This window comes from Chenopodium album, chromosome 18, assembly GCF_948465745.1.
Source record: "Chenopodium album chromosome 18, dcCheAlbu1.1, whole genome shotgun sequence".
Taxonomy (NCBI): domain Eukaryota; kingdom Viridiplantae; phylum Streptophyta; class Magnoliopsida; order Caryophyllales; family Amaranthaceae; genus Chenopodium; species Chenopodium album.
Window position 1 is genome coordinate 17,870,012 of NC_137851.1, and position 72,089 is coordinate 17,942,100.

Sequence of the window (72,089 nt, forward strand, 5' to 3'; positions counted from 1 at the left end):
AGAGAGATCGAGAGAAGGAGAAAGAGAAGGAGGAGAGGGAAGAGATGAGAGAGAAAGAGAAGGAGGAGAGGATGAAGGAGATGAGGTCGAAAGAGAAGGAGGAGATCAGAGGTGGATGGCCGGAGAGAGGAGAGAGGATGGAGAGAGGGGAGAGAAGAGATGAAGCGGCTGGGAGAAGAAATGGTAGGGTTTGGTGTTTATAAAGGCCGGGTTTTTTTTTTTTTTTTTAAATAGACTTAGTTATTGCCACCGGTTCAAAACCGGTGGCCTTTCAAATTTTTGCCACAGGTTTGGTTGAACCGGTGGCAATAATTCTTTGCCTCATCCCGCCACTAATTTTTGCCACGGGTTTTGAAAAATCGGTGGCCAATGAGCGTTGTATTTTTCAATTTTTCTACTAGTGATGGTTTTCGTGAGTGGGGGAGGGTAAATTGGTGGTTTTCGTGAGTGAGGGAGAGAGATCGGTGGTTTTCGTGAGTGGGGGAGGGAAATCAGCGGTTTTCATGAGTGGGGGAGGAAAATCAGCGGTTTTTGTGAGTGGAGTTGGGAGATCGGTGTCAGAGAAGAGGGCGGGGGTGCGCCTAGGCACCGGTGAAGGGCGAAGATGCGCCTAGGAAACGATGAATTAAAGAGTGGAGGTGCGCTTAGGAGTTGCGGTGGCTTGGGGAGTTTTCGGCGAAGGGGGTGGAGCTGCAGCGGCTTGGGGGTTGTTTTCGGCAACGGGAGGTGAAAATGGTGGTTTGGGAGTTGTTTTCGGCGACGGGGGGTGGGGCTGCGAGTGGTTTGGGGGAAGGGAGTGAGGATGCGGTGATTTTCGGTGGGCTTGGGGAGGGAGATGATGGGGGTTTAGTGGGATGAAGGTGGCTGGGTTTGTTTTTTTTTTTTAATTTTTTTTACTAATGAAATTGCGACATGTGGCATTTAAGAAAAAAAAATAAAAAAAAAAGTTACCTTTTAAACCAGTCACCGGTCAATTGACCTGATAAAAGAAAATGTCCCCCAAAGTTGGGATTATTCAAAAATAATTGATAGATAGGATTAATGAAAGTTAATGGCCCAAACTTGGGATTAATAATAACAAATTTTCCTTATTAGTATGAGTAATTAATGCACAATAATCATCAAAAGTTAATAATTAATTAGATATCAATGTATTTGAATGCAAATTATTTATTTCATATGGTTATTTGTTAATTAGTAGTTGAAATTTTAGAATCGATATTTTAGAAACTATATTAAATAATATGATGATTACTTCATATTTTATTTCTAGGATGATTCTAACATAGTCGACGACTATGATCGACTACAATAAGAGACTAAATCTGAACTGTTGATATTGTTTATTCCTTGATCTTAGCCTTTGAATATTACATTTTAAAAAAAATTAAAAAATCTAAGTTACACATCAATTGAATCATGACAAGTCAGCGACCAGTCAGCTAAGTGTTGTTTGTTTTCTTATTTATAGAGGGTAAATTATTGTTTCCCAAAGAAATGCAAACTCCATTGAATTGCTAACCCAACCTTCATCCTCATTTTGATTGTTTATCTATTGGTTAGGCATACTTCATCTTCAACCTTATTTCTTCATCTTAAAAACATCCACAGATTACCAAAGTTTATAAGAAATTAATATATTAATGTATAAGTATCATGATTATTTTTAAATTTTATAATGTCAAATTAATTTTATAGATTATAATCAATCTCATTATATTTGTAAACATTTTCATTTAAAAAATCTTGTATTATATTTTATGATTTCATGTTTATTTAATATTAATTTTATTTTTCTTATTTATCATATCCACCATTGATGAATATTGAAGCTCTCAAACATAAACATTGCCATTGTAAAAGGTTGAAGATCTCAAATTGATAATAACCATAAATTAGGAAGGTGGTCATATGTTGGATAAAATTTAAAAAATATATATTAACATAGATTTTAGAAATAATGAAAATAGAATTATTTACCAAAATAAAAAAAAATAAAAAAATAAAAAAATCCTGAAATTATGGTGATGTTGTAGCTTGTTTTCCGTGAATTGGGGTTGATAGGTTCGCAAGCTATCAAGACATTTTTTTTTTTGAAGGATGACAAAATCTATACTTCATAATACTATAGGTGTAATAACTAATAAGAGTTTTCTATTACCAAAACTAGATGAAGCCCGTGCGACGCACGGTTTGTTTAAATTTTTGAATATATATATATATATATATATATATATATATATATATATATATATATATATATATATATATATATATATATATATATATATATATATATATATATATATATATATATTTGTATTTATGTGCTAAAATTTGTTACATATTTAGATAAAATTCCTAATATCAAAAGATAATATTTTATATATAATTAATTTACCTTAAAAATCCCATTTATCAATTTTGCTTAAGTGACATTTGAATTATTTAATTCTAAAAGAAATCAATAATATCTTATTTAATTGGCTAAAACTAAAATTGATAATCCTACATGGCACGCTAAGAAAATTAAATCCTACGTAGCTCTCCAAAAATTCGGGAAAAAACTCCCCTTTATATATATATATATATATATATATATATATAAGATTGTATATTTAAAATTTTTATTAGAAAAAAAAATGATAAGATGCATGTATTTGAAGTAACTTTTTTTAGGTACACATATTTTATAAATTTTATATTTAAAATTTTAATTAGAAAAAAAATTTATGTTTCTATTTTATTGATTTTACGAATATTATGTAAGCAATACTTTTGCAAAAGAGAGAACTAGAGTAACACATGTCATCTCCTGATTAAATAATTTTTCGCCTAAATATTTGTAATCTTTTTTAGGTACACATATTTAAAATAAGACATTTCTAATATAAAAAATTAAAATAATATATTTAAATGGAATGTTCCCTACAATTCTTATTTAGGTCACCGACATACTATTTTGCACAAATACTTGAATAGGAGGTACCCATGTCGTATTATTTTTCACACACAATAGTTGGGATTATTTAGATAATTAGATTCAATTTTCTTTTATTTAAATATAATCAGGATGTCCCAAATAGTTATTGTGTAGTGCCAAATAGAGAGGTACAGTAGAATGCCTATCACTAAAACAAAATAAAAGATAAAAATTGATTTTATTTCACTAATCCTTTTTTATTATAATAGTTCTACCCTTTTACGAAATATTTTCCTTACATAAATTTCTCAATATAATGTGCAAATCATAGCATTATTAATTTCGTTACTTCAAACTACTATTTAGATTGTCCCAAAAGTGATGTGGATCTCTCAAGACTCTCATAAGGCTCGCAAGCTATAATAACATTGGATGTTCGGATTTTAATAAGAACTAAAGAAATTACACAAAAATTTAAAGGATAGTACTCTAATTCTCGCAGGAATAAAAGGTCTCTTCCTAGTCGCAGCTAGAAGATGATCACAAGTCACAACAAGTGATGTTTTTGATTAACAATCAAACGAGCAACGCTAAAAAAAGGATTAATTCCCAAAATAAACTCTCTCTTTCTTAAACTATTATTGATATACACCCATATTTATAGGGTGACAAATCGTACAAAGATAAGATAGGAAACTAATAATTATATCCTAAAATAAGATAAAATATTAAGAATCCTAATCCTAATATGTCTGCTAATCATATTTTAACAAACTACTAAATCTATCTTAACATAAATAAATTAAATAAATAAATATCCTAATGGCTAAAACTCTTAAAGCCTAAAAATAGGAAAAATCCTTTCAAGTGAAAGGTAAAAACCCATAGGTAAAAATCCTAATAATTAATAACAACTAAAAGATAGTGTAGGCTTTCTTAAAATTCCATGAATTTTCAAGAATACCCATATTGGTCTATTGCTCCCGCATCAAAAAGTAACATAGGCAGTACGATTAAGTACTTTGATTTGTTTAATAAAATTATGTATAAGATTTACCTAAAGTATAAATAATTAATAAGGTTATATCAAACAACACGTTTTTAGTTTGGCTAGCCACACCATGTGGACAGTTGACACACAAGTAACACTTGACCGATCGAGTAACTCCTCGAGTAACCCCTAACTGACCGAGTAACCCTTCGCTTTCGAGTAATCCTTTGCTTTCGAGTAACCCATGACCAATCGAGTAACCCCTGACTAACCTGTACCCCTTTGAGTGACCTTTGACCGAGTAACTCTGACCAATTGGGTAACCTCGGTCACACGGTGTGTCCTGCCACATATGAAATTCATAAGGGTGTTATTGTTGGTAAATTGTAAAAAATTCAATCTAATATCTATCCCTCTTCATCGTATCCTAACAAGGTGGGAATACCCGCCCATGATTTGGGATCACCCACATAAATTTTTTTTTGATGATTTCACTTTTTTAACACTTTTGAATGTCTAGGAGAAGTAAATAAACAATTAAAGTGATTCGAAAATCCCTGATTTTATATTTAGGTTTGCCATTTTTTTTTTTAAAGGATAAATGGATTAAGCATTCCAGCAAATTGTTGGCATTATTAAATTGATAACAAATATATAAATCACTTGACATTACATTTTAACTTATTTTTATAACATTAATATTTAAGAGTGCCCAAATAAAATTTAGGCCTGCCTAATTTTTATTGCTGAATAAATGAAATTACCGTTCTCCAATGCTAAATAATTGTTAGGTATTACTAAATGAATAACAAATATATAAATTACATGACATTACACTTTTTATATGATATTAATATCTAAGAGTGCCCAAATAAAATTTAGGTCTACCAGTTTTTTTTATCGATTAATAAATGGATTAACCATATATTAAATACTATCGGGTTCATTTTAGACAATCATAAGTATTTAAATTAATACTACATTAAGTAAATTAAATTGAAAAAATGATATGTCCACCAAATAATAAAAAAAAAATGAAATGTCTTATGAAAAATTAAATGGCTTAGGTCATCAAAAATAAATATTAGGCAGTTCCAAATGAATAAAGTATGATTATTAAGCCAAAATATATGACTTAGGTCGTCCCAATTCCCAAATGAATATTATGTAGTTCCAAATAAATAAAGTGTGATTATTAAGCCAAAATCTATATATATATATATAGGGTCGGGATCCGGTGAGAACCACCCTTTATGTGAGAACCACCACCAATGTGAGAACCAATACCAACCATTAGATTATATGAAATTCAACAGCTGAGATTAAAATACAAAACCCACCCAAACCCAAACCCAACATCAACCATAACCTCTTTCTCTCTCCAGAAAAAATTACCCAGCTTATTTCTCTCTCTCCTAAGTTGAAGGTGGAACATCAATGGCTTGAAGCTTTAAGGATCAATACTTTCTCTCTCCTCTTGTTCACTTATACATAATTTTGGTAAGTAATTTTTGAATATCTTGCCCTTAGTTCTGGTTTTTCATTATAATTTTCGAATAGAATTATCTCAATTTAGTATTTTCATCAAAATTTTCGAATTTGATGTTCTAATTATCAAATTTTAGTGTTCTGGAAAATTTCGAATTTGAATGCTTTTATTTTGGTTATTTGAGTTAGATATTATGATTATTGCTAGATTTTTTTAGTTGAGAGTTCTTAATTTAGGATTTTCATTATCAAATTATCAATAATTGAGGTTTGTTCGTACTTTTAACTTTGAATTGCATGTTAATCTGAATGTTCAAAATATTTTGATTTTACATCTCTGAAAATTTTGGAATTGCATGTTAATTTTCGAATTGAATTACAAGTTAATTTTCGAATTGCATTAATCGAATTGAATGTTTAATTGCATCAATTCTTTGATTGAATTGAATGAATTATTTAGGTTTGATTAATTTGATAGAGATTTTAGTGATTGTAATGATGTCAGATTAAACTTATGATAAAAAATGTTCTGAAATTTCCAATTGAATGCTCTTATTATGTTGTTAGTAGGTTTTTATTTTCAATTGAATGCTGTTATTATGTTCTTATTTTCAATCAAATTTAAAATGAGCAAATAAATTAAATTGAGCAAACCTAAATATGTATAATAGAACATTTAAAATGAGGTAACTACAATTAAAATGAGCAAATATTAATGACATTCACAAGTAATTCAAGGATCTATAAGTACTCAGTATACAGAATATGCACAACAATACATTTTTCTTTTCCAAATATAGGAGCAAAAATAATTAAAATGAGCAAATATAATCAAAATGAGCAAACATATTATGAGTTCCTTGGTCTACTTGCCTGCGTACAAAGCCCACCCCTTTCTTCTTGGTCTGTTTCCTGCACACTACACACCCTTCTTCCACTTCCTCGAACAAACCTATCCCCCCTGCACACTACAATTTTCTCCCACTTCCCTGAACAAACCAATCCCCCCTTCTAATTTTAGATTCTAAAATTATTGTGTATGTATGTGTGTGTGTGTGTGTGTGAGTGTGAGTGAGTGTAACAGTGTGTTTGTGTGTGAGTGTGAGTGTGAGTGTGAGTGAGTGTAAGAGTTTATGTATGTGGGCATTGAATTGCATGTTCATTTGACAAATGAGCATTGAATTATTTGCTCATTTGACAAATGAGCAAAGAATTGTATGCTTATTTCACAAATGAGCATTGAGTTATTTGCTTCTACGCACAAGCTCCACCCCCTTCTTCTTGGTCTGTGACCTGCACACCAACCACACTCCCTTCTTCTACTTCCCTACACAAACCTATCAATCCTTCAAGGTGATAATTGAATACCACTTGGAACAACATGAGTGGTTAGGTTATATGTACAAGATAAGAGACAAGTGGATTCCGGCCTATTTCAGAGATGTGTTCCTTGGAGGAATAATGCGTACAACATCAAGATCCGAAAGTGAAAACAACTTTTTCTGCTCCTTTATCAATCCTCATGTGTCACTTGTTGAGTTTTACTTGAGATATGAAGCTGCAATTGATGCCCAGAGACACACTCAAGGTCAGAATGATAATGATTCAAAGCACAAATATCTTGAGTGCAAAACACCACTAGGGATAGAAAATTATGCCTCACATTTAAAATGAGGAAATAAATTTAAAATGAGCAAACCTAAATATGTGTTATAATATAGAAAAAAAAATAATGAGCAAACATAATTAAAATGAGCAATTTGAACATTCAGCGATCACAATGGTGATGTGAATGGTGTGTTGATTGCCTCAGGCTTTGTCAAGTTGTGTGAGGAATATGGTATTTACAATGCAAGAGTTTCTGGAGCAAAACCTCAGCTTGATGTTCGGTCAGAAGCTAGATGGGTACCTCCGCCTAGTAATGTAGTCAAGGTGAATGTTGATGCTCATATGATGAGTGGTGTAGGGGTGAGTTTGGGGGTGGTTATAAGGTATGCAGAGGGGGCTTTACTGCTTGTTGCTGTAAAGAAGACCACCAATTGCTGGCAGCCGAATCAGGCAGAAGCTGCTGCTGCTAGATTTGGTGTGGAGTTGGCTGTGCGGATGGGCTACAATTGAGTGGTGTTGGAATGTGGTGCTATTGATGTAGTGCGTGCTGTCAAGAAGAAGGTCATTGGTGCTGCTCCTATTTTTTTGTTGTTTGATGATATTGTAAGGATGTCAAATGCTTTTATTTCTTTCGATTGCATTAATGTTAGAAGAGCGGGAAATACTTTGCTCATTTATCAAATGAGCAATAATTCTTTGTTCATTTTGTCAAATGAGCGAAAATTCCTTGTTCATTTATCAAATGAGCAAACAATTCTTTGCTCATTTATGAGATGAGCAAACAAATCTTTGCTCATTTATCAAATGAGCAACAATTCTTTGTTCATTTTTTCAAATGAGCAAACAATTCTTGTTCATTTATCAAATGATCAACATATGGTTAAAAATTTATAACATAGAAAAATAATTTAAAACATGTGATAAAACCTATTAGCTCAATTGGTAGAGCACTATGCAAATGCATAGGGGATGTAGGTTCAATTCCTACATAGGTTATCTCTATAAAAAAAAATTAATTAAAAAATAAAAAAATAAAAAAAATCAAATTCGCACTAAATTATAAGAGCAAAAAATTGGTTTGAAATGATTTATAATCATATAAACTTTGTTACAACTAAACTCTCATACAAACTTGTGTCTCAACAGTACATTAAATAAATGAACCTACGTGGGATTCGAACCCACATATTTTGTGCATTTACACAATGCTCTACCCGTTGAGCTAGTAGGCTAATGTGTTCAAAACACCAACAACAACAAAAATTATTTAAAAATGAAATGTGAAAGACTTGCATTATATTTTCTTCAAACCTAAATCCCACTTTTGCAAACCCATGCCTCATCATTGCAACTCCACGATGCAAATGATCATCATCTGAAGACTTCCAGGGAATATTAAGCACAACATACTCCATATACTTTATCTCTTTCGACAAAATGACACTTTGAATACTTCCTTCACCAACCATAAACACATGAAAATGCGCTTTTCTGAAAATTAACACATCAAATTAAAATAAGAATGAGCAAATAGTTAGTTGCTCATTTGTCAAATGAGCCAATACTTAATTGCTAATTTAACAAATGAGCAAGCACTTAGTTGCTCATTTGTTAAATGAGCAAATAGTTAGTTGCTCATTTGTGAAATAAGCAAATAATTAGTTGCTCATTTGTCAAATGAGCAAACATTTCTTTAATCAACAAGCATTTCTTTGCTCATTTGTGAAATGAGTAACCATTAGTTTGCTCATTTGTCAAATAAGAAAATACTTAGTTACTCATTTGTAAAATAAGCAAACGTTTCTTTGATCATTTGGGAAATGAGCAATCAATTTTTTGATCATTTGGGAAATGAGCAATCAATATTTTACTCCTTTAACAAGTGAGCAAATAATTAGTTGCTCATTTGTCAAATGAGCAAATTAGTTGCTAATTTAAAAAATGAGCAAAAACTTAGTTGCTCATTTGTCAAATGAGCAAATAGTTAGTTGCTCATTTGTCAAATGAGCAAACATTTCTTTAATCATTCATTAAATCAACAAGTATTTCTTTGCTCATATGTGAAATGAGCAATCAATTATTTGCTCACTTGATAAATGAGAAAATATTTCTTTACTCATTTATGAAGATGTTACATGTTCTGTGTCTGCAACACTCATACAGATGAAAGATCAATTATGATTTCAGCCACTTCTATCACTAATGAAACACAAATATGCATAGAGCAGCATTACCAAATCATGCTAGAGAACAGGTTAGCACTATATGCAAGCATCCCCAAAATTTAGTCCTAATTGACCAATTACCATGCAAGCATAGTAGGTAAGGTGTAGTATGTAATTGCTGGGGATTGGAAAATGATGATAGCAAGTAATTTCTATCTCATTTATCAAATGAGCAAGTAATTTCTTGCTCATTTAGCAAATAATCAAAAAGTTAATTGCTCATTTCTTAAATGAGCAAAGAATTACTTGCTCATTTGTGAAATGAGCAAACATTTCTTTGTTCATTTATGAAATGATCAAGTAATTCTTTAATCATTTGCTGTCTATAAGTCTGTTTGGCCACAAAGTGCAATTCAATCTTGCCCAAGCTTAGCTGAGTTACAAGTTAGTGATGACATAGACAAAAATCCAAAAACGTTAATCCGATTAAATTGATAGAACTCGTAGAAGGCTATGACTTCAAATCTTAAGTAATGGTGATAGAAAATGATGATTGTCAATTCCTCCTAGAGTTATTGTAACAACTCCAAGCTACCCTAAAATGGAAGATGACCTGAACATGAACAATACACTCTTCTATACCCATATTCTAATTATGTATGAAGTAAAACGGAACAAGGGCATAACAACAGTTACAAGGGCTATATTGGTCCAATAAGCTTTCTTAAGCATGACATATAATTAATGAGGTGTTCGATCAGCAAACATCATAGGTAATAAAAAAAAGAAAAAAAAGAATATCCATAGCTAGTAAAATCATCTAACCTGTCTTAAAGCTTGATGTATAATATCATCAATTATAAACGGCCTTAGCATCCACATTTTGCAGTAGCTATCCAATTCATTGGTGGATGATTTTAGATTCAATGAAGAAACAATCTTTTCCTACATTGTATAATCTTGTTTCACCATGCTGTATATTACTGCCATAGAGGAGGCACAACCAGCAGCATCAAGCTTTCGAGAAGCAATTACTTCTTGTTCTGAACCCAGGGAATCCATATCTAATTGGTCATCTAGGTTCATGATCAAAGCATTGCCTGCCTTATCCATAAGACTTTGAAGTTCATCAACTATGCCTTTGGCTTTAAGTGAATAATCCCGAAGGTTACCCAAACTTGTGTTCAGCTAACTAACACTCACTGTGCTATCATAAGCATCAATGCAACTAGCTTCTACATATGCACCAACCCTTTTAGTTTCATTTGCTTTAACAATGCTCTTGACCAGCTCTGATGATTCAAATATTGAAGGGCGTCGAAGAAACTCAACTGGCTGCTGAAATCTAACAAGAAACGTCTGGCCAACTTCCACTAACTCTTCAAACTTAATAACTCCCACCATAAATTCTGCCAGGATCCCCCTAATTTCATCATCAAGATTGGATTTTCCTTCTTCCATTCTGAAATCCATAAGAACATAAGTTGCCATACAAAAATGAAAAGCAATATATAAAGACGAATTTTGTAGTCCTATATAAAACATCACAAATATTCATCGATTATCAATCGACTAGCAATTTCTCTCTATTATCATCAATGTCATCCCTACAAGTTACGAGTACAAATTTACTTTCAATGTGGTTCATTAGACCTCACAATCTTACGCATAACATTTTTCAACTCCAACCAAAACAGCTTCATATCCAAGCACAAACTACCAAGGGCATAACAACAGTTACAAGGGCTATATTGGTCCAATAAGCTTTCTTATCAATTTTGACAGCCAAGTGGATAATAAACTTAACTTTATTGGATGAAAACATCTCATGGTGCTCAAATCTTGGGATACAGAACATGCTTCAGTAACAAGCTAGCAGACACTCTTTTACTGCCTACCCTCACAAAGCTACTCATGAATCCATATTACTGCTCCTGCTCTAGACTTAGTGATATGCTCGGGTTCTAGCTTATTATCTTAGCCTCATCTAATTAGTATCAACTGCAATTCATTAGCCTCATCTAATTGCTTGGTCTCGGAATCATGTACTAATGGGAACCGAATATTAAAAAATACAAACCTTATAACAGCAGTGAGTAAAACCAAACACTCATTTCATTCCTACTGTCTAGCCAAGTTATCACAGCCAACAAAACTGAATATCATACTTCTAGTAGCAAAAAGTATGTGAAATTACTCAAATAAAGCTAAACACAAAGTATTTTACTAAGCAACAAACAGAAAATGAGCAAGTAAATATAAAATGAAAAAATAAAAATAAAATGAGCAGAAACACATACATTGTATTTTCTTGAAGAACATTTGCATTTGCAGAATCCATAGCAATTACTTCTAGGTTTCCAAAAAAAAAACAAAGAAAATGTAAGATAATTATTCAAATGAAGCAAAATTAAAACTAAAAGCAACTAATAATTACTCAAATATAAATCGAATAGAAATCACCAGGAAAAAAATCGAACAGAAATTGAACCGAAAATCGGCAAAAAAATTGACGAAAACCTTAATCAATATAATGAAGATTTCAATTGACGAAAACCTTAAGTAATCAAACTAAAATCAACGAAAATCACCTTGACAAAGAATCAATGAAGTTTGAAGAAGAATTGATGAAGAATTAAAGCAAATACCAGTAAGAAAGGGAGTAGAGAAATTGAAGGAGGAGAGAGAAAATGGCGCATTGAATGAAGGAGGAGAGAGAAAACGCTGAAAAATTGATTTTGAAATTATGTTTGATTGGGATTAATTGTGGTCGTTGGATGTAATTGATCCAACGGTTATAATGAGTCCTCACATAAGGGATGTGGTCTCATATGATCTCATTTCTATATATATATATATATATGTGTGTGTGTGTGTGTGTGTGTGTGTTTTTTTTTTTTTTCCAACATCCAATCATAAGCTTTCAAACCCCTTATTTTAATTTTGGGATTAGAGATGGCTACATTATATGGAGTAACACATATATATGGTGTAACTTTTAGTATCAAGCAATCTACATACGTAGCTATTTCATTGGATTGAGTAGTGTTGTTTTTAAAAAGGTGTGATTTTTAAGCAAAGTAGTAAAATTAAGATATGGCAAAGCTCATGTAAAAAACAAAATGCTAAAGCTTTTCTTTTTAGGAAAAATTGATTCTAATATCCCACCTTTACCCGATTTGCTATTAATAATCCCACCTTGGGATTATTATTTAATAATCCCACCTTGGGATTATTTTTTAATAATCCCACCTTTATAGGGCATCTTCTTCTATTAATCCCTTATGACCGGTAACCTGTACATTGGGTAAACCTAGGAATAGCAACGGATCGGATTCAGGTCGGATGTGGCTAAATCCAGATCCGATCCATTTAGTAAACGGACCCTGGACTCAAATCCGAAATCGAGTCCGAATCCGAAAACTCCGAGTCCAAATCCAATCTGACTCGTAATTTTCAGATCCAAATCTGCTCCGTTTATACAACCTCCGAAATAATCCGAATGTTTTTTTTATTATTATTCTTTTTTTTTGTAATGTCATATACCTATAATTGCTTATATTTTCATACCAAGTAAAGTTTAAACATAACATATTTAAATTATGAACTAAGTTACATAACAAATTTTTGCTACAAAGCAAGCAAACAATTGTCCCAAGTTATAAAGCATATGTTCATACTCTCGGATTTGGAGTCGGATTAGACTTCGTCCGACTTTGCTTAGGGTCCAAGTCCGGTCCGCTTCCTATTTAGATTCGGGTCTATTTTATCAGATTCAAATTCGGACTAATTTTAAACAGATTCGGATCGGATTTTTCTTCTTCGGATCGAATCGGATTCGAATCGAACTCAGATTAAATTGCCATCCCTAGGTAAACCTTTTTTCATTTTATTTAGTAACACATCATGTCACTAAGGGTTCGTTTGGCATCGCTGTGATTTTCTGTTTTTTGGTTTTTTGGATTTCAAACTCATATGATATATGTCATATAATAAAACAAAAATTAGACAAACTTATTAAAATCATGATAAATTTCAAAACTGACAACAAAAAAGTGGAAACACCTTTTTCTTGTTTTCTGTTTTTAGTTTTTTGTTTTTTTTAAAAAAAAAAACAGAAAAACAGAAAACAAAAAACAATGCTTAACAAGCCCTAAGTAATTGGTCAAAAAATTAGGAAAAAAAAAAAACAGCCCACCCCAACAACCCTTAACCCCCATGACCACCCCAACACCCTCCCCTCCGGCAGCCCCTCCTCTCCACTCACACCACCAGAATTATGGTCCGTGAAAATTCTACAAGTCACCAGTAAAGATTCTCGACTCTAAGATAAGGAGCACAAGGAACAAGGATGTGAGCATTGTGAAAGTGTTGTGGTCAAATCAGAAAACTGAAGAGGCTACAGGGGAAGTTGAGGCTGATATGAGGAAACGCTACCCAGAGCTGTTTGCCTAAGGTTAGTGGTGGAGTTACGGGGGCGTAACTCCTTTTAAGGGGGGTAGAGGGCGATAGAGTTTCGCGCGTCTGCTTTTCGAGTCATTTTTGAGTGATTTCGAGTTTTATTTGAGTGTAGTTGGAGTCTTGAGTCAAGTTAGGATGTGCATGAACCAATAATTTCAAAATGATTTTTGTTTCTTTTGACTAATTAAGTTTCAGGTCAAAACTTATTTTAAGGGGGGTAGACTGTAATACCCCGTATTTTCATACATATTTTCCTAATTAATTAATTAATTATTATTTTCTTAAAAGGGTATTTTAGTAATTCAAACTTACTATTTAAATCTTGGAGCCAAAATGATATTTGAATTTTGGCGCCAAAAATATTTTGAAAACTAATCATTTTTTTTGGATAAGATTTATCATCCATTTATCCTATTTTAAAAACCGGATTATTTATATATTTTGGATATTTTAGTTAAAGCAAAATAATATTTTAATTAATTAATTATTATGGCCGAAATTACCTAATAACTAGCTAGGATTTTCGGATTTTCCATGTATGGAAAAATCTGATTTTTCTTGGTTATTTATTGGTAAATAATTGGTATTTAATTAATTAATTATTTAATTATTATTCTATATTATTTATACAATTATTTTTTTTCTTAAAAACCGAGCAAAATATTCCTAAATATATCCAGAGGAATCCGAAAATTAGAGCTATGGTAAGCTCCATATTTTTGGCCCTCATGAAATATTTTGGGGGAATATAATTGGTAAAATTATATTTTTTATTATCTCCCAAAATCTCATATTTTCCTTAATTCTAATTCTCCATCTTTTTCATATCCAATCATCATATTTTCTTGCCATTCATTCTTCTTAATTATTCCCAAGTAATTCCAATTTCCTTAATATTTTTCATGACATACATACCTTCCATATTCAATTATACACAATCTCTTTAATATCAAAACTTTCCTTAAATCTTTACTCACTTCTCCAAGTAATCCCTTAAACCCTACTTGCCATAACTCTTCCCACATTCTCTTGCCATAATTCTTGCATGAGCTAGCCTATAAATACCCCTCCATACCTCTCACATTCTTCACACCAATTCTCTTCTTTTCTTCTCCTCTTTTTACACAAATCATCCCGTTTATCTTTGAATCCAATTTTCAGGCACTTCTGGTTAGTTTTTGGGGTATTTCTGTTTCGCAGAAGATTGTTCCTCTCAAAAAATCCTTGAGGTTAGGCTCAAGAATCACCCAATTCGGAGTTATATCGAAGGAGTTATAGCCTCTGCAAGTTCTGCCTATTCTTTCCAATGAAAATACAATTCTTCTCTTTTCCTTGGTTTCTTATCTCTTCTTCTTCTCTTCTCTTATTCAATTATTATTATTATTATTATGGGGGATTTATAAAAATTATTATGAGTAGTTTTAATTATATAAAATTAGATTTTTAATGATGTTTATGAAAATTAATTTAAAAGGTTCATGTACATATAGTTGGGGGGGTTTTAATTTCATTGTTGTGATTATTTGTTAACCTTATATTGATTAAGGTTATATTTATTTGTAGGGTGTGTTCGATCAAGATACTTGAGAGATCTTTTGAAGTATTTTTGGCTAAGCGAGGATCAAGGTACGTTAGGTGGCTAGATACCTTGAAAGTGATCGATTTGAATGAACATGTTTGAATGATTTATGTTGCTTGAATTAAATTGACTTGAATTATGGTTTATGAAATAAAAGTATGTTTAAAAGATTGGGTTTTAATAATTAAATTGGAGTATCAATTTTTATAACATGTTTTGATTGATTAATTTATTATTCATGTTTAAAAAGGATTGATTTTGAAAGCATGTTGGTTTATTAAAAAAAAAAAAGGGTTTGGATTATTATTATTAAAGGTTGAATTATTGGATCTAAAAGAGGATTTATTGAATCATTGAATTAAATTTATTATTTATGCTTTATAAGCATGTTGGTAATCCTACTATGCGGATTTGGTTTATTGATAAGGCCTTGGACTTTGTATGACCGGGTCTTTCCTCAAGAATAGCCTTGTAACATAAGGAGACTAGCTTGGGGGGTGTGCACACTTGGGAGAGGAATTGGTTTTAATATGAGGAATTGGTTTTAAAATAATTGGAATTGGTTTTATTGATTATTGAGATTGGAATATTGAGAATTGGTTTTGAATCACGAGTTTGGAATTATTGGATTAATTATTGGAATTGGTTTTAAAGCATGTTTGCGAATAAATTGAGTTTAATTATCTTGCACTTATCGTACTTAGCATACTTTGCTAACCCGTACTTCCTATTTGTTTTGGTTCGCCCTGTTTACCGTAATTGTAAGCAGTGTTATTTCAGGTGGAGTGAATAAATTGATGCATTGGAGTCCCGGGATTTGGTTTCACCTAAATTAGGAGTTTGGTCTTGTATTTAATTTGAGTTCTCATGACATTTGTTTCTATTTATAGTTATTATTAATAAAGAAGAGTTTTGAAGTTTCCGCTGCAAAGTATTGATTTATTTAGTAGTGTGAGTAGCCTTGCGTAATCACGCGGCGGTAACACGCCCAACTCTATCTCTATGGTATAATTATACGTATTATACTGGTATTTCCGTAGAGGGAGATTTGGGGGTGTTACATCACATTTACTTAATTTCAGTTCAGTTCAGTTCAGCTCCAATCAGTTCAGTTCAGTTTAGCTCAATTCAGTTCAGTTCATTTCAGCTCCTAATTTCCCCCTGTCATAAAATATTCATTTCAGCTCATTTCAATTCAGTTCAGCTCCAATCAGTTCAGTTCAGTTCAGCTCCAATCAGTTTAGTTTAGTTAAGTTCATCTCAGTTTAGTAAATGTGAACAGGCCCTTAAATATTCTCATTACTTCATAAAAAAAATTCAAATTCGAACTGTAAGACTCTACAACACACTACTACAAAAGGCGTGTTTTTTGGACGCTTTTTAGGCCTTTTATTGACGCTAAAAAGCGTCGAAAAATTATTTCTCGACGCTGCTAAAAAGCGTCGAAAATACGTGAGTCGAAAATTTTCAGGGACACAAAAAAGCGTCGAGAATATCGACGCTTTTTTGTGTCCTAACTAATATGTGAAGCGTCGAAAATTATGTATTTCGCGCATTATCCCAAATGTGTGTAGTTTTTCAGCGACGCTTTTACTAGTCTACATACTCAAATTTAGCGACGCTTTTTGTTGTCTTGTGTTTATTCGTGTCAGCCTATGGTATGGCGGGAAATTATTTGAAATTTGAAAATGTGCAAATATGTAGACATTAAAAAGCGTCTAGAATTTTTTTTAAGCTTTTTTTTTTCCTTTTATTAAATTATTACCATCATACATACATTATAGCTATTTAAATTTATCATTAATTAAATTAATAACATAAAAATTAAAATAAACAAATATTCAATATAACTAGATTTAGAAAAATAAAAAAACAATAATTAATCAACAATAATAAGAGTACGTAGTTAATTACCAAATTTATAAAAAGAAAACATCAACACAATTAATAAAATTAAAAAAAAAATAACGTCGCATATAATATATAGTAGCTTGTCCTTAAATAAATACATCACTAATATAAGACTAAAAACCAAAATACATAGATGATGGCCTTATAGACGATATGGCTAGTCGCTTGTTTTGATGCTCAAGTGTCCCGGCCTATTCTCTTGTTGCACCTATATTGCCTTTTCCAATCTTCAAAAAAAAAAAAAATCCAAAGTATAAATTAGTACATTACACAATATAGGCTCAAGATTCATAATCGATTTGAGACAATAACACGGACATTATACTTTAATCTAGGCAATTAATTATGTACAATGCACATATATAAATCTGTAAAGTAGGCCTATAATTATTTAAGCTTTCTTGTTGTCCATTAGAAAGCTTAAGAGAGTTATTGTGAAATAGAAGAGTCTTAAGTTGTATACTATTGTTCTAGAAGTTGGAATGTAATCATTTGTGGGGATTGAGGACTTGTTAGCTTTCTGTTGAGTGTAATCCCTAGAAGTTAATACAGCAACACAATCTTCCCACTAAACAATGCAGCAAAAAGGTTGAGTTATCATCTCCATCGTGATATATAACACACATCTTAGTCTAGAGCATGAAGTATAGAATCAAAAGAAATATATGCAAAAAGATGTCAAAAAATCAAGATCATAAGGGCCTATGACTAAGAATAATACCATCACCCCAGAAAGCTCACAAGGAAAAAAATTGTGAGAAGATAGAACTAAACTCCTAAATTAAAATCGGTTGTCATGTAGTAAGCTAGGACATAGCCGTACCTTTTTCTGTGCATCGGCCAACACTACAGCAGTGAAAGAATAAGGAGGCCAAACAACTGAACTCAAAGAAATAAATAAGCTTCAAGGCATGCAGCAGACAAACATTTATCCCAAAAAAAGCTTCATGACCTTTGGGGAGAAATTTCAAATACCTCAGTTAATCACAATATTATAATTTACACTACACACCATTTTGAGCTATAAACATGTTATCCTAGGCTGACAATTGTTAAAAAGTAAAAGCAGCCATATAGAATATCTATATACCAAAAGAGAAAGGGGCTAATCCACCTTCTTCTTTATAAAGTAGCCAAGTCAGAAAAATGGACAAGTACTCGTGTTTGACACAATTACCCCGAGTCCCTGATTACGAGTATCGTAGGTTGTAGGATGTGAGTCATGATTCTACTGGTATTGCTGCTAAAATAAAAGAACTCGAATTGCTTTATAGATTAAACCATTTTTGAAGAAATTTCATCTTTCATTTAGCATTATTAAGGTCAAAAGGTTATAACTTTATTCTACTTAAAAGGTTGCATCCAAAGCCCCAGTAGGGCAGACAAGCAGCTTAGGCAGCGGAGCAGGGCAGACAAGCAGCAGGGGAGCAGGGCAGATAAGCAGCAAGGGAGCAGGGCAGACAAGCAGAGAACATTAGGCAGATTATTATTACACACACACACACACAAGCTCTGACTTTCACACACAACACACAAGCTTTGACTTTCACACACACACACACAAGCATTTTGAATTTCAGTTTTGATTTCAAATCTGATTTTCAGTTCTGAACTTCAGATCTAAATTCAGTTCTGGATTTCAGTTCTGATTTCAGTTATAAAGAGAAATGTGACTTTGTTACCTGATGCTTTGCCTTTTCTAAGAATTCAGATGCTTTGTTTAAAAGATCCGGAGATGCATTCCCTTGACGAACTGCACCTACAATCTGAGAAAATTGTCCAACAAGCGCTTTAAGAAGAAGATTGTTGTGTCCGACCCGGTCTTTCAGCTTTTCATTTTCTTGAGATAGTGTATCATTTTTTTTGTGCAAAGCATTCACTTCTTCTTTAACACTATCCATCACAATAGTCCTCTTTTGAAATTTTCCATACCCTTCCGTCCTTAACACACCACGTACTCCGAAAATGTCCCCCCTTTTAACCCCTAGTCCGTAACCCACAGGACGATCGGTAATCTCATTGCCATACATAGTTTGCTGAAATGCTTCATCTTCGAGCTCTTGTTCAGACATCTTAGGGTGCATCATCCTCAGCTCTTCAACCTTAGCTTTAACATCATCCTATACCAAATTATACCACAAAATTTGCACAAAATTATACCACAAAATTTGCACAAAATCATACCAGAAATCTGTCACAAAACCATACCACAAAATCTTCAGCGATTGTGTTAGGAAGAAAGCTTCCGCCTTTACCCGTATGGGTTTTAATCCACATCTCTAACAAGCTCATTTTCTGTCCATGTTCATCTTCCTATAAATAATAAAGTAACAGGAGCTTTAATATGAAAAGTCAACAATATCAACCGCATATAAAAAGACATGGTCTAAATACAATCCTAGGTAATTATAAAATGACATATATTCCATACATAATCAGCTTTTCGGTTTGCAAAACTTTTAGAGCCAGATGTATGCAATTGATTTTGGGAGGCTCGTGCTTTTTTTACCGCATTCTAACATATCCTGCACTGACATTCAAAAAGTATGTATTTATTATATAATCATGAATTAGATATTAAATATTGCTTCATGCACAGTAAGCTAAGTATTGAACATACTTTCCCTTTATCAGAATCCCAATATTTCACCAACTTTACCCAATTACTACTAGTAATTCCATGTGGCACATTATTGCAAATCTGATCTAATGTCTTCTGTTCTGGCTTGTAATATTGCTATTTCAGAGAGTATTTGTATTGCCTCCAACATTTATTGGCACGCTTGAGAGCCTGGTTGTCATATTCCGCACCAAGAGGAATCACAAAGTGTTCCTTCAGTAAATAAAATTAGTTATAAACATAAATCAGTAAGTAATCTATTAGTAATAAGAGACCGGCTAATTATGTATGTTTTGGCAATAAAAAGGGATGGCTTAGGGACAAATATACTTACTCTTATATCTGTTATTATCTTCCTTTTGAAATGCTTGTCGATTGCATGCCAATCTTTTTCCCCAACTGGACAACGGCTTTCCATCTTTGCAATCATACTAATGAATTTAACCAAAATATGTCCACCTTTCCTAATTGGCTAGCATAGATCATTGAATTCAACATAGTATTGGACGCCATTATTACTCCAAACGTCAATTGGCAGAATCATACCACTTACTAATGTAGTATTACCATTGACATCTGATTTAAATACGAAAAGTAAGGTAAAAGAAATAATCAGTTTAAAAAATTAAAGTACTAATTTAAATGGGAAATATTTACCTATGGTTAGAACCTCCTCCTTGTCGTCAAAATCTATGTCTGAAGGCCAATCCAGAAGTGCTTTTGGTCGTAAAGACTTAGATTGTTTCGGGATCTTTTCTGATTCTTTTCCACTTTTTTGTCGTTCTTGATTAGTCTGTGGAGCTGTTGTTGAAGTTTTAACAGCATCAGTCTCAAGGTTCTGAATTCCTCGTCTCACAGGTTGCTCGAGAGGTTTATGAAAAGTAGAAAGGGAGTTCAATGACGAGTCTGGTCTACTTGATTGTGGAATATTAGGTGGGATATTAGGTGAGACTTTTGCTGGATATTTTTTCTGATAACCTGATGTAGTAGCTTCTTTGACTGAACTCGATGTTAAACCAGGAGGGTTTTTCCAAATGGATCCTAAACTATTAGGTGGTTGTTGGTCAGATTTTGTAGTGGTAATGGGTGGAGAAAAAGGTCCCCATTTGTCATCCTTAAGTACCTTAGTCTGTGGTGACTTAGTAGCTTGTCTTCTGGTGGGTTGTGAAACAACTTCACTAGCAGATGAAGTATGTGCATTAGTTATAATTGGTGACTGTGCTGACAGTGGATCATGTGACTTAGTTGTGGCAGCAAGTATTTCCCTTGCTCTCTTGCTTCGATAAGTCATCTTTTACCTAATAAAACCATAAGATAAGCTACATTAGTATGTCAACACTGATATAAAGACAAGACATAAACTGAAATACAAACTATACATCTAAACTGAAATACAAAATAAACTGATATAAAGATCTAAAATATATATCTAAACTGTATAGTTCTGAACTATAATCACAATATCACAATTACAGTGGGTTCATTTCAAACAGCAACATCACTTAGTTCAATTACAGTTTTGAACTTCAGATCTGCAACTCACCTTAAAATTAATTTTGGGTTCATTACAAACAGCAAAAGCACTTATTGTGAACCAAAAGAGTCTTACAAGAAATAAATTTGACCAAAAAGACAAAATCTGATGATACACACACACAAGCTCTGAAATATAATCACACACACACAAGCATTCTGAATTTCACCTCTGATTTAAGTTCTGATGTTCAGAGCTGCAATTCAGAACTGAATTCCAGAATTGATTTTCAGTTCTGAAGATCAGCTCTGAATTCAGTTCGGAATTCAGTTCTGGAATTCAGATCTGAATTCAGTTCTGGATTTTAATTCTGATTTCGGCTCTGAATTCAATTCTGGTATTCAGATCTGAATTAAATTCTGTATTTTAGCTCTGATTTCAGTTCTTATTCGACAAAAAAGAAACCAAGACGATAATACTACTTAGTACCATAAAAACAGAAATTAAGTTAACAAAATGCAAACTTTGATGAATTAGAATAACTAAATGAAATATAAAAATACACACACATCCAAATTTCTGAACTCAAATCTATAATAAATTATAAAAGTTGTAAACAAATTATTCAGGTATATCAAACAAGTCCCTAGGCTTAGTTTTCACAATATGACACCACCCTTTTTGTATCTCACCCTCAATATAAAAAACTTGTTTTGCTTGAGATGAGAAAACAAATGGATCATCATGCAAATATCGACCAGTGTGCATCAATTTTGAGAAATTGACACGAACACCTCCATTCGAATTTGTTTTGACACCCTTACGAAAATCGATCCAATCACAACGAAACAATATAACCTTAAAAGAACCATAATAATCTAATTCAAAAATTTCTTTGAGTTTTCCATAGTATTCTTGACCCTCGGCTTCCACCATGACTCCTGACTTTTGAGTTGTTCGAAATCGCTCACGATCCGCAATATCAAATTTGTAACCATTGATAATAACACTTTTCATCTTTTTCTCGAACTTTCTCAAGCCACCAGCTAAGGCTTTTCTTAACTTTCCTTCTACTATGCTATCATCTAAATTATGAACCTATAATTCGAGTATAATAAAGTTAGACTAATATAGTTGTATAAAATGAAATTAAAAAAAAACCTAAATGTAAAAGCATATAACCTGGCTTTGCAACCAATCTGCGAATTCATTAATTATCCACTGATTTTCAATGAAATCATTATCTTGAGATCCTCCAACATCCTTCTCTTGTTTTTTTTGTTTTATAAACTCACTATTGAGATTGAAAATGTTATGCTAATAACCAGTAAATATTCAACGCTATAAAGAAACACATAATGCTACTTACTCAAGCACCGGTGTCAGTTCATCAGAATGAAGTAAAACATAGCGATGTGCTTGCTTTAAACTCCTATCATCTAAACGGACATTTTCTTTCTTTCCAACGACACGACCACCAGAATTATACAGATAGTTGTCAATGTTTGATACACCATCTTCATTCCTTCTAGGTCTATTGAATATAGTCTCAACACTTTCTAAATATCTCGAACAGAATGTAATTGTCTCCCACAAAAGGTAACCTTCTGCTATAGATCCTTTCGGCTGTGCTTTATTGCTTACATGAGATTTTAAAAAGGCCAAGTACCTTGAATTATAATAACGATTATGTATGTGAATGTGAAAGAATAAAGAAATTTTAGGAAAATAATTACTTAAAAAATAAGATAAAATAATAATAATAATAATAATAATAATAATAATAATAATAATAATAATAATAAGTTACAAAATCACCTTTCAATAGGATACATCCATCTGTAATGTACCGGTCCGCCAAGTCTGACCTCATCCACTAAATGAATTAGTAGATGAACCATGATTGTAAAAAATGTTGGTAAAAATTCTTTCTCTAACTTGCAAAGAGTCAACACAAGCTTTGATTGAATGGTATCTAATTCTCTTGTATCTATAGTTGTTGAACATATCTTTTTAAAAAAGTCTGACAACTCCTCAAGCAAGTCAATAACTCTTGTGGAATTCGACGCCCTTAAAGCAACCGGGAGGATATCTTGCATGAGAATATGATGGTCGTGACTTTTCACATTAATAAGTTTCCGCTGCTTTAGATTCACACATCTTTGGAAATTAGATCCATATCCATCAGGAACTTTCATATTTTTCAAGACTTTCAAAAATCGTTCTTTCTCCTCACTAGACATGGTGTATGCAGCCGGCGGGATGTAATCTTCAGGGTTTATCCATAGATGAGGCTTTATTTTCAAATTCTTTAGGGCTTCTCTGCCACTGTCATCATCTCTACTATTATCCATATCTAAAAGAGTTCCTAATAAAATATCGGACACATTCTTTTCGATGTGCATAACATCTAAATTATGTCTAAGAGGATTATGCTCCCAATACTCTAATTCAAAAAATGTACTTTTCTTTTTCCAAAGAACATCATCACCATCGGGATCGCAATCATCATCAAGTTCATTGGCAGCTTTTCTCACTCATTTTTTAGGAACTTTTTTTGACTTCCCATATACATACTTTACCCCTTCTTGTTCCTTCAAAACTTCGGTCCCGCTAGTACGAATCAGAGCAATACCATATTCTTCTTTCCCATCAAACAAATTAGCTTGTGAACGGTATGGGTGATCGATAGGCAGCCATTTTCGATACCCAAGGTAGATAATTTTTCCACCAAATCTATCTGAATACGTAGAATGCGTGCAAGAAGGACAAGCTTTGTAGCCTTTTGTACTCCAACCTGAGAGCATGGCATACGCCGGAAAGTCATTAATAGTAGTGTGTAGGGGTGCTCGCATTTTAAAGTTGCTTAGAATCAAAAACATCAACACCTTCCCACAACAATTTCGATTCATGGATTAGTGGTTCCAAGTACACATCAATATCCATACCGGAACCAAATTTACGAGGAATAATTATAGAAAGAATAAAGGATGATGATTTCATGCAAAGCCATGGTGGTAAATTATAAGGAATAAGGACCACCGGCCATGTGCTATAATTTGTATTCATAAGACGGTATGGATTAAAACCGTCACTCGCTAGGCCCAATCTAACACTGCGAGGATCAGCGGCAAACTCTGTATATCTTTCATAAAAAAATTTCCAAGACTCGCCATCAGCAGGGTGTCGTAGAATCTTATCATCCTTACGATTAAAGTGCCATCTCATGTCCTCTGCAATTTTAGCTGACATGTAAAGCCTCTTTAATCTAGGGATAAGGGGAAAGTACCGCATTACTTTAGCTGCCTCGCCTTTCTTACATGCTTCTTTTCCTTTATTAGTTACATCACCCTCCTTTCCTTTCACACTTTTCCACCTTGATGTATGGCATATATGACACTCACTTTTATCCGCAAATTCGCCCCAATATAACATGCAGTCATTTGGACATGCATGGATTTTCTCATATCCTAACCCTAAATCATTTATTATCTTCATGCCTTCATAATAGGACGATGGAAACTCCGTAAAAATGGGAAATGCGTCAATTAGAAGTTCAAGTAATTTATTAAATGACTCTGCAGACCAATGGAACATACACTTTAGGTGAAACAAATGCAATAGAAACGATAGTTTTGAAAAAGTAGTGCACCCCTCGTACAGGCCTTTTTCAAAAGCTTCCATGATATTTTTATACTTTGCCTGTTCATCATTTGAGAAAGTTGATTGATACTCATCATCTACCTCGCGATGAATGGTAAACCCCTCATCCATGTCATATGAATTGTCATCTTCAATACTTTGTTCATTAAATGATGGATCTTGAGGCTTGTCGGTTTGTTGTGTATTAACTCTAAAAGCTACTCTTAGTAACCCGTCCATATCATCTCGACCTACTGTATTTACTTGATCATTACTTAGATCATAGGTCTTAGTCCCTTCATCTTTACAATGAAATATCCAATTTCTATAGTTTTTATAAAAACCATAAAATAAAATATGCCCTCCAACTTCTTCTACAGAATTCACTTTATTTAACTTGCACTTATTACATGGGCATTTAGTTTCCCATGAATTTGGTAAAAGAGTCTCTTTAGCAAGTTTCAAGAATTTCATGCAACCTTTATAATACCGAGGATCACCTCTTAGTAAATCAATCCAAGTAGTATCCATGTCTACAAAGAAGTATATAGTTAATTGCTTATTAAAAACAATGACATTACAAAAATAAATCATGTTACAAGGATCCTTAAACCAATATATAATAGGGGACATCAATTTCACTAAGTAAATAGACATCCATCAAACTTATAATATCAAGAAATTTATCCACTAATAAATAATGTAAGTAAGTAATTCAAGCCTACAAATTTGTTGAGGGGTGAAAGAAGAAAATTAGAAATAAACATGCAACAAAAAAAAAAGTTATACAAGTTCGATGAATTTCTCATTCAACAAACCACTGAAAATCTACAATATATGACTCCAAAGCAGTGGCACATGTTTTTCAAGCAATTAGAAGATAGTGTACATGAAACATCCAATTAGGGAAATCTAATCAAGCCTACACAATTGAAATAAGTATATGACATACATTAATCAAGCCAACATCTTTAAAAATGTATTCTACTTTGAGCTAATGTCTAAGGTAGAGTGTACCTTCTCTTGCCACAAAAGTACAGTAAGAGCATACAATCTGTGCGAATCCAGATGTTGAACAAGGCTGGAAATATAGAAAAGGTAGTGTTAGTAAGCTTTTACATTTTGAAGGATGCAAAGAAGCAAGTGTAAATGCATTATAGTCCAAAGAAGCACTTAAATCATCCCCCTCTAACTGATTATACAGATACATCGAATAACATTCATCATTTAGAAAATAAAGTATTTTCATTCTCAACATCTACAAGAGAATTCACCAAACGCCTCTACTACAAGATAATTAAAATAAAACAAAAAAAAATATTTTTCTGAATTGAATTAAACCATAAGCACAAAATGAAATATAATAGAAACCCTAAAATCTCAATTACTCATGAAGCTAACCCATATCTAAACACAATCTGTGAGATTATTGAAAAATAGAACATTAAAAAAGGGGAAATTAAAAAGACAATTTATGCAGGGCCTAGTTGTCTACCCAACAGGTAAGTGAAGTACTAGGGGAGGTGGCCAGTTGTCTCACACAGTAGGAATGACAAAGGATGTACATATAAATAGCAAATGCAGAAACAATGCGGCTAAGGCAGCAAACAAAGGGACAACTAATTTAAGGAAATGCAAAAGAAGCATAACTAATTTCTGCTAAGATGCTAATGGGATTTAATTGCAAAGTTCATCAAATTGAATGCTATATATCGAAATAGCAGGGGTTTGTCCAATAAAGAATGCTCAACAATATTAAAATTGATGAATAGATTCACATCAAAATATCTTTTTTTTTTAAATAATATGAAGCACGGAAACTTAAAAGAGCATGAAGTATACCTGACACGTCTCAGGTATTCTAATCCATCTTCTGGTGGCCCAGATTCAAAATTAGAGTCTCTTTAGCAAACAGAACAACCTATGCAATCAAATGTGCTGCAGCCATACACAAAATTAAACCATCAGACTTGTATCGCCCTTTCCTAATAATTTTTTTAGTGGACTCCATCAGACATCATTTAGACGGTACTAAAATTACAGAAATCAAATAAGCAAATAATTCTTAACGCATAACGCATTAATATAATGCAGTTGTTAACATACCTTCCCTTCAATCAATATGGAAATTTAAGCAAAGAAAAGTTCTGAACAATCAAACAACGAATCTGATATTCAGTTCTGAACTTCAGATCTAAAATTCAGCTCTGAATTCAATTATGAATTTAGTTCTGAAATTCAGCTCTGAATTCAGTTCTGGATTTCAGCTCTGAATTCAAATCTGATTTTCAGTTCTCAACTTCAAATCTTAAATTCAGTTCTGAACTTCAGCTCTAAATCCAGTTCTGTGACAAAGGCAACAATAACCTTGCTCGGAGCAGAAGCCACCTATGATGTTCCCTTTTCTTACATTCAAGCAGATCTTTATGATGCTACTGGTGATAGGGTTACAATTAAGCTCGACGATATGATTTTCAAGGGTGTTGAGTCCTATGATTTCACTTATGAGACCATATATGAACCTCTGTGATATATAGCATCTTATCTACTCAGTTCCTATGTCACACTGTGTTGCACTTAGGTATGTGTTGTTGATGTATGCATTATAAATAAGTGTGTTTTAATAATAAATAAAAGAACAAGCACTTAATGAAAGATGACTACTTAGCTTGCAAAATGTCCTGCCATGATAAATGCAACCAAGGGTCCCAAAATACACAAACTGACTACAAAAATAAGGAAAAGGAAGAGCAAGGACATGCCCAGAATCATAAAAAGTGAAGAACTTCAACACCATGTATCATATAACTATCCAGAGCAAACAAATAATTCTAAATATGACTAGATTAGCGGGAATTTGATAGAAAAAATTTCAACACATGGAAATGAAGCTTTCCACCAAGTTCTACAACAAGCACCATTGGTATAGATACAAGCATTTAGTCACTATACATAGATGAACAATATTAATCACAACATGATATTGATATATTCCTCCCATCCAGATGTGGTGTTAATTAAACCCTTGAGAAAGCATAATCACAGCCCGTAACTAATCCTTAAGCACATTAATAGATAAAATATTGTTTTTTAATCGATACGCTTATGCACCACATTGTCCACATATAACTTTACATCTTACACTTAACTTATGCATGTCCTAGCTATCCATGTCCTAATTACCTTTTTCACACTTTCTCCAGACACAAATGTAAGTTTAATCTCTAAAGCAACCCTTTTAACAGATAAAGAAAATTCCATCATAATAAAACTACGCAAAAACTCACTGGAGAAAACATAGTCCCAATTACCAATATAATTACCTTCTTAGATCTGTAGGGGTGGCTCCAGCATTAATCTCCGGCCTCTGCTTCTTAACTGACCCTTCTCTGCCAAAATAACCAATTTGTAAAAATTCAATGTCAACACACCAGGGAGATTCCTAAATAAAGTTTAGTATAACCTTGGGAGATCAAACTGATTAAGAATGACAATATTTTCAGCATTATTATGAAGTTATGATCTTTTTTTGCATCAAATGAATGTGGAAAATGCATATACGAAGCACTCAAAAGGATAATAGTATTGCATCAAGTGATGCTACAACTCTTGCACTTATATCTTCAATAATTAAGCTCACATCAGCTTACACCTCTACACTTAACAAACTCCCCAACCCTTCTTTTTAAAATTTTCCCTTCTTAATTAAGGTTCAAAATCTAGAGCTCTCATAGGCTCAAATAAACAAGAACATGTTGAAAGACGAGTAAAAAACAACTGCTAATAAGAGTGGCATTTGGAGCACGCATAAAATCTAGATTAAAAGCTGAAGGAATGACTAGACATATACAATCCATCTACAAAACAACACATTAATTTCAATTATCTACGCTAAAATCAAAACTAATCTGACCCCTTATTCACTTGGTTAAGATATAAATGAAAAACATTTAAAGAGCAGCATTTCAGAACACAGCCTGTTCTTCTTACTACTGATATTCAAACATTTTTCTTACCACTTATGCTACAAGTGAGTCATTAGGTATATGTAGAATTGTATATCAGTGACTTTCTTGGTACAGAATTCAAAGAGAAATTAAAAAACCACCACCATACGAACCCCCCTTCAAGCCAGCAAACCTTCAACTTTTCCAAACAATTCAAGACAATCTTCAAAACAAGAAAGTGATATCACAACATAGTCGGAAAATCCCAAACTAAAACCCTAGAAAACGCCATCAAATTCATCACAAAAACCCATAAATTTTTTTTTCAAAAAAAAACAACAACAACAACAAGGATCGAAATTTTTGAACAGAATTCACAAAAAAAAGAAAAAAAAAAGAAATTAAATTATCTAACTAAGGGCAAAAAATTACCTTGCAATAAGACATCGATTCTTGTTCTACTCCAATTCAAAATCGAAGACATGCAAAGAATAATTCCCAAATTTAACAAAATTTAAAGAATTGTGAGATATTAGGGTACCAAAAATTGTAAAGCAAATTGTGAATCAATTACCTGAAATTTCTGAAAGTGAAGAACAAAATCCCCCCAAATTGGTTGAAGTTTAGCAACAAAACCCAGAATTTAACCCCAAAAAAAACGAAGATCCGTATGTATAGCGCAGGGAGAGCAGTAGAAGATCTGTATAGTAGAGAGCAGTGTAGCAATAGAGAGCAAAGTACTTTTATGAATAATTCAATACTTGGGCGGTTTAATTAATTGGGAGAGTATTTTTCTTCAAAAAAAAAAGGTATTTTAACCCGCTTGTTTTTACATTAAATTTTAAAATTGCGGGCATCAGGGAGTCACGTGTATGACACGTGATTTTCTCGACGCTTTTATGTGTCGAGAAAAACTTCGACACTGAAAAGCGTCGAGAAAATGCGGAACTAAAAATTTGGCACAGACACCACAGCCAAGGCGTCGAGGCAAAAACGTCTAAAATATGCGGGTTTTGTAGTAGTGACAATCTACTAAGTACAAACTGGTCTCCTAAGCCGCCGTAGCTGCAATCGCAAATAAGAAAGAGAATCCACTCCACAAGTTTAAGGAGATTTCATCCCAAAAAATATATGATGACGATAGGAGAAGTAGTCCCTTAGCGTTATATAGTGTTGAACTATCTCAATGTTTATCAAGGTGGGGAAACTTACATGTGTTGTTATTTGAAAATGATATGCTACGTAGTACCTCCGATTTTTTTTAGTTGCAATTTTGGAATTATTTTATATCTATAAAATAATTTCAAAGTTGCAACTAAAAAAAATCGAAGGTAGTATTTCAACACTTCCCCTCAAATATAAGATCCCTTTAACACATGGTACACATGATCCAATTCAATGAATTTGGTCTAGCAATATACTCAAGCCATTAAAAATCCTAAATTATGGGTTTGGCTGGTTAGGCCACACGTACAATTAGGATAGTCTCTACCTATTGCAAGTCAAAAAATGTTCCATCTCCAAATCATGTGACAATAGGTGAAATAACCCTTTAGCCTTATAAAATGTTTAACACTCTCACTTGTTTATCAATGTGAGATACTTACATATGTTATTTGGAAACGATATACTTCAACAAAATACAATAATGTTATGTATTTTATAAGAGAGTAACTTTAGCATTTAATTATACACCATATGTATAAATTTTCTTTAGTAATATGTTGTCAATCTTCTAATCGCAAAATTTATAAATGTAGAAACATTATTAAAATCACTACTAGAGAAGCATCAGGAGTTATTGGAAAAAGTAGATGAAAAGAAATATGACGTGCTTAATCCGTTCAAATTATTTATTTTTAATCGGTTCAAATTATTTATTTTTATTCGGTCATCGGTTCTCATATGGGTCAGTTGATTTTGGGTAGTTAAACGGTTTAGGTTTGAAATTTGGTAGTGTTAGCCTAGTTATATATTGTATCTAGTCATAGTTTGTTAATCTATAATGCTCTATTCATGTACTCTCTCAGATCAGTATTTTATAACTTGCTCCATTTCTCCTTAAAAGAAATAGTAAGGGTATGTTCACATTTACTTAATTTCAGTTCAGTTCAGTTCAGTTCAGCTCTAATCAGTTCCGCTGCAATCAGTTCAGTTCAGTTCAGCTCTTAGGGTCTGTTCACATTTACTGAAGTGAGCTGAACTGAAATGAAGTGAACTGATTGGAGCTGAATTGAACTGAACTGAGCTGAATTGAACTGAACTGATTGGAGCTGAACTGAACTAAACTGAGCTGAAATGAATATTTTATGAGAGAGGAAAATTAAGAGCTGAACTGAACTGAACTGATTGGAGCTGAATTGAACTGAACTGAACTGATTAGAGCTGAACTGAACTGAACTGATTAGAGCTGAACTGAACTGAAATTAAGTAAATGTGAACAGACCTTTAATTTCCCTCTCTCATAAAATATTCATTTCAGCTCAGCTTAGTTCAGTTCAGCTTCAATCAGTTCAGTTCAGTTCATCTCCAATCAGTTCAGTTCAGTTCAGTTCAATTCAGCTCAGTTTAGTAAATGTGAACAGACCCTAAAATGATAAAATATGTAATAAGTCTTGTGCAATGTTGGGTGTACGTTGATTTTATTGTAAGACGATCAGTTTGAAAGTAACTTTAATTATTTTTATGGTAATTTTAACCCCTTAAAAGGTAATTTTAAATTTGTCATTGGTTAAAATTTTATTTTAATGTGTAATTTCTTATTGATTTATAATTATATACCATAAAGACTAATGTGATTAAGGGCCTGTTCACATTTACTGAATTGAGCTGAATTGAACTGATTGGAGCTGAACTGAATTGGACTTGACTGAACTGAACTCATTGGAGCTGAAGTGAATATTTTATTAGAGAGGGAAATTAAAAGTTGAAATGAACTGATTGGAGCTGATCTGAACTGATCTGATTGGAGCTGAACTGAACTGATCTGATTGGAGCTGAACTGAACTGAACTAAACTGAAATTAAGTATATGTGAACATGCCCTAATCTAATACATTATAAGTTATTTGTAAGATTAAATTTATTATTAGAAAAATAATAACTTTTGTAGTATAAATGGTAACTTTAAATACTATTAATTAAGATAACTTTAACCCGTTTTGCAATAAATTAACATACATCTACCTTTTTTGGAGAATTTGTATAAAATATGATGGCATTGGCTGGATTTGGTTGAAGAATAATAAATTCTTCAAAAAAAATAAAAAATATTGAGTATAAATGGGGCCGAGAGAGAATATGAAAATATTTAAAATATAATATGAGGGGACCCCTAGTAGATATAACAATAGTCAAATTGTTGTTAAAAGTTTCCAAAAAATGAAATAGAGCAAATAATAAAATATAGAAGCAAAAGGAAAGTGGAACAAGTAATAAAAAGCAAAGGCTACTAATATATACTCTTGCATACTCAAATATATTCAACCTTTTCAACATTCTCTTTCATCATGACTCTATCAAGAGGTGCTTTAGAGTTTAATTAGACATCTTATTTATATATAAATAAAATAATTTTTTGTAGTTTGTCATTAATCTTACGATCGCAATATTTTTTAAATGCAGAAAAAGTGTTAAAACTGCTCCTAGAGAAGCATCCAGATTTAATGGACAAAGTAGATGAAAAGAAATACAACGTGCTTCACCAATGGGTAGAACTGAATAAAAGTTGGCCATTTGAAGTGCTTTTTAAGGGGCAGTTTCCAGCTGCAAGGTCCAAATTCTACATGGATTTAATCTACAAGGCTGAAGGAAGTAAGGGTGATACTCCGTTACATATTGCAGCAACAATTGAAAACAGAGAAATTGCGATGGCACTTATAAAAGGCTACCAACAAGAAATAAAAGATGCAGGGATGTCAATTGATGATAGCCCTCCTTGGAGGACAAAGAATTTTGTTGGACATACGCCTTTGCACGTAGCTATAAGTCACAAAAATGAACAGCTTGCGACGCATCTCATAAACCTTGATTCAAAGTTATGTATGATTCTTAGTTATGACGGCCACAGCCCGCTCTATGATGCTGTACTTAATGGATGTGGAGCTATTGTTGAGGAGATTTTGAGAACTCAAAATGATTTCTTCGGCATGTTACGTAGCAATGACGGAACCACAGTGCTTCATCTCTTAAAACACGTACCAGGTAAGATTTGTTTGAATCAAATAACATAATGATTCCTAATTTAAGTAACTTAGGAGTGTATTTGACCTTAAGGAATATCATATTTATATTTTTTTTGACATTTTTCCATAAATGATGTTTTGATTTTGCATGAACATAGATAAAATTGGCAGAAAGTTGCTAAAAAATTTTTGGTGGATGACCAATGTGTCTGACAACAACGGAAGAACCGCCCTTGATGAAGCTAATGAAGCGAACATCCCATGGCTTGGAAACTTGCTTAAGAAACCATCTAATATAAAAAAAGAGCCCTTCGATTGGGCAAAAGCATGTGAGAAAGAAGATACATGGGCTGTACTTGCCTTCATTGATCGTTGTCTAGATGACCTTTTGAAGATTTGTCGGGAATAAAATGACACTCCACTGCACCACATTAAATTGCAAACTTATGAAGACTACATGAACTTGTTGAAGAAGCCTTCCATATCTGAACTTAAGAATACTACTGATCATGAAGGTGAAACGCCTTCGCATCGAGCAATACTTAGGAAGGATGTGCTACTAGCTAAGGTACTGCTCCTTGATGACGACGTAGAGCGAAACATTGAGGATTATCGTGGTAGGAATGCTATGGCTTTGATTGCTAAACTTGTCAAAAAAGATAAAGATTGGGTATGTTTCTACGAGCCTATTTTACAAACATGAGCTTTTTATACGATGTAGCTTTCTATCAATTTTATACTTTGTAAAAGTCATTATTTGTCATCGGAGATAAAGCCACGATAAAGACACCAAATAAAAACCATCATTCTTTGAATGCATTTGCCGTTATATTGATAGAGCTATTATTATTGCCTTATTGTTGTAGGAAAGGATGTGCAATGCAATCAAAGTGAATCCATTTTTGAGAACAACATATATCCATCCCCGAACAAATCTGGATCAAATGCGAAACACATTGTCTGTTGTCGCAGCTCAATTAGCAACAATCACATTTGCAGCTTGAAGACCGGTATATACTGGATGATATCGCATAAATCCTTATGGGCAACCGTAATCATTTTTGTTATGTGCTCTGTCATTGGAATTTCGGCAAATAGGACTGTTCTGCATAATGTACTTGCCAAGCTACTCCCAACAGCAAATGAAGACCGACAAGATCCAGCTCGATGGTTTAAAGAGGTACGCCATCATGTTTTTATTCCATACTCATCCTATATTGTTTGAAGTAATAAGAAGGAATATTACTTGTGAACGCTTATTTACTCACTCTAACTTATCAAATTAAGTAATATTCCCTCCATATTTAGATGAGTGTCACTTTGACTTTTACATGGTTCTCTTACCTATTTTGACTTGATTATATAATAGGATATATAAAACATGTGTTACTATGTAAAAATTTGGCAGATTAATCACAATGTATATATTCCATAATAATACAGAGCACCAAAAGATTTAAGATGAACCTGGTGAAAATTAGTCAACTTAGTTTTATAAGAACATAAACATCAGTTTTATACCTTATCCATTTCGAACAGAAAGGATGGAAGAATTAGTTGTGAAATCTTGTCCACTGAACATGACCAATAATGTATGTATTGGATATTTGTGCCAGAGAAAACCAGATACTTCGGGAAATGAAGTCAATCATACAGCCAACGATACAAGTAGGGAACCACCTCATAATTCAATTTCATTTGCGAGAAGAAGTAATGCAATTCCCACAAAAAGCCAAGATGACGAAGATCAAATCCGACTGCTTGAAGAGGTAGAAATCGAGTAACCCTGAGTCATAAATCTTACAATATAATGTTCAATGTTAAAAATTAACAATTAAGGTCTATATGATAATGAATATAATGGATTTCTTGTTTTAGGGACATGCATTTACTTCAAGAAACGAAGGCACTCAAGCTCAGGGAGCAAGTAGTAATAGACTTTAGAAGTCAGGACCAGAAAATTCAACTTCTAGTGTTTACAAACCTTCATTTGTTTCACAGCTTTCACTTTGTTTAGAGCAATCTCAACAGCAAACATCTAATCAGTTGGTTGAATTTGAAAGGCAAAGAGCTCAATGGGATTGACAATGCCTTGATTTTGAGACAGAGCGACTTCAAAGAGAAAACAAGAGAGAAGGAAATAAGAAAGTTGATTAAACTCGTTGTTGAGATTCATAAGGCAATGAATCTATACTTAAATGTTTTACCAGTTCAAATACTCTTTCACTCAACTACGAGATTATTGAGATGTAACTTGGCTCTAATACCATGTTAAATATTGAAAAAAAAAATAATTCTATGTATTTTTCTATTGTATTTTCCCATTTATAATATTTGGCCACATTACAATATATATAGATAATAGGAATATTTAACCGTAATATTCATAATTATCTTAGCTTCCTAAACACTATCATAATAATTCATCACATATATCTTTTCACAATAATATCTCATATAATATTATTCTCATATATCATATCATAATATACATCTATATCTCAATAGAGATCCATCAGAGGTTGTTGATGTACTTATGAAAATAAACAATTGTTTTAAATAAACAATTATCTTGCAAACTTGAAATTATCTTGCAAACTTGAAATTAAAATTAATATGCAAGCTTAATTAAAAGTTAATGACTATGGTAATACTTCTTAATGAGTAGGGTGGCGGCCTAATGGAAAGTATAGCAAGTATTCTACAATGAATGAATCATGTTTATGCATCAAATATGGTTTAAAGATTCATTTATCCAATTTTAAAATATTGATCTTATCACTATATTTATCAATGAATGAATGATCTAGGCATATAAATCAGGCAAATTTGTAGAGCATTTGTCTCATATTCATCTTATCTAAATGAGACGAATAAAAAAAATTGAAAAAGGTGACTGGAAAAACTGTAAAGGAGTAACATAAACTCCAACTGTTGTATAAATCGTGCATCACACGGGTGCTATACTAGCTAGTTGTATGTGTCTACACTTGATAGGTTTATCTGATCGAATGTGTAGTTTGAAAAAATAAAAATATATTGTCTTACGTAGTTGAAGATATTGACTCCAATACAGGTGAATTGAAAATTGTACAAAAAGAAAATTGAGTCCAACACAGACACACACAAAAAAAAAAAAAAAAAATCTTGCCCAAAAAATAAATCCAATTACTAATTGTTCATTATTGAGTATTGTTTATCAATTACTCATAAATCATAATCCCTATATATTATATTAGTTTTTTACACTTTTTATTTTGGGAGAGTATACGGTACATGACAAATACAACTATGTACTGTAAATGTTATGTACCATACTACTATTAGGAATGGCAAAGAGCGAGTTTCGGATCGGACCTGATAGGATCCGAATCCGACCTGATTAATAAAATAGACTAAAAATTCATGCCCGAGACCAAATTTGAATCCGGATCTATAACCCCGAGTCCGAATCCAGTAGATTTTCGTCCCCCGATTTACTAACAATAATTTTTTTTAAGACAAATCGTGCGGTATTTTATTAAAATAAATCAAGCTCCACTAAAATTGTTAAACTTTGCGAAAACGGGCCAAAACAAACATACTCATTACAACCATTACTATGCTACCTAGCCACTAAGTGAGCTAGAGTATTCCCCGTCCTCTTTACATGAGACCTACGAAAGGAAGAAAAAGCTTTCGACAACTTAATAATTTCACCAAGAAACTGGTAAAAGGGAGAGAAACCCACAACATTTTTCATTACCCCACTGACAACGTTACAAGCATCACACTCTACATGAACTTGTGTATACCCGAGCTTGATAGCCAATTGCATCCCATACAAACACGCAGCAGCTTTCGCAACATTTGTCAGCCACCCTGCCTCTTCCCTCTTAACAGCTGCCAGTACTAGAGTACCAGAATGGTCTCTGAAAACCACAACAAGGCCAGCTGCAGCCCCTGTATGAGCATCATTATTGATTTTCACAGTCCCCTCAGTTGGACAACACCAGGAGCTAGCTGAATTGGGCTGTTGTACTTGCACGGGTTTGGCTAACTCCGTGGTATATTCATTATAATCAGCCACAAGCTTCACATACGCAATTGCCAAATGAATTGGACTGGCGGTAGCATTCTCAAAGATCTTCTGATTTCTACCACTCCATGCAGCCCACGCAATTGTTGATACCTCTATTAGTTTAGCATTCGATACCTGTGATGTCAATTTAGGAATTATGACTAATAGCAATTAATAATAGAACAAACTTATCTGAATCAATGTCGTGGCGTGACATAACATCACACTGCCCTAAAGTCGAATTTGCCCATTATTGTACACACGGACTCATAGCAATCGACCTCCAGGGTTACACGACTCTAACTATTGGGATCATTATATCCTTGTAAATAGTTTTTATTACCCTTAGTTTATTTAGTGCTTTGGGCTTGTATATTATATTTTGTCTTGTAATTAAAGGCCCATGTGTTGTACTTTTAGGTTGTAATATATTAGCCTTCTACCGACATAGAAAGAAAAGAGAACATTTTCTATTTCTCTACATGGTATCAGGCCATTGCGGCTAGGGCAAATTTTTTTTTTTTTTTTTTTTTCTCTTCTCTATGGCAGAAGGAGACAAGAACAAAGATGCTGAGCGAATTAGCACTACTTCTCCTTATTATCTTGGATCAAATGATGGTCCAGGAAACATCATTACTCCTATTGTTTTTCGTGGGAATAACTATGAGGAATGGTCGAGATCAATTCGGCTTTCTCTAATGTCTAGGCGGAAGTTTGAGTTTCTTGACGGGTCGATCGAGAAACCAACAAATACAAAGCATCTTGTTGATTGGCGATGTGTACAAGCTACGCTAGTACAATGGATCTTAAACACAATTGATCCTTCGGTGAAGAAAACGATTCCTTACTTTGAGGAGGGTAAGCCCTTGTGGGATGTTTTGAAGCGTCGTTTTGATGTTGGCAATGGACCAAGGAAGCAACAACTTAAGGCAGCCTTGGCAGAGTGCAAGCAATCTAATACAATGTCTGTGGCTGATTACTTTGGTATGCTACAGCCTCTTTGGGATGAGTTGGCTACATACAATCCCCCTCCGACGTGCAAATGCGGTAAGTGTACTTGTGACTTGGGTGAGCAGTTTCTGGCTCGTTTGAATGAGGATCGTTTCCATGATTTCTTGTATGGAATCAATGAAGAGTTATTTGGTACAGTGAGGTCCAACCTCTTGGCACAAGACCCACTTCCATCCCTTGATCGTGCTTATCAAGCAATGTTGCAGGAAGAAAGACTAAAATCTTCTTCTCGGGTAAAGGCCGAACGTGATGATGTGATGACTCTTGCTGTAAAATCACACCCTCAATCTCGAGGTATGAATCGCTCTACTTATAAAGAAAAATCTGATTTATTGTGCTCATATTGTCATAAAAATGGGCACCTAGTTGCTAAATGTTTTGTCAAGAATGGGTATCCCGAGTGGTGGGGTGATCGTCCTCGTGGTGGTAAAGGTGTGGGACGTGCAGTGGTTAGTGACAGAGGGGATAGTGGAGGTGATGGCGCTGGACAACACTCTTCTGGTTTGTCTATTGGTCAAGGACGTGGTGCTGCAGAGGTGTATGCTGTTGGGGCAGCATCATCGTCGTCTTCGAATACATCAGGTGCTCCAGCATTTCCAGGGATGACAACTTCTCAATGGCAAACTTTCCTTGACATGCTTGGTAATGCAAATAAATCAACTGATGATCGATTAATTGGTGAGTCCTCTAATACTTGGATAATTGATACGGGGGCCTCTAATCATGTAACGGGTAATCTTAATCTATTGACCAATGTGACAGAGATGACGGAGTGTCCAATTGGACTCCCTGATGGTAAGAAGGCAAGTTCATCAAAATGTGGCAAAGTGCATTTGGGTCATGGTTTGACCCTTGATAATGTATTATATGTTCCAAAATTGAATTGCAACTTAATTTCTGTGACCCATCTTGCTGATGATATAAATTGTGTTGTACAATTTGCTAAAAATTTGTGCATTATACAGGACCGCATTACCAGGACCCTGATTGGAGTCGGTGAACGACGGGATGGACTCTACTACTTTCGTGATGTTCCAAATATTCGAGCTTTAAGTGTGGATGGGAAGATATCTTCGGAGTTGTGGCATCAAAGATTGGGACATCCCTCCAATAAAGTAGTTCGGTCTCTTCCCTTTATTGCTAGTTCTGGTTATGTATGTGATAAGGCATGTAATGTTTGTCATCAAGCTAAACAAACTAGAAACCCTTTTCCTATTAGTGATAGTAGGGCAAATCATTGTTTTGAAATGATACATTGTGACCTTTGGGGGCCATATCGTACCCCTTCATCTTGTGGTGCTAAATATTTTTTGACTCTTGTCGATGATTATTCTAGAGCTGTTTGGGTTATTTTGTTGATCAATAAAACCGAGGTTTATCAAATGTTTACATCTTTTTTTGCCATGATTAGTAGACAATTTAATGCCAAAGTGAAATTTGTTCGGAGTGATAATGGTACAGAATTTAATTGTATGAAGGGTTATTTTGCCGAACATGGAATCTTATTTCAAACATCTTGTGTAGATACCCCTCAACAAAATGGTAGAGTTGAACGAAAACACCGTCATATTTTAAATGTGGGACGTGCTTTGCGTTTTCAAGGTCATTTACCTATCGAATTTTGGGGGGAATGTATTTTGGCAGCAGGGTATCTAATAAATCGTACTCCATCTAGTTTGCTTGACTATAAAACTCCTTATGAAATCTTGTTTGGTACTCCACCCTCTTATGCCGAATTACGTGTTTTTGGGTCATTATGTTATGCTCATAATCACAAATCAAAGGGTGATAAGTTTAGTAGTCGGAGTAGGCGATGTGTTTTTGTGGGATACCCTCATGGTAAGAAAGGATGGAAATTATTTGATATTGATACGGGTGATTATTTTGTTTCTCGTGATGTTAAGTTTTATGAGCATGAATTTCCTTATGCCACTGTGTTGAGTAAACAAGAACATGATCATGTTATTAGTCCTTTGATTGGAACTGTTGATGATGACTTTGCATATGAACCTATTGCTTTTGATGATTTAAGTCATGATAATGCAAATGCACGTGGGCCACATGTTGATGAGCAAGTTCATGTTGATAATAATGGGCATATTAATGATTATCATGATCAAAATATTGATGAGGGGGGTGCACTTAGTATTGAAAATGTGGGTGATATTAGTGGAGAGGTAACTAATGGTTTGGGTGGCAATATTGCTGCCACGGAGATGGTAGGCAGTACAGGGGGCTGGCAGCCTATAAATAGTGAAAAGGGGATTACAAAGTCAGTAGAGGAGGTGTTGAAAGAGGCGCCTAAGGAGGGTGATTTAGGTCGTGGTTTAAGGACTAAGAATCGGTCGGTGAAGCTACGTGATTATGTTGTTAAAACTGTGAGAAAAGTGAGTCCATCCTCGTCCGCAAGTTCATCGTCTTCATGTCATTCCTCAGGTATGCCTTATCCTATAGCACATTTTGTAAATTGTGACCGATTTTCTTTGGGGCACAAAAATTTTCTTGCAGCTGTGACAACAGGTTGTGAGCCTCGTTCTTTCAAGGAAGCTATGAAAGACCCAGATTGGCGTGTTTCTATGCAAAAAGAAATTCAAGCTCTAGAAGATAATGGGACATGGAGTATGGAGACCCTTCCTCCCGGGAAGCGTGCTCTAGGTAGTAGATGGGTCTACAAGGTGAAATATCACTCTGACGGTAGAATTGAGCGACTTAAGTCGCGCTTGGTAGTGTTTGGTAACCATCAGGTAGAGGGTATTGATTACACTGATACTTTCGCTCCTGTGGCCAAAATGGTTACTATTCGTACTTTTCTCGCCGTAGCTGCAGCAAAGAATTGGGAGTTACATCAGATGGATGTACATAATGCTTTTTTGCATGGGGACCTCTCAGAAGAGGTGTATATGAAATTACCTCCAGGATTTTCAGGTGGAAATTCAAACCAAGTGTGTAGACTACGGAAATCATTGTATGGGTTGAAGCAGGCACCTAGGTGTTGGTTCTCCAAATTGGCAACATCTTTGAAGAAATATGGTTTTCGTCAGTCTTATTCTGACTATTCCTTGTTTACTCTTCATCGGGGTAAGGTTCAAATTAATGTTCTTGTTTATGTGGATGATTTGATAATTTCTGGAAATAATTCCGCTGCTCTTTCAGATTTTAAGAATTATTTGAGCTCTTGCTTCCATATGAAAGATCTAGGAGTGCTTAAGTATTTTTTGGGTATTGAGGTGGCTCGTAATCAGGAGGGTATTTTTCTTTGTCAGCGAAAATACACTCTTGATATCATTTCTGAGGCTGGGATGTTAGGGGCTAAACCAGCAAGTTTTCCAATGGAACAGAACCATCAATTAGGTCGTAGTGTGAGTCCATTGTTGGTGGATGTTGAGAAATATAGGCGTTTGGTGGGTAGACTTATTTATCTTGCTTTCACTCGCCCAGATTTGGCTTTTTCTGTACATATTTTGTCTCAATTTTTGAATGAACCACGTCAAGATCATTGGGAAGCAGCTTTACGTGTGGTCCGATACTTGAAGGGGACTCCTGGTCAAGGGATTCTTCTTCGTTCGGATAGTGATCTTTGCTTATCTGGTTGGTGTGACTCAGATTGGGCAAGTTGTCCACTTACTCGACGATCGGTTTCTGGTTGGTTGGTTTTTCTTGGCCGTTCCCCTATTTCATGGAAGACTAAGAAACAAGTGACTGTTTCTCGATCCTCGGCTGAGGCCGAGTACCGTTCTATGGCAGCAGCGACATGTGAGCTTAAGTGGCTCAAAGGTTTATTGGATAGTCTCGGAGTTCGGCACCCTCGTGCCATGGCCTTGTATTGCGATAGTCAGTCTGCTCTTTATCTTGCCAAAAATCCCGTTTTTCATGAAAGAACAAAGCATATTGAAGTAGATTGTCACTTCTTACGGGATGCTATTATGGATGGCACTATTAGCACCTCTCATGTTTCTACGAAATTGCAATTAGCGGATATTTTTACTAAAGCTTTGGGTAAGCAACAATTTGATTTTCTTCTTAACAAGTTGGGCATTTTTTATTTGCATGCTCCAACTTGAGGGAGGGTATTGGGATCATTATATCCTTGTAAATAGTTTTTATTACCCTTAGTTTATTTAGTGCTTTGGGCTTGTATATTATATTTTGTCTTGTAATTAAAGGCCCATGTGTTGTACTTTTAGGTTGTAATATATTAGCCTTCTACCGACATAGAAAGAAAAGAGAACATTTTCTATTTCTCTACACTAACTCTTTGGTGTACTACAGAGAGCTAGATTGAGAACACAATGATCAATACCCAAAACAAGAAACTATTTTCTGTAATATTTTTGGAGTAAAGAATAGTATGTAGTATGTAATTTGTTTTTCCCCCGAATGATGTACAAAGGCCTCTATTATATACTACTCCAAAATCATGAAAACATGGAAGGAATTACAAGCTCACGGAAATCAACTACAAAGGATCATTTTTCTCCACTAATCAAGTGATATCTATGCATGCATTTAGCATATATTACGGTTAGGTGGAGGAAATTGAAAGTCCACTAATTACCTCCCATGCATATTAATTGATTAATCAATATTATGAACCCACCCATTCTCAGGACAACATGCATGCTCCTAAGTCAATGAGAATCAATATTCTCCCTTTAATTTTCATGTCAAAGAGTGAACCTTCCAATTATAGTATCAATTTATGTAACGGCTAAGAGGAAATTGTGATGATAAAGTCAACTAATTGATATGTAATATCAATTTAGGCAATCAAGAAAAAGATGATTTTTTGATCTTTTGAAGCAACAACAAAGAACCTAGACTTGCAGTAGTATTATGGGGATTGATTAATGAATAACTCCAACAGCCAACCATGCCCACCTCTCAGCAAAAGAAGACTCATACGCTTGTGATAAAAGAGCACCATACTTACTAGCAGATAGTCTATTTTATATATATATTTTTATTTCCCGTCCATAGTCATATTTGTGCTTATTTGAGTTCTACGGAGCTATTATTATTACTAATATACGTTTTCTAGTGTTTCGTAGTGTTTGTATTATTTTGAAGAGAGGGGGAAGCCTGTAGTTAGCTTAGTTTTAGTTTAGTTTTAGTTTTGTTCTTTTGATTTGTCTTGTTTTACTTTAGTTTTAATAGTTTTTAAGGTAGTTAAATTATTGCTTTTATTTTAGTATTTGCTTTTTATTATTATTGCTTTTGATCATGCTTAATTTAATTGCTTTTTTTTTTTGGGTGTTTAGAGAGCCACAAGCTCAAAGGATATATAAAGAAACATATGGAATAGAATAAGTAGAGGGAACATGAAGTGGAATTTGTGCTCTTCATTTAGACCTTTTGAGATGAGGTTCGCCACATTGTTCTTCACCTTAAACTCTTGAACCTCCTGCTAAACACAACACATATTCATCTTTTTACTTAATAACCAAGTTCCCTTACTTCAACCACCAACTTTTGAGAAACATTCTGCACACTGGAACTTAAATAGATTTCAGATTCATCATAGTCAAGTTCCTTCATCGTTTCTTATTGTTCCTTCACTAGCTCACCAAGCATACGAGTACATGACATCAACATAGTCAATATTCTTCATATTTAGATATCCAGGAAATTAAATATTTGATCACCCTTTTTCTTTTTCTTTTTCTTCTTTTTATCATTTATTTATTTATTTATTATTATTTTTTTAATAGGGTGTCATTACACAAATTTTGCATGCTTTCCTAGAATAACACATTTGAAGTCAATGAAGATAATACTTACTCATACACTTAAATTCCACAACCAGATATGAACCATTTTGATTTCTTGGTTCCTACCTTATTCCCCTGAGTCCCTTACCATTCTTCTTCCTTTTTAAGTGCTTACTTCTACTTTTTCTTCAACTTCCCCTTCAACATGTGATCATCATTCTTCACGTTTCAATGAACCATAAATATATGATGAATGAACTTAGAGCACATGGAAATTAAGAATATGAAGTAAAATTGTATGAACGGAAAGAGGAAATTGAATTGGCTGAATAAGAATCTTCGAATTTCTTAATATGAGAGATTAAAAGTATTAGCAACACGGACACACAACTTAGAGTTGTAGGATAATATTGCTTTCGAAGATATATGGTGTGGATGCTTGAAAGTTGGCAAAAAGATAGGTTAGTTCCCTCTGAAATTTAAACAACTAAGTTACAAACGGTCTGAGAACTTACCTATCTTGTTCCATCAAAGTTTCTTCCATTGTTCCTTTGGCAACTTAGGAACTTCGTGTTTGACAACATCCATAGTTCTATTATGAGACCTCTAATACTCTTAGGCAAGTGAGTATGTCTTTTACAACACAAGAGCTAAGTGTGACACATAAAAAATAAGCGCACATTCTTTACTTCAAGTTTAACATGCATAGGAACCCCATCTTGACATAACTTAAGGGAAAAATACTTTATACTCATGTTATGTTTTATCAAGTCTTGTTTCGTTAAGCAATATACAATAATATGACAAGTCAAGACAAAACCATAAGTGCATCAATTCACAAATTCACATATTTCATTATTCCTACAAAATTATATCAATTTAATTCATATAATGACATAATGTGGAAAGGAACTTGTACCTTATTTAGTCTTTTACCAGAAAGATTATAACTTTAAAGCATAGGTTGATTATGAGAGTTTTTGAAGTGATTGTTCTGTTCCTTGACGATCTCGAATCTAATATGAACTTTTACTTCTAACTCAAGTTCCATTGTCAGTGGTTAATGCTTACAAATACATTTTCTCATCAAAGAATTAGCAAAAACCAATGCACAATGGCTCGTTAGTTGTACCAAAAATATAAGCAATGTAAATAAGTATAACTAATAACTATTCCATCTTGAAAACAAAAATTGACAATTTTAAAGCTCAAATTTCAAGAAGGAACTTGGATAGCATTCTATCCTAGAGTATGTTCCACATAGACGTCTATATAAAAATTTATATCATGACACACAAGACATCCATGTGGTACAACTCTAATCCCATATAAACAGAAAGAACAAATATTATTCAATTTGCTTCAAGTCTAGCTACACACGCAACAAGTTCCTTAAATACAATACATACCTTTGTATTGGTTGTTTCTTTTAAGAACCAACCTGGCCTTGTTCCATTCACGTGCCTTACTCAACAAGCTTTTTCCAGAACACCCTTTTTAATCTCCGACCCTTTTTAGGTGTTCTAGAATAGGTTTAGAATGTGACATGCACCTTCTTCCTTTTAAGCTTATTAAGTTCCTGCTGCACATCTAACCTAATAACAACCAATTATATGTTTACATCAACCTACAAAACAGACTTATCTTTTATACAACTATGAGTTATGAAGTCCATCTTTTTCGTTTGATATCTCGAGCTCTGCTCTGATCCTTGGTTGTTGAGGTTTTCCCCTTGGTTACATATGCATGAAAGACTCTGAGTTCCATAGTTTGTTGAGATTTTGCTGGTCGGAATAAATATTATCTCAGCTCTGGAACATCGACGGAACTTGCTTTCTTGTATCGAGTTCATTGAACTTTGCTGCAAGAGTTGGAACTTAACATCTAAAAGTTCCTCAACATGTGTAGCTAGCCCTTACTGTTATTCTTAGTGACATATTTATTTACTAGGAACTTTGTTAGTTCTACGGAACTTGTGAGTTCATCTTTTATAACCTGTTTGATGGGAACAAACCTGTTAGTCTCAAAATATGTTCACTTATTGCACATTAAACAAGGTAGAGAGTAAACTCTTTATGTTTTACTATTCTAAGCGTTTATGGGTAAATCGCCTTGGAAATTCTATCATCAAACATCCCTAAGTGGAACATAGGGTGTCTTGTTAATCAAAGATCTATTGTTTCCATGTTGATGATGTGGCAAGAGGTATTTAAAACTATTCCAAAGATCCTGTGAAAACCATTAGAATATAACTTTGTTTTCCTCGTGTCTTCCTAGATTCAAGGTTTGAAAATTTTTTGTCAATTCTGTGTTCCTGCAAGAATCATCAAACGTGACTGGAACTAGGTTCCGTTGTTAGATCTTTACTTTCATAATTGTTGAACACTTAGTCACATATCCTATTTATAGAAAAGACTTTCAACAAATAGTTCATCATGTCTTTTATTAAGAAAAGTAATCAAGTGCCCATTTTCATTCAACACTTATAAACAAGATATCTCTTTCAATTAATCTCTAAATATTACATGGTAAACAGATCAATTTATATCACTTAGATCTAATGGATTAGTGTTACTTACCATCTCCCTGATGTTGAAAGAGAATATAGCATGTTTTGATTTTCATGCTTCTTGATCTTAACCTGTTTGGAACTTACATGTACATATACCTATTATCAAGTTCCTACTAGATTTATCAAGCACTAACTGTTTAACATGTTTCAAGTTTGAAGCATCGAAGAATTTCATCTTCAATAAAACCTAGAAATGTCAGGTCGTTGTTAGGAACCAACTTGAGATCCACAATATTGTGTTCCTTATTTGGTTCCCTTTGTTTTTGACATTTCCATTTTTATTGATGATGCCGACTTAAATCCATAAAACATCTAGAGTTACAAACATTTAAAAACCAAAATGTGCATTAAAAACTCGATAAGAAAAATATTCACAATGAGATAGGAACTTGACTTACTAACTTCCTGTTATGTGGCAATTTTACCTTTTGTGTTAGTCTTATAAGTCAAAGTTCTTCCATTGTAGGTTTATAGCAGGAGATACCTTGATTTGGCTATCATCATCTCTTTGGAACTTCGTTGTCGAGATACTTCGAGTTCCCCTCTACTATAAACCTTTAACTCTCCATGTTCCTTTTGTCATAAGGTTGGATCATGTTCTTCTGGTCCTTTAGGCCATTGTTTCTTGGGTAGAGGAACGTGTTGATTTAATCTCAAATTCTTCAACACCTTGTTAATGTCCCTCATATTATCATTCAAAAGATATAACCTGAAAAATCAAAACCCGAGAGAATTCTTTTTTGCTTTCAATAGGTTAGTAGGTTAGTCAAAAGAGATATATACAACCTAAGCATAAAAAGTGTTTGAGCATAGAGTTCCTGTAAGAAATACTCCCTTTTGGATGTTGTTCCATAAACGAAATTATTAATCTCTAACATGTAGTCAAAGATAATCACCTTGTTTCATCATCCTTCATAAGGGTCTGCTACAGGAATTTATGCTTTGCTCCAAGAAACTTTGAACAATAGGAACTTGTTTCATCATCCTTCATAAGGGTCTGCTACAGGAATTTATGCTTTGCTCCAAGAAACTTTGAACAATAGGAACTTGACTGGAATTTGAAATGAAGCTAAACAGGAACTTCCACATTAACTCCTATAGCACCTTGATATAGAAGCTTTGTTATTCCTGTTTCCCTAAGTCATTTTATCATTCCAAGTTCACCAAGTTCCAACTAATTTAAGCACCAAGTTCCTAATGGAACAAACTTTTATGCTCCGATTTATCTCAATGAACAAACCTACAAAATAATCATTAATAACCAACACAAAACTAGAAGAGAAGTTAGTTTGTCATGATATACGTTATAAAATTCAAAACAACTTCTCTTTTACATCCATTCATAAATATCACCTTGGAAATATGGGGAATTGAAGTTCAATAGGAATTTGTGAAGGATTAATACTTACCAAAAGAAAATGACCAATATTTACAGAGAGATGTATAGGCGACTTACACACTAATCCATATTATTGCTTCACCTACTACAAACCTCTTGTAAAGGCTCTCTAGTGAGAGGAACTTGCACATAATTCCTCGTATACAAGCAACCAAAGTATCATCGTTATTCATAGGTTGTCTCCACTCACATAGCCTGCAAAATCAGTCACCTTTTGGCTTTGGTTACCCAATATATATTGGGTACCTTCTTGTTAGTAATAGTTGTCAATAATCCATAATTAAACCAATTACGGTTAAACCAACTATCTAACAATAAACATCATGTGTTTACATAATAAATATTCAGAATAATACAGACACATGATAAGGTCATTCTTTGGCAAATATTCAAAATATACGTTCATTACCTTGCCCAAAGAATTAAGTTTCCATTAAGGGGTAATCCAGGTTCCAAGAGACCAAATACGCATAATTCTAAACAATACGTTCCTTGAACTATTTCTAGCAAAATGATTATTTAATAATAAATTAATTTGTAAATTTGAAAAATATTTTTCACGCTATAAATCAGATTTGAGGTTAAACAAAATTGACTTAAAAACTTTCCAAAACAAAATCAAAAATTTAACTAGAAATACTGCAAGGAATTTGTCCACATAATAACATGCATATAATGAAGACTTCAAAGACGAGACATTTACCTCAAAGATGTTCATCTTTGAATCACTTCTACTTCACAAGCAGACTTTGGTCTTCACATGGTATTGGGAACGTTCTAGGGTTGAGTTCCATTCGCTGCATTCCTTGTAGATATCCATCCTAGCCTGGAACTTGCTCCTCGGGGTTGCCCGGTTTATCTAGAGCACTGGCTCTGATACCAATTGTTATTTCAGATGATATACTGTAAGAGGGGAGGTGAATTGTAGTAAGTTCCTAATGCCTAATTTTCGCAGAATATAAAACAATTATAGTTAGGAACTTAAAGAGTGCAAAGCAGATTTTACGAGGAAACCTTCCAAGGCCTAACTGGAAGTAAAACCTCGGCCCTTCTCGGGACTTTGAAACAAACTCCACTATAATAGGCAACTTTCCTAGTACAACCTATTACACAGACCTTGCTTCGCAAGTTCCACCATAGACACTTGCCACTTGATAGGACACCTCCTACTAGACCTAAGACACTTCCTAGGTACCTTTTCCCTTAACCCAGAACACCTCCTAGGTGACCCAAGACACCTCTCAGGTTCCTTGCACTTGACCCAAGACACCTCTCAGGTTCCTTTCACTTGACACAAGACACTTCTCAGGTACCTTTCACTCACTGTGCACCCACAGCTACAACTTGAATTTTAGAGAATTCAAACTCATCACACCCCAATACCCAGAATACTCAAACCCTTTTTCCCATTACAAGATCTCATTGAATAACTCTAAATACATATACATGAATAAAGAGATAAAACTAATATGTTGGACACTCGAGATCTGTCTGGAACTCACTGGACGTACCGTAACAAAAACCTGATAGGAACTTTGACCAGGAGAACTGACTTAGCTTCGTGGTGAAGGATAAAACCATTAAGCACGACCACTACACTTCGTCGGCCTCAACTTTGAATGAATACATATGAGCATATTTATAGTACACTCGAATTATTCATTTCACCTTGAAAAATATAGGTTTTATGAAAAGATAAGTTTAAAAGATATTTTCTAAAAATAAGTTTTTCGAAAATATATCTCTTTGTTAAGAATAAAATCTGTCATTAATAATAAAGATATAATTAACATAAAATCAGATTTTATTCCAATCTTATCTTTTTGTTTAAAAAAAATACTTTCTAAACAAACTTATCTTTTTCCAAAAGGGATTTATTAGAAAATAAATATCTTTATTCAGTAAAAACCAAATCCCTAAAAGATATGCACGTATTAGATAAATATATATCATTAATACCGACTTTTAAAGACGTGCATACTTAAGTTCCTGTTGGGTTCGGAACTTCTGACAGTCTCTGAGTTCCTGACAAGTTAGTAACTCTAATTTCATTGACTGTCTGGAGTTCACCTTGGTTCTATATAAACTTGTTCCAGACCGACTTTTATGTCCAACATATTTACATGAATCCTAGAGCAATATACTTCTAATTCTCCGTCTTCATGTTGCTTCTCTGAGACTCTTGTTCTGGAATCCTGTAGTCTTGATGTATTCTGGATCTCAGGTTTTGCCCCAGCATTACACCGGAACCAGGTCATTACAACCCGTTGATATGTTCTTGTCAGGACACACCTTTGCCCCAGCATTTCCCCGGATACAGGTCATTACAACCCTTGATATGATCCTGTCAGAGAACACCTTGAAGTTCCATTTCTGGAACTCTTCTTCTGCTTTACTTGTCATCCTTAGTCTTCTAAGGTTCTCTGTTTCAGTCCTCACTTCAACTCCTAGAGTTTACTTATCCTGCAAACATCAAAACACTAAAAGACTCTTATTAGATAGAAGTTTGCTCAATCATCAAGACCTAATCAGGGTCGACAATTTCTCCTTTTTTGATTATGACAAACTGAGCAAACTTCTAAGGATAACAGAATAAAACAGAAGGTTATTTTTATTTATAAAAAACAATAAAGAAAACTAAAACAAAATTAAAAGACTCCTACACATACATAACCTATATATGCATAGGATACTTACCTCGTGAAGCTAACATATGCAAACACCTATATTTACATAGTTAGCTTCATGGTTCCTTAGCCATCATCATACTTATCAACCATAACACTCATCATTGTTCTTGTTCCTTTATTGCTTATCCTATATTGCTTAAGTTCTTGATATATACCTGTCATTACTCAGGTTCCTTGTACCCTGTTCCAAGCATAACTTATTCTTTCTATGCACAACTAAACAAACATGTTAGATAGATAATCATCATTAGTTTATAATCATCAAAACCTAATTACTCAACACTCAGCCAATATCTTGACTTCACCTTGTACATTCCATTTTTCTCAGGCCACCAAAACATATAATCTTTTGGCCTAAATGGGCGTAAAGGAATTGACAATATTAAAGCACAATCAGCAGCATTAAAATTATTATTAATGATCTCCATGTCCCATTTATTGTAATATGGGTCAATGAGGTCAATAACACGCAAGTTTGGATCACTCAAGACATTTGGGGTTGGCACCAAAGCAGACGTATTAACAGGGAGCCAAGCATCACTCCATACCATTATGTCGCTTCCATTCCCCACCCTCCATTTCATACCCTCAAGGAATAAAGCCCTCACGCCCTACATGCTACGCCAGGTATAGCTCGGGTCATACCCACTCTCGGCTTGTAGTACATCCCCATTCTTAAAATATTTTGCCTTTAAAATCGAATGAAGGAGTGTACCCTGGGTCTTGGGTAGTGATGAAGCCTCCAACATTGTTTTGCCAGTAAAGCTTGATTAAAATACCGTAAATCTCTAAAACCCATACCATCCCGACTCTTCGGAAGGCAAAGGATTTCCCATCATTGCCAATGCAATTTTTTTCCCTCACTAGAAGACCCCCACCAAAATCGAGCAAGAATAGAATAGATTTCAATAATGATGCCATCCGGGATTTTAAAGATACTCATCATGTATGTCGGAATGGCATGAGCAACTGATTTGATAAGAATCTCTTTACCCAGCTTCGATAGTAATTTTTCTTTCCATCCTTGAAGCTTCTTCCATATCTGCTCCTTAATTGCCGCAAAGATAGCCTTTTTCGATCTGCCAATAATAGTAGGGAGTCCAAGGTACTTCTCATATTGATCTACCTCATGAACACCCAAGTTATCAATAATCTCCTGTCGTCTGCTAATACTCACCTTTTTGCTAAAAGCCACTTCTGTTTTACTAAGATTGACACTCTGACACGATGCTCTTTCATATTTACTAATAATATCAGCTATCACTGAGCATTCTCTAACATTAGCTCTAGCAAAAAGTATATTGTCGTCGGCAAAAAACAAATGAGATACTTTAGGCGCCCCTCTGCAAATTCTAGCCCCATGAATAAGATTGTCCATGGCAACTTTCCTCAACAGAGTAGAGAACGCATCGGAACACAAAATGAACAAATACGGAGTAATAGGATCGCCTTGTCGTAACCCCCTCGAAGGAGTCACCTCACCACAAATTTTCCCATTAATTTTAAAAGCAAATTTCACTCTCCATATAGCACATAACACGATGAATCCAATTTTCCAAGAATCTTATCTCTTCCATTACCTTGACCAGAAACACCCACTCTACTCGGTCATAGGCCTTACCCATATAGTGTTTCAAAGAAATCGTACCCTCTTTGCCTTCTCCGCCTCTCTTCATAACATGAAAGATTTCGAAAGCCACAAGAGCATTATCACTAATAAGCCTGTGATGAGGAACAAAGCACTCTAATTTTTTGAAATAACATCACCCAAAAACACCTTCAATTTATTTTCCAAAGTTTTCGACACGGTCTTATATATAACATTGCAGCAAGTAATTGGTCAATACTCTGTAATACTCTTTCGTTCGTCACATTTCGGGATTAACACCACACAAGTATTATTTACCTTTGACAAATCAACTTCACCCCTCCACCATTTTTTCACAAAATTAATAATTTCAAGACCAACAATATGCCAAAATTTTTGAAAAAATAAAGCATGCATATCATCCGGTCCCGGTGCTTTATTTGGGTGAATCTAGAACAAGGCCTCTTTAATCTCCTCCTCCGATGGTTCATGGTCAAGCAAAGTATTCATATCACTCGGCACAACCTTCTATATGCCCGCAAGAGCATCCTGGAAGCCTGTGGGAGAACTCATGGCAAACAGGTTTGCAAAGAAGGCTTTAATTAATAGTTCAATATCCACTTTATTGTTGCACCAACCCCATCATCATTCATTAGTCTAACGACTCTATTCCGAGATTTCGTTTGGCTAGCCTTATGGTGAAAGTACGAAGCTCATTAACTCTAGCCCTCATATGCCAATAACTTTCTTCAAGCATGTAAAGAGAATTAAGCTCCTTAGTAAGACTCAAACGATGCTCAAGTCGAGCTCTATCCATAGTACCTCATGCAATTCCTATAGTTTCTGTTCAACAATTTTTATCTTTGTTTTAATCGAACCAAAGGTCAAAGAAGCCCATCAGGCCAACTTCTCACCACATTATGCAATCTTTTCAACAATATTCAATCCCACACCACTCGTCCAGCCATCAAGAACCACATTATTGCACTCTTCCTTCAAAAGACAAAGTTGTTCAAACTTAAACGCGTTGCTGCTACTATTACCATTGCCCTACTTTTTAAATGAGACCATTATAGGAGCATGGTCCGAGTGTAAGATAGGGAAGTTTCGAGCTTCAAAGTCAGGAAAAAGATCACACTAACTTGCCGTAGCGAGAAATCTGTCCAATATCTCCATTACATAGGTATTCATGGAGTTGCCTCTCTCCCATGTAAATTTACTCCCCTTGAACCCCAAGTCACGCAAATCAAAATTGTCAATAGTACATCAAAAAGCATCCACGAGACTCTCTCTCCGTTAAGCTCAACTCTCCTTTTTTCGTCATACTCGTTACCTCATTAAAATCACCAAATATGACAATAAGTACCTCACAAGTGACTAAGTTTTATGTTTGTTTGCTTGCTCCGGCCAATCGTAGTTGCCCATAGCACACTATTTCACCACATTATTCTCATTCACCACATTTGTCGGAAAGGGATGAATGGAGTATATATGACACAACATTCACCCTCAACTCCTTCTACCAAATTCCCATACCACCATATTTGCCAATGCTACTAATAAACACCCCTACATAAAACCACATCTATTTTTAATTTATTGCAACACCTTCTCATCAAGCATCGTCTTCATAAGAAAAACAATATTTGGCATTTCCCTCCAACTAAGATCTTAGAGGGCACAAACTTTCCACGGGTTGCCAAGCCTGTAGCAGCTCCAATTTATTATTTTCATTGTTCTTCAAGGGCTTAGTGCATCCCAAGTCCCTCTACTTTCTTTGTGACAATCACACCAACACCATGAGCATCTACCTTCAATTTTTTCTCACCATCCCAACATCTTCCATCTCATTTTTAACCCCCAGATTACGTCTTCTTTTTTTATCCACCCCTATACCCGTATATCCCCTACCCCACATCACTCGCATTTGACCTCCCTCTCCCCCCTACATTGTTCACTTCAATAATAACATCACCCCCCCTGCCCTTCCACAACACCCTCATTCTCATCCTCGACCACATTTTCACCTATCACCACATAATCCTCGACAAAGCATTCCATCTCATCAGCAAGACTATTATTGTTCATCTCCTGCTCTAACAGTAATGACCTCAAGACAGTCTTGTTGCTCCCTTTATCAACCACCACAACAAGTCTAGTATCACGCACTTTAGGAGGGCTACTTGCTGCTGATTTTGGCGATGAAAACAAAATTTTTCTTGCTGCTCCTGGAGGTCCCAATCCGATTGCTAGGGGGGCATTATACACTACTTTGCGAGTAATCTTTTTTTGCTGAAAATTCTCTACCCATTTCTTTTCTTTTCTTTCTCTCAATCACTCGCATCAATACGGTTTCTTTGTATGGAAGAGGCAACCGGAAATGACCCATATTGGAAGACCATCGCTAATTCATCATCATGCTTCTTCTGCTCCATACATTCTTATCGATATGGCTAAGTCTGCCACAGAAGTAACAAAAATCCCCAAGCCTCTCATACTTCAGCCAATCCACTTTGTCGAAGTTTTTCCAGTTCCAATTTTAACACCTTTTCTTAGTGGCTTTTTAATACTCCCTCTGTTTTTTTATATGCATCACTTAATTTTTGCACTATTCACATGCCATGGTTGACTTAATTTTTTCACCTTTATAAAATAAATAAAAGTTATTATATAATATATCATTAGATTAGTCATAATGTCTAATTTCATAATATAATTTTGTTACAATATTTACTAATAGACAACTAACAATATTAATGGTCAAAATTGTGTCTCGGCAAATGTGCCAGTCAAAGTGATGCAAATAAAAACACAGAGGGAGTATTGACCAAAACCTTCACACACATTGTCTCTTCTCACTCTAATGGGTCGTTGTCACCCAATTCAATAAAACCTCCTAGACTGTACCCAATCTCCTTAGCAAAGGTCACATGACGCATACCAAACGGAACATCCAACAATCGAATCCAAAACGATGAACTTTGGAACACAATATTAGAGGGTTGTTCATTCGCTTGTACTTTTTCCAATAGCAGCAGTTGATTGTCAAAATCCCAAGGCATTCCCCCCAGTACCTTCATCTTATCATCCTCATTAAAGAATTGGAAAATATAGAGATTTGTATCAATTACACAATGGCTACATTGTCAGAAAGACACCATAGATTCTTCTGTTGGGTTTCGTGATGTCCAACACCACGCGGAAAACAAAATCCGACCCCAAGACCAGCACATAAATAAATGCAACTAAACATAAGCATATTAACATAATTAATAACATAATTAACATGATAAAAGGAAAGACGACTTTACCCTTGTAGCGTGCTTCGCTCCTTATAAAACTCGTACTTGAAAAGCTTAGTTTCGCAAGCGCGAGAACCTCCAATGAAGTTCACCCTCAATCACTACCCGAACGGTCCTTACCCCGGAGTTTAGTCGGGGCTAGACCAAAACAACTAAGAGTATAACGAACTTAAAGGTTTTCTCGCTTAATAGGAGATGCCTTATTGAGTTCAACTCAAAGTAGGATTTCTCAAATTCCAAGGCTTAGTATTTATAGAGAAATCTTATAAATATTCCTCTCTCCCATCAATGTGAGAGAGTTGGTAAAGTATCCTTTTTCTATTTTAATTTAAATAAAAAATCAAAAGAAAAAGGCAATGCAATCAAGAATCAACAAGTGTCAACATATGGCAAAAGGGAAGGTGAGGACCACAAGGGGAGGGGACCATTTTCTTCCTCCATAATTTCCCTTGCCAACCGTCCCTAAAAAAGAAGCACGGGCCAATGGCCGCGTGCCAGTTGGCCGCAGCCAGCCTTGGGCGCCAAGGCTGCCACGCTGGTGCCTGACTCCCTTGGCTGGGCTGCTGGCCTTTACTTGCGGGCTGCTAGGCTCGGGGCAACGTGCAGCTTGCTAGCAGTGCCTAGCTTGCTACTGGCCTGCTAGCGCTGCTAGCTCGCTAGCATGCTAGTACGCAATGCCCACACTAGCCAACGCTGCTAGCTGCCTCGGCTTGGTGTGGCACGCATGCTAGCAGCCATGCTAACACCTATGCCCCTAGCACTCGGTTTGCTCGGGGCATTCCGATGCTAGGGGCATTTAGCACTTGTTGATTGCTTGATTTTTACCGTCTCATCGTCTTATAAAGCCGACTCGACTCATGACGCTCGGTCTCGACGTTCTTAGCTCGATTTCCGACGTCAATGTTCATAATACTCTAATGACTCATTAATTCCTTTCGGATTAATTCGTCATTACGGATCGTTTACTTGATTGGGTGTGAGCCACATGGTTCAGTCAAGATTAAGCTGTAATATTAATTATACATTAATATTACTGATTGGAAGCGGCCTCCAACTAGGCATTCCGATCACTTGACCTTGCTGAATAATTAACTTTCTAATAATTCTAGACCCTCTATCTGAATAATACACTTGTTTGAAGGACACCATTCCTTTCATCTTTAACACTCTCTTCATAGCCTCGGCATTATACGATTTGATAGTCAACAGTTTCCCAATCAACAACATAGCAACTCTCGAATTTTCTATTCCCTCTTCGAACAATTCCAATTTACCCCCAACAACAACATTATCCTCTTTAGTAAGCTTCAATTTTTCCCACTCACAATTCAAATCATTCGCAATTGTCCCAAGAGAACCCATTAATAAGCACCAGGATTAACGACACAAAATAATCAAGAATCGCTAGAGAATTATTGGAAATACGACTTTTTTCATTCGAACGCTAACCACCTATTAAAACCCTACGCAAGGGACTTTTTTCAAAATCCTAACAATAAATAAGAATTACTAAGGGCTTGTTTGGCATTGTTTTTTATTTTCAGTTTTCTGTTTTTTAGAAAACCAATAACCAAAAACAGGAAACAAGAAAAAGGTGTTTCCACTTTTCTGTTGTCAGTTTTCAAAATTATCATGATTTTGATAAATTTGACTAATTTTTGAATCATTAGACAACATATATTATATGATTTTAAATAACAAAAAACCAAAAAACAGAAAACCACAGTGATGCCAAACGAAGCCTAATTGTTCATTATTGAGTATTGTTTATCAATTCACAAACTATTCGGTGCGTCCACCCGCACCCAACAGTTTGTGCGGGCAACCTATTTCCCCTTCAAACACAATTGAAACTTAATCATTCAACTCAATTACCAAAGAAAACTGAAATTTTTAGGGCTCACAATTCACAAAATAACATCATAATGCTTGAATTAGCCAACCAAATCAAATAAAATTATTTTCTGATTGAATTAAAGATGACGATGACGAAGACGAAATGCGATTTTGCGATTTGTGGGAGGTGGAGTGTAAATCGGCCGCGATTCGATGGTGCAGGTTGCATCATGGGAGATGCAAGTGCAGGTCGTAGCTGCTGAGTTTGGTGCAGGTCGCGCACAGTGGTGTAGGTCGTGGTGGTGCAGGTCACGCGGTGGAGTTGGTGTAGGTCGCGGTTGTTGCGGCATCTGGCTGTTTTTCTGTTCGAGATTGTGCAGGTGGTGATGGCGTGAGGATTTGTGGTAGTGGAGTGAGTATTTGGTAGTGCTGATTTGTGTACATCTTTGTTGGATACCTACATAATTTAATACTCACTCACCATAATTTAATTATTGTTAGTTCACCATAATAAACTAATTAATGAACTAGCCTGAACTTTTTCTTTATAAATTAGCATTATCCTGCTACAGTACAATGCAAAAGGAGGAAGAGGGGGAAAGAGGAGAGAGAAAGAAGTAAAGGAAGATGGGAAAGAAAGCATATCATGAGCAGCACGATGCAAAAGGAGGAAGAAAGGGAAAGAGGAGAGAGAAAGAAGTAAAGGAAGATGGGAAAGAGAGTATATCAGCCAATAAAAGTAACGTATTAGCCAATTAATGTTTGATATCATTTGACATTAGGAGTATATCAGCCAACAAGAATAGTATATATAAGCCAATAAGAGAGTATATCAGCCAACAAAAGATACATATAAGCCAACAAGATGAGTATATCAACCAATAAAAGATACATATAAGCCAACAAAAGGAGTATATACTACAAAAATAATGAGAATAGGCAACACTTAAAATTGCGACACTAATAAAATTGTTACCCTTGATAACCTAAGGCAACAATTTTAAAATGTTACATTGAACTAAAATAATAATACTAGATCCCTGAGCAACAATTAAAAAAGTGTTGCTATACCACAGTTAAGACAACAATCACCTAAAGTGTTGTCTTTCTTTTGCCTAAGGCAACATATTCAGTAAATGTTGCTGGAAAAGGTAACGACAATATAATTGTCACCTACCAATGTAAAACATATGTCATGTTGATCATCTATGACATAAATTTAATGAATACACACTAAGCTAAGTTTGATATAATGGATGGAATGGGCAACACCTTTTAATTTACCATGTGGTTGGAGGTCTAATCTCCAATAAAGGAAATTTGCGGAGAGGGTTTTCCCCTTGTTTTACCTTTTCCCCAATTCTCTTAACTTATTTAGCAAGTTAACCTAAGTCGAGTTGACAAGTAAAGGGTTTCAGTTCGACAGAGCCATTTATCTTACCTAGTAAAAAAATATTGAATACATATATAATTAAATATTAGACGAATGTAAATTGTATCATGATTTAAGGATTTTATCTAATAAACGATTTGAAAAATGAGAATTACCAAAAAGTAAAAAAAAAAAAATCTTAGATGAAAATTATGAAAAATAGGTTATTAAAATTATGCAAAGTATCATATAAAATAAATCATGCAACAATTTTATATAGTCTTATTAATTAAAAATAAATAAAAAATAAAAATAAATAAAAAAAAAAACCATATATTGCAGTAGTTTTATCTAGTTAACTCTAAACTTATCATATGTTTGTATTATTATTCATAATCTAAAATTCTTATAAAGAAAATAATCCATTTGGATGTACCCTATGTATATAACAATCTGGATACAAGCTCTAAAAGGTCTGAAAAGTTAAAAAAAAAATAGGGGGAAATATTAGGCTAATTGACCAGATTGGTAAATAAAAAATATCCTTACAAACCATTTGGTAAAAAAAAATAACTAGGGAGATCATTTAGTAAAAAAAAGCTAACCCCAAGCGACAATTTGGTTAAAAAAAATCTCAAGTGGCAACCCCAAATGTACATAAATTTTCGACAAAACACTCCTAAATGCTTAATTTAATTTGTTTTTCGTGGTTTTTGTAAAAAAAAAAATCCAGCTAATTTTCCAACCTCTTTTAAGGAAATTACAATTTGAAGAAAAAAGGTTAAAATATTAATTTTTTTTTACGTACTTTTCCTTACCCCTTATTAATAATTCTATTTTTTTTTAAAAAAAATTGAAAATAAATTTAGTAACGGAATTTAGCAAAATTGTATAGAAAAATAAAGTTAAAATTACAAAAACGAAATAGATAAGGGTATTTGTAGAAAAATAAATAGAAAATTTGGTCTAAATGTTCCAAAATTTATTGATTTTACCAAATTGTTGCTTATGGTTAACTTATTTCATAAATTCTTATATGTGGCTGGTCATACCGTGTGGACAACTAGCCAATCACCATAGGGGTTACTTCCGTTAATGTAATAGAGGTTACTTGGTCAATGTTAAAGCGATTACTTTGTCAATGTTATAGGGTTACTCGGTTAGTGTTATAGGGGTTACTCAGTCACTATTATTACAGGGGATACTTGGTCAGTGTTATAAGGGTTAGTTTGTTATTTTATAAGTGATCACACAGAGTTGTCAGCCAGACTGATTTTTTATTTACTAAATTATCGCCGGAGTTATTTTATTTTTTTTACCAAATTACTCCCTCTGTGTTTTAATAAGTGTTACACTTTAAGGAATTGGTACTTAGAGTATTACGGAGTAAAAATTTGTAAAAGAAATTTATTAAAAAGTAATGAATGTGAGAGAAAATAAATAGTAAAAAATAGTAGTAGATTTGGGTGGGACCATGAGAGGAGAAAAATATATAATACTCCCTCCGTTTCATTTTGTTAGTCCCATATACTATTTTGGGCGTTTCAAAAAGATCTACCCATATTGAATGTATTCCACTTTTAAATTAGCTTTTATTTCCTATTTTATACATATTAAATTCTGATTGGTTAAATTAATTGATTGTGAATTGATTACATGACTCAAGTAAAGATATTATTCCCTTGAATTATGCAATTATGGTTGACAGTTTCCTAAAAAAAAAAAATTAAATTAAATAAGGCAAAACTATTTATGAATTATGATTGACTTTAATGAAAGATTCCAAATATTCTTCTTTTCTTATTTTATGTGATTGATTACATATGCGACCATCATATTGAAACGGAGGGATTATTAAAATATAGTTTTTGCCAAAAAAAAAAAAAAAAAAAAAAGTATTGCTAGGGTTCATTTATTTACCAATTTAGTAAATTAGCAGGAAAGATTAATTAAAAATAAAAAGGGCGGAAGAATTTATTGTCATACCATTTTCAAATTATTTAGTTACCTAATTCATCAGTTGCAGACTTGCATTACGCCATAGTTATGCCACGATCTGAGTTCTCTAATTCATATCTTCATTTCCCTCTTTTCTCCACCATGCTTCTCAAACAAGCTGCTCCTTCCATACAATTCCCTCCTTTCCATATATCTCTTTCTCATTTGTCATTGCAAATTTCTAGTAACTTCCGCCAAAATTGACCCTCAAACCCCAGATTCAATAACCCGCAAACTCTACTCCTCAAATTCCCAAATGGGTGATGCCCGACGATCCGCATCGGTCCCATTACCGGACATCAATAAATCAGACTGGTCCGAGCTGCTTCGAGCCCTCAAAACGTCGCTGGGTCCGAACCTCAATTTCTTTTGTTTTTCGGGATTGATTTCAATGAAATTGGGATCATGCTGCTACCAGGTTTCCCTTTTACCATTCCGTATTTTCTAATTATCATTGTGAATTCATTATTTTTGACGATTTAGTTTAAACTTTATGTATTTTTGCTTCCCTAATTCTATAAGCGAAATTTAATTAAGAAGCCTTTTGAATTGCGAATTATAGACTATTTTGCTATTGGTTTATTGTAAGTGTGGCAAATAATCAATTAATGCTATTCATTTCATATTAAAGCTGTTTAAAAGTTTGATTTGCTATTAGTTAGAATTATGCCATGTTAAATTGTAAAGATGCAGTCTATACTCTATAATATGAATTCTTAAAGCATAATTTAGCCCCAAACAATTAGAAAAGCAACTCATGCAAAAGATCTAGTTAAATTACAAATTTACGTTGTAGAGTCTTTAAATTAGCTTGCCACCTAGTTGACTAGTTATTTGTTTAAAACTCCTCTCTTATTCATCAACTTAATCTATTGTATTCAAACAATTAATTTCCTTATATAAGTTCGTAGGAGAAAAACAAATAATTAGTTAATGGGCGATGGAAGTCTGAGTGAAGCCTCCCCGTGGAGGGTTAATAACTTCTCTTATGGAGCTGGAAGGGAAAATGGTATAGGATCTCCAACTTTCATTATGCATTTGTGCTCCACTTAACCAAAGACATGAATGATAATTACTAACTATAAAACGATATTAAGAAACATAATTAAAACCAATTTCTCTGCTAATTACTTTACTTGATGATATTTTGGAACACTTTATTATAAAAACCGGACTATCTATTCTATATGATTTTATACTTCTTTGTGGTACTGACTATTGAGCATAAAACTCAATGAAAGTGTGTTTTCTTATTTTTTTAATTTTCCATTCTATATAGAACCAACAATCTTATTATTAAAAATTATTATGGTGGTAAAGACTCTAGAGAGTGTGGGGAAGAGAAATATAAGAGGGTTTGAAAGTGATTGATGAAATATAGTAATTTTAAGAAAATGGTGAAGAGATAAACTTACAAGACAAAATCAGGAATTGAAATATTGGGGGGGGGGGGGGGGCGAGATTTATTAAGTAACAAAATATTGTATTTTCCGATGGTATTTGCGATACTATAAATTAGATTTGACTATATTTTATAAAGCAACATAAAGTATTTCATCAAAATAAACAACATTACAACCTATGAAGTCTTGCCTTATTGGTTCAAGCGAAGGATTTGTGTACGATATAAGAGTATAGGCTTGATTTCCTCCTATGTCCTTCCCGTTTATATTTTGTATTGCTCTTGTGGTTCATTTGCACAAAAAATCAATAAAATAATTTTTTTTTTTTTTGGGGTGAGAAATCAATAAAATATATATAGGAAGGAAATTTTGATTTTTAACACCACAAAAAAAACGAAAAAAATGGTTTTTAACACTACAAAAAAAAAAAAAAAAAACTTTTATTTTAACACCACAAAATTTTTAAAAAATTGGCTTTTACCACCACTTAACGGCTGCTATCCGAAATTCCGTTAAGTGGGGTCCAATTGCGCCACATGTCGATATATTATTAGTTTATATTAAAAAATTAAAAAAAAAAACCAAAAATCCTAAACTAACCCAGCCACCCCAGCCCCACCACCGGAAGCGCGGCGCCACCTCTGCCTCACCATTACCCTCCCGTTCCTAGTCTAAAGCCACCGAAAAACCCCCTCCTTCCCTTTCCCCCACCCCAAAACCGACAATCACACCCCCAACGGCCACAACCTAAGGCCGTTCGATTTTCAAACAACCATAAAACGGCCCTAAAATGGCCACTTACAGGTGAAATCGGCCAATTTCGGCCCTTAAGAAGCTAATTTCGGCCCTTAATCGGCCAAATTCGACCACTAGCGGCCGTTTTCGATCGCCGATTTCAAGGTGTTTGAAAAACGGCAGCCGTTTAAGGTGGTCTTTGAGGAGGGCTGCCGATTTTGGGGTAGGGGAAAGGGAGGGAAGGGATTTACCGGTGTCTGCGGCTGGGAACGGGGCTGTCAAGGTGAGTGAATTGCGGCGGCAGCCTGCCGAAGGTGTGGCTGACGGAGGAGGTGGGGTGGCTGGTTAGTTTTAGGGTTTTCTTTTTTTTTAATTATTATTTTAGACCAATAATACGCTGACACGTAGGCATTGCGGCCCCACTAACGGTTTGCATCCCTAAATCAGTTAAGTGGTGGTAAAAGCCAATTTTTTTAAAAATTTTATGGTGTTAAAATATTTTTTTTTTTTATAGTGTTAAAAACCATTTTTTCGTTTTTTTGTGGTGTTAAAAATCAAAATTTCCTTAAAGAATAATTTTTTTAAAAAAAAGTTATGCAATTTACTAATTTAGTAAATTAGAATATAGAAAAAATAATAAAAGAAAGTTTGAAATCAAAACAATTGATAAACAAATAAACGTAAGATTGAAGGGATAAAAGAAATATAGACTAAAAATAATAGACCAACATGTGATAAAATTTACATATTCCACTCTAGCCACTAAGCTATACACTCGAAAGTTATATATAAGTCCACCTTTATTGTATATATCTATGCGGCCAGCCTTCAAAATATAAAGGCTGCCAGTTGGGCCACGGGGGGGGGGGGGGGGGGGGGGGGGCGGGCCTCCACTAGCCCCCCTGGCTCCGGCCTTGCCGCTTTACCCGCTCTTACCGGACACCCGAATATTTAGTATGTATGTTTTATTTTTTAGAAAAAAACACACATGTTAATATGGCCTTAAAAACCTGCTCATTTTATATTAAAAAAAAAAAAAAAAAAACCCTTTTTCATTAAAAACAAAAAATGATATGTTTATTAATTTAAATAACCTGTTGTTTTCATTTTACAAAAACCAATGTGTTTATTTTACAAAAAACCTGTTGTTTTCACAATAAAAAAAACCTACTGTCTTTTTTAATAATTGAAAAAAAACCTGCTTCCACCAACAAAAATAACCTGCTGCAATGCTTCCCTATCTTGAATATCTGTGCACCTGTTTTAGTACAATTATTCTCATCACTCAAACAAATTCTGATCCAAAGTACAAAATGCAAACCAAAGTTCAAAGTTCAAGCTATCCAACTAGAGAGTTCAGATAGTTTAAACAGTTTACATCAAATTAAAACAACAAAACAACCAAATAAATTACAAAGTCCAAACAATATCTCAAAGCTACAAATCAAACTAAATGGGAAAGGGGATAATTTCAGTCACTTGTGACATCCGATGCTTCAATAGTTTCATCAATGATAATTGTTGCTTGCTCCGAAACCAAGTCTTTAATCCCTACACAAGATAAATCATTCAAAAAAAAAACATAAATCAATTGTAGAATATCAAAATGATAAAAAACAAAAATTAACAAGCAAAGCTTCAATAACTTGAGTATAATCAAACATAAGCAGCGACATTAACCAAAAAAATGTATTTGAAAATAACTTGGGTATAATCATACATAATCAGGAAATTAACCCAAAAAAAATTCGAAAAAAAACCCCAAAAAATGTAATTGAAAATAACTTCAGTATAATCACACATAATCAGTGAATTAAAACAACAAAATTCGAAAAAAAACCCTAAAAAATGTAATTGAAAATAACTTGAGTATAATCAAACATAAGTAGCGAAATTAACCCAAAAAAATTCGATAAAAAACCCTAAAAATGTAATAGAAAACAACTTGAGTATAATCAAACATAAGCAAAAAAATTAACCAAAAAAATTCGAAAAAAATACCAACCTTACGCGGCTGATGGTGAGGAACTGACGGTCGACGGAGGTTCGCCTAAGAGGAAGGAGGTTCGCTTCAGAGTTGAGAGTGCGTGTTTGGGAATTGAGAGTGAGCGAGGAGAGAGAAGAGGAGTAAGCTTGAGAATGTTGAGATGCGACTATTGCTTGTCTGAGGAAGTGAGGAGAGAGAAGACTAGATGAAAGTAACCCTAATTTGAGTTCCAGCCAAGAAAATAAAAAATAAATAAAAAATTAAAAAAAATCCAGGTCCGCAACACTCAAAATATAACCCATTACCCGACCCGCAAATCTGATATTTTAACGGGTTAGGTACCCGACCCGTAAAATTGGAAAAAAAAATCAAAATTACCCGTCAGGTACTTTGCGGGTCAGCGGGTCGGGTATTTTTGAACACCCCTAGTCATACTTATTAAATACTTCCTCCAATCTTTTTTTGTTGTTCTTTCCACTTTAGGTTTTTTTTTTTCTCAGAAAATTATTTTGAAGTGGAAGAACAAAAAGAATTGGAGAAGTATTTTACTCTTTGTTTTCCTAATCTATGCTTAGTTTAGTGAATATTTAAGGTATTACTTTACTAACTGGTGTTTCCCTATTTTTTCTACCCTTGGGCCTTGTTCTTGGATGAATGTAAAAATTGCTCTATAAATCTTAATATTAGTATTTTTTGCTCACCAAATTAGTCAAAGGTTTTAATTCTATAACTTTGCTTAGAATTTCAATAATTTTTCTTAGTTTTTAAAAAATCATTATTCTTATTTTGTTATTTGATTGATTGGTATTATAGGGAGTAGAAGTATATATAACAAGACAAATATTGAAGATAAAGACGAAGAGTCATTCTATTAGCACTTTAGATTGTATTGTCATTTGACTCATTTCCCTCTTTGAGTGATACATTCCTTCCCTTGTGCATTAAATTAGATGTAAACAAACAAATAATTAGTGGTATTACAAATGTACTACTCCCTCCGTTTCAATATAATAGTCTCATATGGAATCAATCACATAAAAAAAGAAAAGAAGAATATTTGGAATCTAATATTAAAGTTAAAAACAATTTATAAATAGTTTTGTCTTATTTAAATTGTTTTGATTTTTTTAGGAAACCGTCAACCATAATTGCATAATTCAAGGGAATAATTTCTTTACTTAAAGTCATGTCATAAATTCACAATCAATTAGAATTTGATATGGATAAAATAGGAAATAAAAGCTAAGTTAAAAGTGCTATACGTTCAATATTGGTAAATCTTTTTAAAAGGCCCAAAATAGTATATGGGACTAACAAATTGAAACGGAGGGAGTATATTGTGAATCGCAGGTTATTTAGGATTTTTAAGAGAAGATATAGTATTTATTAAAATTTATTTGGATATCGTTTTTTTTTTTTCGGGGATTTTGATGAGTTCACATGAATTTTGTAAAATCAATTTTCTTATATCTTGATATTCTGCTTCCCATTAAACTGATTATTGTATATTGTTGAGTTCACATGTTGATTCCTCTTTATTAATTCAATTTATAATTTTGTAAAATCAATTTTATGATATTGTCGTTAAAATATTTGGCAACACTTTCATATAATTACTAGAAAATACAAGTGAAAAGGTTGTTGCATATTATAACATAAGGTTACAATTTTGAATTGTTTCCTAAGGTGGAAACAATTTTCATTTGTTACCTTTGTAAAAGTGTTGCCTTAGGTTTCATTTTACCTTGCCTTTTAAAATTGTTGCCTTTAAACTAAAATGTGTTGCCTTATGAATAGACAACGGGGGCATAAACTACGCCTCATATGTGTTGCCTTAGATACAAAGAAACACTTTTTTAATATTAGGCAATGATTTTTCATTGTTACCTTTGCTTTATTTTATTGAAGGATAAAATATCAGCCAACAAAAAATACATATAAGCCAACAGAAGGAACATATCAGCCAACAAATGAAGCGTATCAACCAACAAAATATCAGCCAACAAAAGCAATAGGTAAGCCAACAAAATAAACATATCAACTAACAAAATGAAACATATAAGCCAATAATTAAAATATACATATCAGTTAATAAAATAAATATATCAGCCAACTAAAGAAACATATAAGCCAAAGTATGTCTCATATTAGCCAACAAAAGAAAAAAAAATCAGCCAACAAAAGAAATATATTAGCCAACCCAAAAATCATATCAACCAACAAATAAAACATATCAGCCAACACATGAAACATCAACAAACGAGTAAAATATATAACCCAAGCCTCCTCCACCAAACAATTTGTGCATCCGTACGCACGCAATACCTTCTCTTTTCAATGATTCATAATCCCTCTATTACATATTAGTATTTTAAACTTTCTATTTCATTCATCCATCTCAAATTAGTTTAATTTAATTTTTTAACACTTTTATTTTTATAAAGTATGTACTATTATTTTAATAGATTTCTTTTTCAATTACCAAAAATTGAGGGTTCCACAATATCTTACATTCAATTTAAAAGTTATTTTCACTATCTTCTATCACATCTAATATTCAATAAAATAATGCCCATTCCGTTCCGTAGTATGTGAGATGATCCCCATGGTACAAATCATCATCAATTATCAATAACTATATACTAAAAGAAACACCAGCAAATGATATGTGTCAATTTCTAGTGTGTCTTTAGTATTTTAATATTTTAAATAAATATTTAGAGAATTTTATTTTAAGAAAATTATTTTTTAAAAAGATTGTTTTTGTCAACCATATAAATAAGCAATAATATTTTTTTACCTTATTTATGTTGATATGCAATTAACTACAAAATAGTAAGAAAATAAATATTTTTTTAAAAAAAAAGATGTAATTTTGGTGGAATTATTTGTAACAGTATGATCCTGATTAATTATCCAATAAACATTTACAAATTTTTCAATTTATGTTTTTACATCTCCATACTGTATAATTTGAGTAATTTATCAAATACTTTTAAGTACAATAATGAACTACTGTATTTCTTTGTATAATATATTTTTTAAAAAAAAGACATTGTACAATTTTTTTTTTTTTTTTTTTGAAATAATAAAAAAAATCTTACTCCCTCCGTTTCACTTTGTTAGTCCCATATAGAATCAATCACAAAAAATAACACAATGAATAATATTTGGAATCTTATATTTTAGTGCAAAAATTGCTTAATTAGTTCTATCTTATTAAATGTTCTAATTTTTTTCTTTGGAAAGCATCAATTACAATAATTGTTTAACGTGAGGAATATCAATCAAATGCCATGTCATCAATCCACTAATGGGATTGATGACCAATCAGAATATTTAATTACTGTCATGTCATCAATCCACTAATGGGATTAGAAATTATAAGACCAAATTAGGAAAATAAAATAAAATAAAAAAAAGAATAGATTCAATATGGGTAGATCATTTTGAAACGCCCAAAATAGTATATGGGACTAACATTATGAAACGGAGTGAGTATTATATAACATGTTATTTTCTATATTTTAGTAAACCGTAGAGTAATGTGATGAATCAATTTGCAACATAAACTAATTCTAACTTAATTTTAAGAAAAAGTTGCAGTGAGACGAGGATTGTATTGAATTGTTGAAGTTAAAATGAAATTAGTAGGATAATGCTATAATGATGCAAATTACACATATTGAGCATATACAGATAAATTGCTATCAATTTAGCACTAACTGAAGCAATAAATAAATTGAGTGCAAATCAAATTCAGTGATAGTTATTTAGGGAGTATTTCACACGTACGGCAGGGTGACGTAAAATTTGTTACATAGTATACTCCAGTAAGCATAGCAGCAAGAAGTATATAAATCATAAAGCACAATCAAATTATTTTCATTAGAAAATAAAACTCCATAATAAGGAGATGAAGAATTAATATAATTTTGTTCACATGCAATTTGCTGCGAATCAAACACAACACTAATATTTTGTTACGTAACAAGAATCGATGTCTTGTTTTCTTTGCCCAACAAATAAAAAAGAAGGTTGAATAAGAAGAGAACAGTAACTAAAAAGTAAAAGTAAAGTATTAAATACCTTGTCCACAAACAATGTAACTTCTTGGTTCTTTTCTTAAAATTATTAAAGGTTTTGGTTCCTTTCTTCACGATGGGAGTTTAAAAATTCCAAAAGTTCACAAACCAGGTAAAATTGGTGAAACAAAGAAAGACATAGTGTACGAAATTAAGTTGATCGTTCATTATGATTACTATTACATACATGGCATAATATTGACACAACACACAAGTGAAAGTTTTTGCTATTATTCAAAGTGGTTAACACAAGTATAATTCTTACATATCAATCATAATAACTAAAACAAATGGAAAAATGAGATAAGATGTAAAGAGGTGCGTGAATGTCAAATACTTTAAGAATGAGGTAAATAGTTGAGCTACCTAATATTAGCTGATATTAATAGTGTAACCCTAAGATTAAAAATGTAAGTTTATAACAATCGTTATTTATATAAATGTACGAGTGATAGGGCTCCATAAATGGTAGATCCTCTAACTATTATTCAGTTATTGACATAATTAATAGAAAATGGAGTAGAAGATAAAAAAAATAAAATCCTGATAATAACTTTTCTTTTCTCAAATTATTCGATTTTGGTTTGGTTTTGATATTATATAAAGGAAATAAAACTTTAACTGTGATTATGTCATTAATCTTGAATCACAATTTGCTTACACAAAAACAAATGACTAGCTGAAAACTGACTAGACTATATGTTTGAATTAACATATTTCACTTACTACTGGGCATCGTGTCGTGTCAGGCCATCATAGGCCGTGCCTCGCCGTGCCATAAGGGGCCGTAATCAATTTATAGTTACTACTACTGTAATAATTATTTTATTTTTATTATTTATAGTTCTTTATATTATTATGGTTCTTTTTATTATTTTTATTATTTATAATTTTTTTTAATTATTTTTATTATAATGGGTACGTTGGCAGGCCGAAAGTCTGTGCTGCCCGCGGGCTCGTGTCGGGTTTATGCCAAAAAAACTTCTTCAAGGCACGGCCCACCCCTTGTTCCTCGTGCCATGTCGGGCTGCTAGCGGGCGCGTGCCGCCCACGGGCTGGCCCTGCCCATGCACAATTCTATTTACTACTTAGGCCCTATTCTTTTGAGCTTCTAGGCAGAGCAAAGCAAATCAGAGTAGATTGTAACAAAGCAGAGTAGAGGTGAGCCGAGCCGAGCAGAGTAGATTTCATTATTATTATTATTGTTTTTATTATTATTATTATTATTATTATTCTATTTACTTTTTTTTTTTTTTTTTTGCTTTTCTTTTTTGTAAGAGAGAACAAAGCATTGTGATATAATTCGTACAGCATATTACATTCCAGTATTCCACACCCAAACTTCAATCATTACATAAAAGTTTGATTAATAATTGGCTAGTAACACACACCTCCACGCCCCCCCCCCCCCCCCAAAAAAAAAAAAAAAAAAAAAAGATAGAAACCACTCTGTAAAAATTAAAAGTCAAATAGCTTGTCGATAAAGATGTTATGTAGTGTTGGTTCTTTTCTTAATTATTTAATAAAAGTATTGGTGCGTTTCTTCACAAAATGGGATTTCGAAAATTCTAAATTTCTAATATCTACATAGAAATATTAAACCTAAAAATTAAAGATTAATATGTTGTAAGGCACGATTAGAAGAAGTTAGCAATACTTAAATATTTCAAATTAACTTTTTTCGTAAAGAGTAAACAATTAATTTATGGACAGAAAGCTAGAAGCAGCAGCAATCAATGGAGATGTAGAGTTCCTGAGAAGAGCTATTGCCTCACAACCACCAGATTACTTCCTCACTACAAATGATATCCAACAACATATATTCCATCTTGCGGCGTGGCATAGCAAAGTGGAGTTCATGACAGTAGCGTTGGAAATATTACCCTTAACTATCCAACAAAAACAGATGCTCCTCTCTCAAGGGGACATTAAAAATAGGAATCCTCTTCATTACGCGGCTTACGTTGACTCGAGCAATGATCATGCTGAAATGGTGAAGCTAATCCTTGACGTCTACAAATCACATTCAGATCCATCTAGTTATAAACCCTGGTTATCAATTATTAATTCACCGTTAAATGTAGCCTTGTTTTTTGCAAACGAGGAAAGTGCAATGGAGATAATGTCAATGGATATGGAATTGCTTTGTAACATGGTAGACCTTAAAGGAAGCAGCCCACTTTACATAGCAGTATTCAAAGGGTGCAATAAGGTTGCTGAGAAGATATTATTGTCATCCTTCTCTTATAGTCTTAGTGGGGAAGATGGTTCAACTCCACTTCATGTTGCACCTAATTCTTCAGGTTTGTCCACTTTTCTTGGGTCTCTCAACTATCTTCTTTCACTTATTTATTCATATATTAATTTATTATCTTTTGCTTGTCAAAAAAAATAAAAAATTAATATCTTTTGTGATAAACATTATTATAGTAATTCAACTAGATTAGCACTAATTAATACAGTATAAAATAATTAATTCACAAAATGAGGGTTTTTAGAAAGAGAAATATCACTAATACGTTTTTGGTTATTTGATGTTCACACTTTAGTTTATTTATTAAAAATAAGTTTCCCAATATTGAATTTGGAAGGAGAAAAATATGATAAAAATGACGTCATAAGCATAAATGCCACTCATCAAAATCCCTTATACTTGCCTCTTGTTTGTCCGCAACCAATGCTAAGAGAAAAGAGAGAAAACCAATACTACAAAGACTAACACAACATGTCAAGGATTAGAAAAATAATTCAAAACTTGGGGTGGAACAATGCTTCATCCAGACTCATAAGAAAAGACAAGCACCAAAGAATACTTATCTTTCTTAATTAAACAAGGAAAAACACGTTGTAAGATGCTCATGGTTGAAAAAGACAAACATAAGCTAAGCATAGAAAACTAATGATTTCATTCTCCGCCCTAGTCCCATCCAAGACAGTCCGCGTTCTCTTCACTAGCTTCAAATCACCCCCTAGTTAGCTCCTCATGATTCCACGAAAGAACCGGAAAAATATTTAATTTGTGGAAATAGAGGGTCATCCCGAAATCTCACCTATGCATACTTTCTCCATAGGTTTGAATCCATCTCTCTCCACCGTGTCTTTGACCTCACCCCTCTAAAGTCCAAGGGTCTTAACTAAGGTTGTAATGTCCTGGCTAAAGGTAAAGGTGGGGAAACAATTTGAAAATTTGGTGACGATTCCTAAGTGAAGCAAAAGAGTGGCCAACTCTCAAAAACAAACTTAGATATTAACCAAATCTCAAACAAACAACCTTCAATACAAATCTCACAACATTACTACATTTATTCATGGGAAAAGAACTTAAAAGCTTTCTCTCTCTCTTTTTCTTTT

At 33.7% G+C, this 72,089-nt stretch overlaps 4 protein-coding genes across 8 annotated transcripts; all 4 read right to left on the bottom strand.

The window, feature by feature from the left end:
* Positions 1-10,120: 10,120 nt before the first annotated feature.
* LOC145591942 (uncharacterized) lies at positions 10,121-10,666 on the bottom strand. Its single transcript, XM_081648422.1, has 2 exons — positions 10,379-10,666; positions 10,121-10,279 (listed from the first exon to the last, which is right to left on the bottom strand). The coding sequence occupies exons 1-2, from the start codon at positions 10,664-10,666 to the stop codon at positions 10,121-10,123; spliced, it is 447 nt and encodes a 148-aa protein (XP_081504548.1).
* A 6,428-nt stretch (positions 10,667-17,094) lies between these two features.
* On the bottom strand, positions 17,095-29,575 carry LOC145590581 (uncharacterized). 5 transcript variants are annotated; one of them, XM_081647013.1, is made up of 12 exons: positions 29,384-29,575; positions 29,242-29,267; positions 28,186-28,251; positions 26,705-26,800; positions 25,880-25,943; positions 20,404-21,044; positions 20,081-20,322; positions 19,747-19,959; positions 19,558-19,651; positions 19,335-19,439; positions 18,809-19,246; positions 17,095-17,353 (listed from the first exon to the last, which is right to left on the bottom strand). In XM_081647013.1, exons 10-12 carry the CDS (start codon positions 19,416-19,418, stop codon positions 17,318-17,320), a joined length of 558 nt encoding a protein of 185 aa, XP_081503139.1. In that variant the 5' UTR covers positions 19,419-19,439; positions 19,558-19,651; positions 19,747-19,959; positions 20,081-20,322; positions 20,404-21,044; positions 25,880-25,943; positions 26,705-26,800; positions 28,186-28,251; positions 29,242-29,267; positions 29,384-29,575; the 3' UTR covers positions 17,095-17,317. The 5 variants fall into 3 exon arrangements, 2 of the variants coding, with proteins under 2 accessions (XP_081503139.1, XP_081503138.1); XR_014102097.1 differs by having other exon boundaries at positions 19,558-19,656; XR_014102099.1 differs by lacking the exons at positions 19,747-19,959; positions 20,081-20,322.
* On the bottom strand, positions 21,842-24,075 carry LOC145591943 (uncharacterized). Its single transcript, XM_081648423.1, has 5 exons — positions 23,798-24,075; positions 23,039-23,641; positions 22,590-22,889; positions 22,403-22,514; positions 21,842-22,318 (listed from the first exon to the last, which is right to left on the bottom strand). Exons 1-5 carry the CDS (start codon positions 24,073-24,075, stop codon positions 21,842-21,844), a joined length of 1,770 nt encoding a protein of 589 aa, XP_081504549.1.
* Positions 29,576-36,596: 7,021 nt separating the features above from the next.
* LOC145591944 (uncharacterized) lies at positions 36,597-37,303 on the bottom strand. The gene is made up of 2 exons (XM_081648424.1): positions 37,280-37,303; positions 36,597-37,187 (listed from the first exon to the last, which is right to left on the bottom strand). Exons 1-2 carry the CDS (start codon positions 37,301-37,303, stop codon positions 36,597-36,599), a joined length of 615 nt encoding a protein of 204 aa, XP_081504550.1.
* Positions 37,304-72,089: the final 34,786 nt, after the last annotated feature.

Bases quoted from the DNA above. Each gene is read 5' to 3' on its own strand.
- LOC145590581 (XM_081647013.1), bottom strand. From the start codon at position 19,418: ATGAGCTTGTTAGAGATGTGGATTAAAACCCATACGGGTAAAGGCGGA. The intron at 19,247-19,334 runs GTATGGTTTTGT...AATTTGGTATAG, and splicing joins CAATCGCTGAAGATTTTGTG to GATGATGTTAAAGCTAAGGT. The intron at 17,354-18,808 runs GTAACAAAGTCA...TTTTTTTTGAAG, and splicing joins TAGAAAAGGCAAAGCATCAG to ATTGGAAAAGGCAATATAGG.
- LOC145591943 (XM_081648423.1), bottom strand. From the start codon at position 24,075: ATGCGAGCACCCCTACACACTACTATTAATGACTTTCCGGCGTATGCC. The intron at 23,642-23,797 runs GTATGTATATGG...TAATCCTCTTAG, and splicing joins AAGGAACAAGAAGGGGTAAA to ACATAATTTAGATGTTATGC. The intron at 22,515-22,589 runs GTAAGTAGCATT...CAATCTCAATAG, and splicing joins GAACTGACACCGGTGCTTGA to TGAGTTTATAAAACAAAAAA.
- LOC145591942 (XM_081648422.1), bottom strand. From the start codon at position 10,666: ATGGCAACTTATGTTCTTATGGATTTCAGAATGGAAGAAGGAAAATCC. The intron at 10,280-10,378 runs GTGAGTGTTAGT...CTTATGGATAAG, and splicing joins TTGATGCTTATGATAGCACA to GCAGGCAATGCTTTGATCAT.
- LOC145591944 (XM_081648424.1), bottom strand. From the start codon at position 37,303: ATGGGCAAATTCGACTTTAGGGCA. The intron at 37,188-37,279 runs GTGTGATGTTAT...TTGACATCACAG, and splicing joins GCAAATTCGACTTTAGGGCA to GTATCGAATGCTAAACTAAT.